Source organism: Falco biarmicus, chromosome 3 (genome assembly GCF_023638135.1).
Source record: "Falco biarmicus isolate bFalBia1 chromosome 3, bFalBia1.pri, whole genome shotgun sequence".
In the NCBI taxonomy this organism is placed as follows: domain Eukaryota; kingdom Metazoa; phylum Chordata; class Aves; order Falconiformes; family Falconidae; genus Falco; species Falco biarmicus.
This window is the reverse complement of record NC_079290.1, coordinates 114,677,935-114,735,599: the sequence shown is the minus strand read 5'-3', so window position 1 is coordinate 114,735,599 and position 57,665 is coordinate 114,677,935. Positions and strand designations below refer to the sequence as shown.

General features: G+C 62.2%; 4 protein-coding genes across 7 annotated transcripts; all 4 read right to left on the bottom strand.

The window, feature by feature from the left end:
* Positions 1-294: 294 nt before the first annotated feature.
* TCEA3 (transcription elongation factor A3) lies at positions 295-7,767 on the bottom strand. The gene is made up of 14 exons (XM_056333351.1): positions 7,495-7,767; positions 5,848-5,910; positions 5,639-5,744; positions 5,109-5,280; positions 4,730-4,798; positions 4,431-4,499; positions 4,227-4,310; positions 3,865-3,942; positions 3,609-3,763; positions 3,106-3,161; positions 1,988-2,143; positions 1,251-1,397; positions 1,075-1,146; positions 295-939 (listed from the first exon to the last, which is right to left on the bottom strand). Exons 1-14 carry the CDS (start codon positions 7,561-7,563, stop codon positions 931-933), a joined length of 1,305 nt encoding a protein of 434 aa, XP_056189326.1. The 5' UTR covers positions 7,564-7,767; the 3' UTR covers positions 295-930.
* Positions 7,768-8,708: 941 nt separating this feature from the next.
* On the bottom strand, positions 8,709-27,842 carry ASAP3 (ArfGAP with SH3 domain, ankyrin repeat and PH domain 3). The gene is made up of 26 exons (XM_056333216.1): positions 27,617-27,842; positions 23,567-23,639; positions 23,011-23,156; positions 21,229-21,303; positions 20,867-20,916; positions 20,498-20,624; positions 18,193-18,278; positions 17,304-17,379; positions 17,084-17,170; positions 16,679-16,788; positions 15,695-15,764; positions 14,874-14,961; positions 14,423-14,471; positions 14,138-14,325; positions 13,882-14,015; positions 13,377-13,471; positions 12,888-13,068; positions 12,483-12,568; positions 12,231-12,346; positions 12,078-12,145; positions 11,829-11,936; positions 11,462-11,705; positions 11,078-11,366; positions 10,421-10,565; positions 10,096-10,218; positions 8,709-9,820 (listed from the first exon to the last, which is right to left on the bottom strand). The coding sequence occupies exons 1-26, from the start codon at positions 27,737-27,739 to the stop codon at positions 9,746-9,748; spliced, it is 3,012 nt and encodes a 1,003-aa protein (XP_056189191.1). The 5' UTR covers positions 27,740-27,842; the 3' UTR covers positions 8,709-9,745.
* A 2,584-nt stretch (positions 27,843-30,426) lies between these two features.
* Positions 30,427-39,398, bottom strand: E2F2 (E2F transcription factor 2). 4 transcript variants are annotated; one of them, XM_056333056.1, is made up of 7 exons: positions 38,768-39,398; positions 34,487-34,585; positions 33,476-33,563; positions 32,894-33,113; positions 32,623-32,817; positions 32,329-32,443; positions 30,427-32,038 (listed from the first exon to the last, which is right to left on the bottom strand). In XM_056333056.1, the coding sequence occupies exons 1-7, from the start codon at positions 39,044-39,046 to the stop codon at positions 31,550-31,552; spliced, it is 1,485 nt and encodes a 494-aa protein (XP_056189031.1). In that variant the 5' UTR covers positions 39,047-39,398; the 3' UTR covers positions 30,427-31,549. The 4 variants fall into 4 exon arrangements, with proteins under 4 accessions (XP_056189031.1, XP_056189032.1, XP_056189033.1 ...); XM_056333057.1 differs by having other exon boundaries at positions 32,623-32,781; XM_056333058.1 differs by lacking the exon at positions 34,487-34,585.
* A 9,415-nt stretch (positions 39,399-48,813) lies between these two features.
* On the bottom strand, positions 48,814-50,321 carry ID3 (inhibitor of DNA binding 3). Its single transcript, XM_056333387.1, has 3 exons — positions 49,794-50,321; positions 49,560-49,631; positions 48,814-49,368 (listed from the first exon to the last, which is right to left on the bottom strand). Exons 1-2 carry the CDS (start codon positions 50,112-50,114, stop codon positions 49,575-49,577), a joined length of 378 nt encoding a protein of 125 aa, XP_056189362.1. The 5' UTR covers positions 50,115-50,321; the 3' UTR covers positions 48,814-49,368; positions 49,560-49,574.
* Between the last annotated feature and the right edge of the window lie 7,344 nt (positions 50,322-57,665).

Here is a 57,665-nt window from a genome sequence, read left to right as displayed (position 1 = left end):
CCTTTCCCTGGAAAACCCTGCCAGCTGTCAGTGGAGGTGCTGCCCTGCCATGGGCCAGCCTTCCACATCCAGACCCAGCAGGGAGCTGCTCCACCCTTAATTAAAGGTCTTTAATCACCAAGCAGGTGATGGATGAGCATCAAGGCACTGTTACATCTCAGGCTGGGGGCTGATGTATTCAAGACACCTGCTGGAGCCAGCCAGGGGCTCTTGGAGGACCATGAGGCTCCAGCCTAGGGGCTGTGGACCAAGGCACAAGCCCCAACCCCTTCAGAAAGCAGTCAGTGCTGCAGAGACAGTTCACACCTTTATTGCTGTAGCTGGAGGGTCTTTTCCCCGCTCCTCTTCCCCCCATCCCTTCTTTACTGGGAACACAATGTGCTCAAGCCAGGATGGATGGTCCATGTGTCACAGAGCAGAGCACCGGCATCTGGGCATCCTGCAACCACCCTGCCTCCCTCCGTGTCCTCCCACTGCGTTTGCTTTGGTGAGGAAGGTGTTTGGGTTAAAACCTGGCACTCTCCCAGCACCAGCCCCCAGGACAGTGGTCCAGCCCCATGTCCACAGGGCAACGTCTCTCCTGCCCCCAAATCATTCAAGCCCAGGTTTCACCCAGGGAAGGACAAGCTGCCCAGGTCAGACCAGTCTCACTTTTCAGGGATGTGTCCCCCAGTGGCTACCAGCCCACCCCAAGCAAAGGGCAGGTATTTACAGGGGGGAATCTCCTGAATTCACCAGGGTTTTCTCAAGCAAACCTGCCTGTTGCCAGAGCCCGGCTCCCCGGGACATTTAGGTGAGCCCAGCACAAGAAGCCAGGGTGTAGGGACCGGTGCCCACCATCATCCTCCCTCCCCACCCTGGCTGCCCGATGTGGCCATCACAGCATCCCGTCTAGCACCACGCTCCCTCCAGCCCCATCGCCGGGCGCCGTCAGCAGAACTGCAGGAGAAGCAGAGCCCAGGGCAGGTGATGAGCCCTCACCCAGCCCCCCAGCACTGCTTTGGGGGGCTCTGCCACCCCCCAGGGCCAGGGAGGGGTTGGGACACCCAAAGCCCCACCCGGCTGGGCACAGACCTTCCAGCGGTTCCCGCATTCGTTGCACAGCACGAATGTTGTCATGGGCTCATCAGCGCTGCGTGTCTGCACCTAGCACGGAGCAGGCAGCTGGGTCAGCAGGGACCCCTCCAGCATCCCCCACATCGGGGTCCCCTGGGGACAGAGGGGAGCCCCAGGGGCTTTGCAGGGCTGACCTGGTTGTAGGTGCAGTTCTTCTTCTTGCACTTGCCGCACTGGAAGAGGTCGGTGACGGTGCCGCCCGTCTTGGCCATCTGGTGCTCACGGATGGCCTCCTGGGTCATGGCGTTCCTCAGCTCCTTCAGCTCATCGCTGGCCATCTCCTGCCACCGGCACCGGCACCACAGGGTCAGAGCTGCCACGGCGCTGCCCTGGGGCTCGCAGCCAAGCCGGCACAGAGTGCCAAGCCAGCACCCTCCCTATCCTCTCCAGGACCAGGACGGATCCTGCTCTCTGTGCTTGCTGGAGAGCTAAAGTCCATCCAGATGGAAAAACCACCCCATCCTCAAACCAAAACTGCTGCCTTCAGGGACCTGGCTCCCCATGGAGGGAGCTGGGCTCCCTGGAGCCTGATCTGGGGACCCCAGCTGAGGAGGAGGAATGGGGACCCTCAAGCCTGACTCCTGCCAGCATGACATCCCACACCTGGTCTGCGATGGGCATGGGGGGCTGCAGGGCTCTGGAGGATCAGGCAGTGCCCCCTGCTTTCTCTCCATGCCCCAGCCAGCAGCAAAGTGGGACAGGGAGATGCTGGGACAAGCCCAGTGTGGGCACCAGCAAGCCAAGACCCAGCCAGCCCTCATGTGCCGACACAGCCTCCAAGAGCAGAGGTCGGGGTAGGGGTGGACTTCATCCCCATGGAGATGGAGTGGTCCATGAGACACAGCCCCATGTCCCCCATCCCGCTGCCCACCTCGGCGGTCATGCGGGCGATGAGGCTGGGCTGGATGGCCCCGCACAGCACGTTCCTTCGCAGGCTGGGATTTTTGGGGTCCTTCAGGTTGCTAATCCTGCTCCGCACCCGGTTGCGATACTTCATGTCTGTGCTCTTCAGCTCCTGGAAGATATGTGGGGTCTGTCAAGGAATCAAGGGGGCACAGTGGGGGGATGCCAGCACCATGGGCATCCACTGCTGCTCTGGGCTCGGTGGTGCTGGCTGTCACCAGGGCCAGTGTCCACAGGCATGTGGAGGTGGCCGATCTCAACAGGGCTTTGCTCCTGGGGGGACCACTGGGAGGGGGGTCTCCCCCTCCTTGGGTTTAGGAGGATGAAGCCCAGCTTGAGGTGTGGGCAGGAAAACAACTTGGCATTGCCTTGCAACATTTGACACACAGGCAAAGCTGTCGGGGCACAGGGACTGTCACCAGACGCTGTGCTGGGATTTGAATTCCTGGTGCAGAGGACTCAGCCCACTCTCCTCCTCCAAAAAGCCACCAGCTGCCTGCATGGATGTGGGCAGAGAGGCTGAGGTGCCAGCTCTGGGGTCCTGTGAGCCCCCAGGCACTCACAAGTAGAGAGTTTGGGATACACCAAAAATCGAAGCGTACCCAGGAGGGGAAACAGCCTTGAGGCTGATCCTGGACTTGGGGGGCTGCCAGGACACCCTCAAGCCTTGAGCTGGGAGTGAAACGAGGTGGCTTCATCCCTGGCAGCATGGCACAGCCTGGGCCCCGTGAGGGACCAGGGCTGGCAAGAGACATGGGCACCCACAGCAGCTCAGAGAAGAGGTCTTGACTGAGTGTTGGGTTTATTTCCCCAGGGATGAAAGCAGGTCCCTGCGCAGAGGGGTCTGGGGGGATGCACAGACCTCCGGACTACGGCAGGCGCCCAGGGGATGCTCTGCTCAGCATCAGCATCAGCCTCTAACCGGGGTCTGGGCTCCCTCTGCAGGCAACGGGGACAGCAGAGCCCGTCATCCTCTGTCCTTGTCCCCACCATCCTTTGTCCTTGTCCCCATCACCACGTCTGAGCCCACGTGTCTATGTCCCAGCAGATGGAGCCTGGGGACTTCCAGCCCCCGCAAAGGATATGGTCTTCGATCTCCGATGCCATCTTCTCGCAGTTGACACCAAACTCCTTGTAGTCGTCTACAGGGCAGAGAGGCCGAGGGGTGACATTCAGGTGTGACACCAGCTGGGTCTCACTGTGCACTGAGAAACCTTGAAAAAAAGTCTCGCGTCTCCCCCTCAACTTGCCCCAGGCACGCCATCTCTAAACCCCCTGGTTTTACCCATCTTGAACCTTACAAAGACCCCATCCCCACACCCGACCCCTTATCAGAGGCCCTACCTACCACCTTTTCTTTCATTTTGGGGCTAAACACTGAGCTATGAGCTACAAGCTGCAGTTTGTTTGCAAGTCTAGGGTGAGTTTGCCATTGCAGGGCTGTGCATGCCCCAGGATGCAGAACCTTGCTTGTTATTGTAGAGCTGCTCCTATTAGAGGTTTACTACAGGAGAAACAGCCCAGTTTGGGCTCCAGCACCCCCCAGCTCCAGCACCTCCTAAGCTCCAGCATCCCCCAGAGCTGCTCACCATCCATGCGGAGAGCGGCCGTCAGCATCTCGATGCACTTGTCCCGCACTGAATCCCCTGTGAGGTAGCAGGGGGCCAGGAGGCAGGGGCTGGGCGAGAAGGTGGGGCTGGTGGGGGTCCGCGGTGTCTCCGGTTTGGCCTTGCTGCTGTTGGCTCTGCAGGGCACATGGGGACGGGACAGGCAGGCGCCGGGGTCCTGGCACAGCCCCAGGGGACCTGCCGGGGGTCCTGTGGCGGTGGGATGGGTCCCTCCTACCTTTCCTCCTTGCTGTCGCTGGAGTTTCTCCAGGAGCCGGTGGGAGCTGGTGAGGGGCTGGTGCCCACAGAGACTTTCCTGGGGGTGGCACAGGAGGGACAGTGGGGGTGACACCACAGACAGGGCAGGCAGGGGCTGGTGGCAGGACCTCAGGCACCAGCGCATCAGTGCCAGCGCTTGGAAGCCAACAGGAATCTCCACAGGGGAGGGTTTGCTCCTCATGGGGAATGTCCCGATGCCCGTGGCAGGATCAGGGCTCCCAGCCATCTCCACCCACCCCAGATGTGCGTCCCATGGTCAGAGCACTCCCAAAGGGGATCCCCAAGGCATCCCCAAGCTGCCCATGGACCCCTCCTCCTTACCTCTCTCCTGGCAGTCTCTTCTGCGGGGAGGAGGCGGAGGAGATGGCCGAGGTGGTGGAGGACCTCGAGTCAGCAGAGTCTCTCCTAGCAGGACAAGCTCCGTGCCAGAGGATGGCGATAGGGACCAGGCGGTGGGTCCAGACACCCAGCCGGTGAGGGGCTGGGGCTCAGCCTCTCCCATCCTCACCCAGCCCAGGCACCCACCTCTCTTTCTTGCTGTCCAGAGGTGACTTCTTCGAGGATGCAGTGGGACTCCAGCCGTCACTGGACTCTCTTCACCGCAGAAGTCCAAAGGAAGGGAGAGATGCTCTCAGCAAGCCCAGCCCCAGCATCCCCCAGTGTGATCTGGTGAGCCGGATCCTGCCTGCCCATCTGCACACCCCAGCCCTGGCCAAGTCCCCGCCAAGCCCCTCCAGCCCCCAGGCTGCCGGCAAAGCCTCCCCCAGGCTGGTAGTGCCCGGCAGAGCCTGGCACAAAGGGTCGGCGCATCCTTCAGCAGGTACCTTTCTGGGTTGGAATCAGTAGGGTGGCTCCGGGGGATGGTGGCACAAGAGCCAGACTTGCTGGGCTTCCTAGGGACAGAGAGAGTGGGGCAAGGTCAGACAGCACCATCCAAAGAGCCCTCACCTGGGAAATAAACAGCTCTAGAGGAGAGAAAAGAAAAAAAAGCTATTTCTCCCTCCCTTCTCCAAAAGCTGCCCTGGTGCTGCCACAGCAGCAGGCAGCTGCCCTTTGGCTCTGGCAGTGCTGCCAGCTGCCGTGGACAGGCAGGGGTGGATAAACCAAACTCGTAAGGAGCGAGCAGAGGGTGGTCTCTTATTGGCCCCACTGGTGCCTTGGCCACGCAGCTGGTGTCCCCCAAGAGCAGGCAGGAGCTCCCACCTCTCCTTGTGCTTCTCCCTGTGCTTCTCAGCCAGGCTCTTGGGGTGCTTCGCCCCTTCGTTGGCGCAGCTGGGAAAAACCATCCCCTTCTCCTTCTTCTCCTTCTCCCCATCTGTGTCCTTCTCCTTCTTCCCATCCACATCTTTCTCCCTCTTCGGGGCGGTGGAGGACTCTGGTAAAGGATTTGGGTGTCACAGGCACAGCCCAAAGCAGCACAGGGCACCTGGGGAGCTGCATCCCAGGGTGGGGGCACGGCTGGGGGCTGCTCAGCCCCTGGGGGGCACACACTGATTTACATCACTCTGCCCTGGAGCAAAAATGAGCCCTTGGAAAATCCGTCAAGTCTGCGTGTTGCCTGGAAGGACTGGGTTACAGCAGCTGTGATGCACAGGAGCCTGCACATCCCAGCTCAGAACCGATCCCACTCTGGGACTGATCCCACTTTGACCCCCCTGGAGAGCATCAGGCGCTTGGGACACCGGGAGGGTTGGGGCTGGGGAGGGTTCTTGCCTCTCCCTGGCATCGCTCACCCAGCAGCCGCTTCCAGTTCTTGATGAGGATTTTGGCTGAAGCCACCACCTCTTCGTCCGAGCAGTGTTTCCGCACTGAGTTGACGGCCACCCCGATCCGTGTGGTCTGGGGACATACGCCAGGGACGTGTCCTTAGGGATGTGCCGGCTGGCATGGGGAGGACAGGGTGAGCCACCCCACGGGGTGTCTCTGCACCCAGACTCCTCACCTGGAGCAGCTGGATGGTCATGGTGTAGCCGGTGAGGGACTTGAGCAGATCCAGCGCCCCTTCCTAGAGCAGGGAGAAGCCACAGGGGCCCGTAAGGAGCTGGAGAGAAATGGGGGGGCTGCGCTGAGGCAGCCCACGTCCCCCCTTTCCTCTCACTGGCACCAGGCGATGCCAGGGAGGGCACCCCACGGGGACACAAAGCAGCCCCGGGCACACCAGACCCTCCCCAGCAATGCACGCATAGAAAAAACCCAAACCCAAATCCTGCCGGACCATCCCAGCACGGGGTCACCTCTCCCAGCTGGGAAGCTGGAGCCTCCCGTCAGGCACAGGAAAACCCTCTGTAAGGAAACCCTGGGCTGCTGGGAGCCAGGGACAGCTGGGGGACACCCAAATGTCCCCACACAGGGGTGCAAGGGTCTGTGGGACATGCACCCCCGGGGTGCATAGCGGCTGCAGGGCTAAACATAGCCCCGGCACAGAGCCCTCCTCCTCCTCCCTGATATTTTTAGAGCCCCAGGAGCACAGTCAGCTCGCAGGTGTGTCCCCCACAGGGGGGACAGCCCCGTGCTGGGCTGGACTCCCCACCATGAGGGGCTGGATCAGGCCCCCCCAGTACGATGGGTGCAGGGAATGTCCCCATGCTGTGGCTGGACCCTGACTCTGTCCCCGTCCCCAGCAGGCAGGCATGGTGGTGTAGGGCAGGAGGGTTGGGCAGGGTCAGTCCCTTGACCTGGGGGTAATTCCTGGTGGGAACGGAGCCCCTGTGGCTCCCACGGGGTCTGATGCAGTTGCAGGTGCTGGCACCCCAAAAGCCACCAGATCTGGGGGGGACGGCAGCACTGCCCCCTCCGCCCAGGAACCTGCACCTTGTCAGGGCAAAGGCCGGCGGAAATAGTCAAATATTAACTTTAAGGGCTGGGCCCAACTCTGCTCACCCAGGCGCAAACTGAGCACCAGGAGCCCCGGATGGATCCTCACCTGGTGTGAAGCAGGGCCAGATCCAGGCTCCCCCCAGCACGCCATCGCCAAAGCAACCCCGGAGCCATCGTTCGACCCCCTCCCCTCCCTTTGCACACTTGCACACGTTCGTGCAACAGGCAGGGCTGGGGCTGGGGCTGTGAGGCGCTTGAGCCCCCAGCCCACCCCCCAAAGAGTTTTCCTTTGCGTGGGGCTGAGCCTGCAGCACCAGTACCGGCCGCGATCGAGTGTTGGTGGCCGGGCTGGTGGCCAAGCACCTGTCGCCCAAGGTCCTGCACCACTGAGGGGTGCCTGGAGCTGCCACCTCTGGGACAGACCCCCCCCCTTGCCCCCAAATCCCAAGGGCCGGGAGCAGTGGGGTGCAGAAGACCCCCAAATCAGAGGCAAAATAAAATCCCCTGGGTGCTGGCTCCGACGTCGCGAGGCTGGGCTGGGGGTGCACAGGCAGCACCCTGGGGTGCTGGTGGCACCTGTGGGTGCTCAGCACCCCCGGGACCTGCTCAGCCCCTCCAGGACTGTGAGCAACAGGAGCAGGAGGTGAAGAGAAACCCCCCGCTTTCCCCCCGCTCCCCTGTCCCAAGGAACGGTGCAACTCCAAACATGCATGCACACACGTGTCAGTACGCACACGCGTGCACACCCGCCCCGGGGGCTCGGCCACCTTACCGTGCTCTTCCTGGCCACCATCTTATCCAGTTTCTTGGCGATCCGGACCAGCTCCTCAGCGGGCCCCATGCTGGCGGAGCGAGCCCAAGGCAGCGGCCGGCAGAGTTTGGCACTGCCGGCATGGGGGTCCGGCGGCGAGGTGGGGCGGGGGGTGCGAAGGGGTGGCCAGAAAGGAGCAGAGAGGGGAGTAAAAAAAGGGGGAAAAGAAAGGGAAGGGAAGGGAGAGAAAGCAGAAAGGAGGTGGGGCTGTCCCGGCCAGTTATAACTCCTGCCAGGCAGGCGAAATAGCACGGGGAAGGGCTAAATATAGCCCAGCGCGGGCAGGGCCACGCTGCAGGAGCTGGGGGAGGCGCATGGCGGGGGGCACCGGGCGGCCTGGCCCACCGGAGGGGGACCTGGGGGGCCAAGGGGCTGCCTAGCGTGGGGATGGAGCCTGGTGCTGGCAGGGAAAGCCCTGGCCGTGGCTTTGCCACCAACGTGTCTCAGCCAGGGAGCGCCGAGGGGCGCGGGCACGATGCCAGGGGGCTGCTCTACCCACACCCGGTGTCCTGCGCCAGCGAGTTCCCAGGGAGGGGAGAAGCCACAATGACAAGCGACACCCCAATGCCTCCCGCAGCCATTTAAATCTGGTGGGTGCTCCGCTGAGCCCCCCCAGGAGCACCCGGTGCGTGGTGTGCCAGCTTGCAGCAGGTGCTGGGAGCCCCCCTGGCACTGGCCGGGCAGCTGCGGCGGGGCACCGCAGTGGGGATGCTACCCCCAGGCCCAAGAGGCACAGCCAGTTCGGTTGGGGGGGGGTGATGGCAAGCATGCGACCCTCGCTCATCCCTGCCCCACCTCCCAATGGGGTGGCTGAAGGGTGAGCACCCCGCTCTGTGCGGGGCTGGATCCCTCCCAGCCCCCCTCCACACAGAGATGGGGCAGGGGGCACCCATCTATGCACCCCCTGAATACCCAGCCTCCTCCAGCAGAGAACCAGGCTGCCCAACCCAGCCTGGTGCATACCCCCACCCCACACACAGAGCCCCCCCAAAACAGTGCTCCCCACACGCGACACCCCCAAAGCCCAGGGTCACATCCCTGGTGGACACCAGCCGGTCACAAAGACCCTGGTGCTCGGGAGCCTCCAGGGATGTCACCAGCATCACCCAGGTTCAGGATTGCCAGCCCTGAGGCAGGGACTGTGCCCCCCCCCACAGGCACCCAAGCCCTTACAAAAACGACGGCTTTATTAGAAACCAGAGACAGAAAATATTGGGGAGGGGGGGAGACCAATTTCTGAGATGAAACATTTGACACACAAACGAGAAGGGGGAGAAGGTAAATTGGAGGGATATGGAGGCAGGTGGCTCCCGAGGGACACCAGCATGAGGGGGACATTGGTCCCAGAAAAAGCTGCAAAATCCCCTTGAAGAGACCCCCAGAGCTGGGGCGGTGATCCAGCACCCACCCCAGGCGAGGGCCATGGGCAGGCTCTGCAGTGGCACCTGACACCCCCCCCCCCCAAAAAACAGGCAACACTACCAGTTTTGGGGAAGCTTTGCAGTACCCCCAAGCCCCACCAGCCCAGGCAGCTCCCAGAGCCTGGAGGTGGGGTGCAGAGACCCTCCAGCCACCCCGCCCCCCCCCTTCCCCAGAAAGGTCAATAAAAGCCCTTTTCTACTCCCTGCCCATCCCAAAAGCTTCACAGTCGGGTAGGGAAGGCGGCCGGGGGGTGCACGGCCCCTCCCCAGCCCTGCTCCCCCCCCAGGCTGGGGAGGGGGGCCCAGAGCTCCCCAGCAGAGGAGGGTAGGGGGTCCCGAATGCAGCTCCCCCCGCCCCAAGTCCTTGCAGACAGGGGAGAAGAAAGCCCCAGGGATGGGCAGAGCCCATGGGAAGGGCAGGAGAGCCCACGGGAGGGACGGGAGAGCCGCGGGAGCAGGGGGCACCAGGGGCCAGCACAGAAACTCAGCCCACTAGTGCAGCGAGCACGTCTGTTCTCTGCCCTCCCCACCGGGCAGGCGCCAGCCCTTCAGCTCCCTGCAGCTGCCGTCCACGGATGGTCTTCTCAAGTGGGGGGGCTCCGAGCCCCCTTGGAGGGCAGTGTCCAGCTGGGCTGGATGGTCCCACACCAGGGTCCCAGGCACGTGTCCCTCGTGGCCCAGCCCTGCCAGCCCCCCCAGCTGGGGCTGCGCCCGAGCCCTCACCAGCCGGCGGGGAGCTGCCTCGGGTCCCGGCCAGGGGGACAGGGATAAACGGGGCCACCGCCACCCAGTCAGTCTTGCAAGAGGTGGACGAAGCTGGCTGGGAAGACTCCGGTGCGGGAGCCGTCACCCTCGATGAAGCCGACCTGGAGGTGCAGAGAGGGGGGTCAGGGGGATGGGAGTCCCATCTCAGGCAGGGGAGCAGCTTTGGGGCTACCACCCCAATTCCCAGGGGGATTTGGAGGCAAAGCTGCAGCGACACGTTAGCAGGAGCCCTCCCAGCTCTCCTCCATGCACAGATGGGGCAGGGGGCACCCATTCATGCCCCCCCTGAACACTCAGCCTCCTCCAGAAGAGAACTAGGGGGTGGAGGGACAAGGACTGGGACCCCAGCATCTGTCCGTGCGATGCTGACACTCACCCAGCTCTGCTCATCCTCCTCCCGCGTCACCACGATCACCTCGCCCTTGGAGAAGGTCAGCTCCCGCGCTTTGTCCCCTTTGCAGTCAGCCACCGCCTTCACCCGCTTCTGCCTCCCCTTGGCCTGCAAAGGAATGGGCAAGGGGCGGACAGACCCCCCTGAGGCCACCCCTAAGGGGGGTGCAGGGATGCGACACCCTGACCCCTCCATCTGCCACCCCAGGGTATGGGGAGCTGGGATGCAGAGAGATGCAGAGGGATGCAGAGGGTGACCCCCCCGGCATTGCAGTCCCTCTGAGACATCCCCCCCGAGTCATGGCACTTACTGGAGCAAATCTCCTGGGCATGGGCACAGGGGGCACCTTGCTCGGAGCGGGGTCCTCGGGGCCACCAGGGCTCTGGGGGGACACAGCTGACCCTGCTTTGCCCACCATGCCGCTGATGCGCCGGTACGAGCGGGTGCTCTCCGAGCTGCCCGGAACAACGGGGACAGTGTCACCCCCTCTCTGCTGGTGCCTTCCCCTCCCCATCCCCTTTCCTGCAAGGTCTTAATGGGCTCAGGGCTCTCCCAAGGGACCACCCACAGCCCCTTGGATGCTGATGGAGAAGGGTCCCAGCACCCTCAAATGAACCCATCCCACCACAACTTCCAAAAAGAGAGAAAAAAATGTATGTGGTAACTTACAGGGTCTTGGTGTCACCCCCGGATAATCTGGTACCTTCTCCAGGGACAACCCAGCACCCCACGGCTGCCCTCATCCCTTCCTGCATCCCAGGGCCAGCATCAAGTCCCCTGGGGACTCCAGGTCAGGGTGGGGACCCCCTTGCTCCATGCCGCCCAGGGACAATTTGGGGTTCCCCATGCCTGGGGAGGGGGCTGGCAGGGGTTGAAGCCGATGCACTAGCACCATGCAATGACACACACACCCCCCCCCCCAACACCCAGTGCACCCCCAAGCTGGGAGGGGGAGGCACGTCCTTACCCAAACTTGACGGGGGGGATGTCAGGGGCTGTGCTGCCTGGTGGTGGCTGCCCGGGTGGGGGGCTCAGCTCCGGCCCCCGCCGCGTGCCGCTGCCGTCCGTCTCCGAGCGGGTCTCCCAGTACGCTGCCCGCCGGCTCTCGGTGGGACTGCGGGGGCTGGGGGCTGGGGGGCCGGGGGGGCCATCCAGGGTGCCCACGCTGCCGGCAGAGGGGAGGCTGCGCAGCACCAGAGCCTCCGCTGACCCAGGGAAGTGCGGCTCCGATGCCTGACGAGGAAGCTCAGGGCGCTCTTTAGCAGGGGTGACACACAACGGGGACAATAAACCTGGTGTCCAGGCGAAGGGACAGCCCCACCGTGTGACACACACACCCCCCCGGACTCACCGGTGGGGCTGTGGCTGGGTTTGGGGCGGGAGCCACCCCGCGTGGGGTTTTTGAGGGGCAGCGGTGGGGGGATCTCCTCGCTGTGGGCTCGGCGGGGCGCGGGGCGTGAGGGTACCAGGATGCTCTCGTAGGTCTTGTTGGTGATGTCCATCCCCATGCAGCTCCAGCGGGTCTGGGGGCAGGCGGGCGGGGGGCTGGCGGCCAGCAGCGACGTGCCCTTGAAGGAGCGCTGGAGGGGGCTCACCTGGGGACAGACACCTGGCTCCAGGGCTGCCCTGCTGCCACCAGGCCCCCCCCTGCCAGGGTCTGCACACCCCAGCCCCCTCACTGGGGATGTGGGGACCCCCTGCCACCACCCCACGGGTACCTTCTCTTCCAGCTCGTCCTCGCTGTCGTAGGGGAACTCCTGGGGGGGCTCCCAGTCATAGTCAACGTGGATCTGCAGGGAGAGCTTCCCTGCCTGCGCCTGCTCCAGCTGCCGGACAGGGCAGATCAGGGAGGGTCTCAGCACAGAGCGGGGAGGTCCTGGCAGCCCCTCACCTCTGTGCCAGCCCTCCCCCAGCACTTCAGTCCCCTCTCCCCAGCCTGAGCATCTCCATCCCTCTGTCCCACCTACCAGCTCTTCACACTCGGTGTGCTTGAGCCTCCTCGCCACGTCCAAAGCTGTCTCGCCTGCTGCATTCACTGCCCGAGGGATGAGAGGACAAGATCCTGTTTACAGCCTTGCCATCCTGCTCCCACCACAGAGCCCCAGCCCCCAGCCCCATACCCGTGGCAAAGGCAGCTTTGCTCTTCAGGAGCAGCTTGAGGCAGTTGGGCTGGTTGTAGAGCACACTGTAGTGCAATGCCGTGTTCCCGTCCTGTGTCACCCGGTCCAGCATCCCCCTGCGCAGGGCCACCGGCAAGACATTCAAAGCTCAAGAGCACACAAGCATCAGTCCCTTGTGCTCCTGCACAATCCTCCTGCAGAGGAGCGGGCAGGGGAGCAGGCAGGGTACACTGCCAGTGCCTGGGGACGCACCCGTTTTGGATGATGAAGTCCACCAGAGGAAGGGATGATCTGTCGGCGTGGCGCACGGCCATGTGCAGTGCCAGCTCACCCTGGTCCTGCCATGAGATGGAGAGGAGAGCAGAGCTGGACCCGAGGATGCTCATCTCCCACAGGATGGAGGGGAGAGCAGAGCTGGACCCGAGGATGCTCATCTCCCACAGGATGGAGGGGAGAGCAGAGCTGGACCCGAGGATGCTCATCTCCCACAGGATGGAGGGGAGAGCAGAGCTGGACCCGAGGATGCTCATCTTCCCAAGGGCACAGCTCCACCCAAAGGCCGGGAAAACCCTGAGCATGGGCACCCAGAGGGGGAAAATCCATTCCTGCTGCCAGGTGGGGGGAGCAGGATGGCCACGGCGGTTGCGTGGGGCTCACCTGGCCCTCGGGGCTGGCCAGGGGCTTGGCCAGATCATGCCCCTCGGCAAAGGCCTGGAGCAGGGCCAGCAGGTCACGGGCACGAATGGCTTCCCAGAGGCGGTGGGGGTCGTCATGGCCACTTTTCTGCACGTAGCGTCGCTCCATGTACTTGGCCACGATGTACTCCTTGCGGGCAGCCCTGGGGGAAGGGTGGCACGGCATTGGCTCAGGTGGGCACAGAGACCAGCCCCCCACTCCATCCCCACCGCAGCCAGAGGCACCCTGGGCTCCTGTCTCCTCCTGAAGCATGGGGACCAGGGGCAAACCACCAAAAGAGGTGCAGAACCCCACCAAAACCCAGGTGATGACACCAGGGCCCCCACCCCTCTCATCCCAGGGCTGTCTCAGAGCTGATGGGCAGCAGCACAGGGACAAGGATAGACCACGCACCGTGCACTCCTCCTTCCCCCAGCCCACCCCAAGCCCCCTGGCCAGTGGCTGACTCACATATCGCTGCTGGCCGAGGGCTTGGGGCAGTCCTGCACGGGCAGCATGGCCTCCATGATCTCGTTAAAGCGCGTGTTCCCGACGCTGACAGCCAGCTGCAGTGAGAGAGGGACGGGGGAGATGAGCCCTCCTGGCCACGTGCGCCCTGCCCCAGCCAGCTCCCCAATCCCAGGGGCAGAGGGAAGGAATCCACTGGATCCACCCAAGACCTCAGAGCAGCATCTCCCCCAGGATGATGCTCTTTCATGGCAGGGAACATTTGCTTTAAAAGGGAGCAAGTGGCTTTGCAGAGCCCCACCACCACCACCACCACCACTTTGCCCAGGCCACTGTGCTAGAGGCTGCAAACTGCCACTGGGGAAACTGGGGCAGGTTTGCAAGCACTGGAGCAAACTGAACACCAATGGGATGAAGGAGAAATGAACTCTGCATCCCAGAAGGTTTGGGAGCCACAGAGGGTGATTCCTGGTGGCCACAAGATCTCCGGGCTCGGGGCGCAGCTTACCAGCAGCTCAGAGGTGCTGAGGACATCCAGGGTGAGGGACTGGATGCGGGAGTAATGCACACCCAGCTCCCGATGGATACCAGAGCACTCAATGCATGTCAGGATGCCCAGGTTGGTGGAGAGCCATGTGGGGTCTGCAGGGGAAATGGCGGGGGGCTCAGCATCACCACCCAGCCCCCCGGGATGCTGCAAACCCACCCCGGGTACCCAACCCACACCCAGCAGGGAGGACAGGACACACCAAGCTCTGACCTACCCGGGGCCCCGCAGTCACAACACTGCTTGTTTCCTGGCATGTTCTTCACCTCGCTGATGACCAGCTTGGTGAGCTCCTGCACACCACCGTCTGCCCCGCTGCCTGCTGCTGCCCCACCGCTGTTGGGCTCCCCCTTGAAGGCGTTGCTCAGGGCTTCATCCTTGCTGTTCTGCAGCACCGAGACCCACCTGGGCAGGAGAAAACCCCGTCAGGAGGAGGAGGAGGATGGGGAAGGCAGAGGAGGATCCGGCACCACAAGGAGTGGAGATGGGCCGTGGCACTTACACAATGCACTCCTGCTCATCCTCTGCTTGGAAGTGATACGTCCTGTTGTCTGCAGGGATGGAGAGAGGGGGGAGAAGGTGAGAGGAGGAGATTTGGGGATGCCCAGCAGAGCAGGAAGGAGCTGAAACTACTCCAAAAGGGCTGCTTTAATCTAAAATTAAATCATTGCATGCCACTGCTCCATCACCTGAGCCCTGTCACAACCTCTTTTTGCCTTGAGCTTACTAGATCTCCTTGGGGAGGTTGGTCCTTCCTCCATAACAGCAGCCAGGGCTGGATTAAAAGGGCAAAGGGTGCCCAAGTGCCACGGCAGGGCTGGCGAGGGGCCAGTGGCCGCTGGGAGAACCGCTCAGAATGCTCTCCTCCAAAAAGGGAATTCCCACCTGCAGCTCCGACGCCTCCGGGTCAAACACACCCACCCCAGCCATGGCATCCCACCCCAGGCACTCACGCGTCACCAGGTCGAAGCATTTCTTCTCCTCCGAGTGGGGCCGCACTTGGCAGGTGAGGAGGTTCAGCTTGACAGGGGGACGGTTTATCTGCAGGGTGCGAGGATGGAGGCAGGTTGAAGGACCAGGAAGGGGTGGGATGTGGGGCATCATCCAGTGCGTGCCCCCGGTGGCACTCCGGTGGGACAACCACCATCTCCAGATGGTCCCTCTTGGGATAACCAGGCGAGTCGGACCCTCCCCGACCCCCTGCAGGAGAACAGAGCTGGGAGACGTCTCTGAGCCATGTCCTCTGTTCCTGCTGCAGTTTGCAGCCTCCACCGCCAGGGGGAAGCACTCACCCCACACAACCCACCCCAGCCCCTTCAGTCTTGTCTGGAGCCTCAATGCCCGTCTCGCTGCCCCAGCCAAACCCACCATCCCCTCCCAACTGTAAGAGGGCGGATTTAGATGTGATATTAGGAAGAAATTCTTCCCTGTGAGAGAGGTGAGACACTGGCAGGCTGCCCCGAGCAGCTTTGGGTGCCCCATCCCTGGCAGTGCCCAAGGTTGGATGGGGCTGGGAGCAACCTGGTCTAGCAGGAGGTGTCCCTGCCCAGGGCAGGGGGCTGAACTAGATGGTCCTTAAGGTCCCTTCCAACCCAAACCCTTCTGTGATTCTATAAGGGACCCCATTTAGTACATCCAGTCCCAGCTCGTACTAAATTTTAAGCCAAGCGGATTTGCAACCAGTTTAGGCAAAGCTAAACCTAAAATCCAACAGCTACCCAGGCTCAAAGGGTGCATTGAAGGGTCAGGGCTGCAGCCCCCCACTGCTCCTCACCGTGCTGTGGGAGATGGTCAGACAGCCGTACTTCACACCACACTTCCTCTTCTGCCACACTTTGCGGATTCTGAGAAGGAGGAAGAGGAGGAGTGAGGATGCGTTGCACAGCCCTGATCACTCACATCCGTTGACCTCCCAAATCACCCACAGCAGCCCTCGGCAGAGCCCTGGTGGCTTTCTGGACGTGGCATTGTGCTTCCTGTAACTCACAGAGCACAAAATGTCCCACTGAGTGGGCTGGCCACAGGCCGCGCCGGCCAAAAGCATCACAGATCTGGTAGCCCCAGTTCAGCAAAGCACATAGCCACCCACTCAAAATCTGGTGCCCATCACTCAGAGGTCCACTGAGAAGGTGAAGACATCCTCTTTGGGGCTCTGAGCATTTCATTTTTCACCCTAGGTGATCCCACCAGGATCCTTTCTCCCTCCATGCCCAAGAAATAAGGAATTTCTTCCTCAGCTGCACAGCTCCCAGCTCTTCACAGTGAACCTGGCACTGGGTGGCTGCTCCTGGAGACCCACATCCAAGGACACTACACCCACACAGCACCAGTCACTGTGCCCAGCCAGCCGCCCAGGAGAGCGTCATGGAAGAAGCACGCTGGGCGTCAGAGCCACCTGGGGACCTTCATATAAGAAATGGGCCGATGACACCAAACCATCATGGGAGAAGGTCTCCTGCAGCACCTCCAGACCTCCTCCTTCCCCAGCTGCAGTTGGAGACCCACCAACCCTTGACTACAAGCTCTCAGGTCGCCTCCAGCCTGGGGAAAAATCCCATTCTCCAAGGGCTGACGGATGCTTAAGACCAGATGGGACCAACTGCACCCAAAGACCTAACAGTGACCAAACCCTCATCCCAACAGTTCCATCTCAGGGTGTTCCAGCTCCGGGGCCTTCTGCGAGTGTGGTGCTCCTACAGCCCACAGCGACACCAGGATGGAGCCAAGACCTCTCTGGGTAAACATCACTCATCCTCACCCATCGCTCTTCTTGTACAGAAATCCTGACTTCTCCGTCCCGTACTGCTTGTTCCCTTGGTGCTGGTGGATGCTGTAGCCGCTGCCAGAGTTCTTCCTGCTCAGGTTTTCCTGAGCTCACCAGGGGGGGAAAATAGCATTTAAAAAGCAAAGTGAGAGGTTCAGAGGTGGCTGCTGCCCCCAAGTGACCTCGTCCTTATGTGGGTGAAGTGTCAGAAACCCCTGTCCCCTCCCAGCCTCTGAGCATCTCCCAGGTTTCCTACTCTGCTCCATGGATGTCTCCTTTGGTCTCCAGCTCCCCCTTTCCCTGCTGCTCCCCATCCCCAAGGTAACCCCAGGCCACTCACCCCTCCTCAGCACCCAGCACCTTCCCAGCCTTCCTTCCCTGCCCACCCTGGGGTCTCACCTCCTTGCTTTCCAGCTGCAGGATGCTGCGGAGGGAATCGCGGGTCTGCGTGAGCTGCTTCACCTCCTCCTCTTGCGCTTGGTGAAGCTGGAAAGGGAGGCAGCTGCCCTCACTGCTGTGCTGAATGCGGGCGTTCTCAGGGGCTGGCACGGGGGGTGGCATCTCAGGGGACACGTCCCAAGCGGTGTTGGATGGCAGGCGGGGGGGGGGGGGTACTTACCGCGTGGAGGGATACAGCAAGCTTCTCAATGAAGGGGTAGAGGTTCTGGGCAGCCTTCCAGCCGTCTTGGAAGAAACTGGGCATTTATTTAATGTGATTAAGATGCAGATGGGGAGAATGGAGGAGGGGAAAAAAAAGAAAGGAAAAAAAAAAAAAGAGTTTTTTTAGAGAAAATGTGGGAGGAGACCACAGCAACTCCCCCCACCCCCGCCCTGGGAAGATGCTCTTGCTTTGTGGTTCCCTTGCTACTGGGACCTGGAAAGATCCCACCAAAGGCCAAGCCCGGCACATGGGACCTGGATCCCCCAAACATTTGGGGTGTCTGGGATGCAGGATTGGCCTCTTGTTTAATCCAAGCTCATCTCACTGGGACCAGCCCTGCTGGGGGCCAGGCTCTGGGGGTCTCTGGGTCACAGCCCCAGTCGAGGGCACGCTCTTAGCCAACGCGACTGTCCCCTCCCTGCCTCAGTTTCCCCACTCAGAGGCTGGAGAAGATGACATGACACCCACACGCTGCTACTCCAGCCTCACGGAGCAGCAGGAAAGATGAGGGGATGTGAATCCTTGCTCCAAACACCCTCGTTACAAGCCCCACGGCTAACGGCAGAGCCACTCAGCTGAACTCATCCCTGGAAATCTATCCAGAAACCAAATCATCGGATATATCCCGAGCCAACCCCCAGCCCCCATAGACACGTTTAAAGCTCCTCAAGCCAACAAAGCACGTTTCAACTCCCCAGATACAACCACAGAGCTTGGCTCTGCCCAGCATCTTCACCAACAGCTTCATGGAGCTGGGATGGGAGAAGGTTCCCCCAGATCCCCAGGGGACCTCCCGGGGTGATGGCTGACCCTGGGGATGAACCACCTTGACCTGGGTGGCACCTACTTGTGTTGAGCATGGAAAAACTTGATGAGGCTCTGCAGGAAATCTGGTCCCTGCTTCATCTGAGACTCACTGGCTTTCAGCAGGTACTGGAGGAGGAGAAGACACCTGGTTAGGTGACAGAGATGAGGACTGGCTGAAAATATCCTGGAGGAAAGAACAAGAGCCTGCCTGGCCCCTGCCTCCCTTCCCGGCATGGGGAGGAGGGTTAAAACTGGCTGGGTTTCAAGAAGTCGAGTCACAGTGTTGGATTTGAAGGCAGCTCACTGGGGACCACCCTCAGAAAACCTGGCTCTGGAAGTCTTCCAAGCCCTGAAAAGTTCAAGGACTGAGGCAGGCCCCCGGGGTTTCCAGCCAAGCATGCTTCTCCCGCTGCTCATTACTTCTGGAGTTAATAAATAACCAAAATCTAAGGCAGCTCGCAAAGAAAAAAAACCCCAAAAAATAGCCCCAATGTTTTTTAAGACATGACCCCTTTGCTCCCAAAAAATCAGATTTCAAGCAGCAAGCACCTGTGGCACATCAGCCCCGGAGGTCTGCAGTCCTCACGGAGGTGTCCCGTGGGATGGGGAATTTCAGCTTTATGCATCAAACCCATCCATCAGCTGCAGGCAGAAAAGACCCAGAGCCTTGCTCGCCCTGAGCAAAATACAGGGAGGACGAGATTCTCCCCCCGCAAGCTCCTCTCCAGCCTGGCGCAGCTGCTGGGGGATGGTTTTGAGCGGGAGGCGACGAAGGAGAAGGCAGCCCTGAGCTCCAGAGGCTTTCCATGGTGGGGAAGCACCACGGTGGGATGGAGCTTCCCAGTGTCCCGGCACTCTGGGCACCCCAGCGAGGGGTCACCCAGGCTGAGGAGGGTTGTTAACTGCTCCGTGCAAGCTGGAGGTGCAAAGCCAGCGTAGGATTCAACCTGGAGCCCCAGGGTGCCCAGCACCAACTGCACCCCCTGAACAAAGTCCTGGCTGGAAAAGGCCACATGTGCCCAGCTCCAGTGGGACTCCCCTGCCCTGCCACCCACACCCAGGGCTGACGGTGACAGGGAAGGGTCCCGGCCAGCGCTGGCTGAGACCCATGAGCAAAGGGATGCTCCCAGCACCGCCTGGGTCCAAGTCCAGCTTTATCCATCCATCCCACAGCCCCTGGGGGTGTGAGATGGCCCATGGTGGGGAGATGCAACCACCCCACGCATCACCCCTGGGGTGAAATGGGATCGCACCCCCACCCCAGGAAGCACCAAATATCTCTACCTCTAAATCTACATGCAACACATCCCGCCCAGCCCTGGCCAGCCCCCTAGAAGAGCTGCCCCCCCACCCCCACGCAGGCTCCCTGGGAAAGTAGCAGCTCTCGCGCATGCCAGCAGCTCTCGTGCACGCCAGCACACACGCACACGTGTGCCCGCTCGCACGCAGCCACCCTGTGCAGGGTTGCCGGCAGCGGCCCCTCCCCGGCCGGGCTGCAGCTCCCCCATTTCCATGTGCTGTTATTTATTTCACAGTGGTGCTATTCAAGGGAGTGACTCATCTGGCCGGGTCCCAGCTCCCTGGCCCCACTGCGGCGCGCGCAGCCTCCTCCCCACATCCCCAGCCCTTTGCCGGGGGGCGGGGGGGAGGGGGCTGCACCGGGCTCCAATGCTGCTGCTTGGCCCCCGGGGATGTGGGACACCCCTGGGACAACCCACGGGGGACTCATCCCTGACTCTGTGTCACTCTCAAGACACTTACGGGGCTGCTGGGGTGTCTGGAGCCAGGGCACCTGGGTCCTATCTCACTGGGGGGATCTGACGTTGGGTCTCCATCCTTCACCTATTCCTGTCTTACCTCCTGAGCACGGACCCCTGTGACCCTCAGAGATCTGGGGCCACTTGTGAGCCCCCCTAACAAAACCAAGAGTTTCTTCAAGCAGTTTTGAGAATGGGGCAAAAGCCCAAATCTACGCTCAGGGTTGTTACCCAAAAAGCTTCCTTTTTGCCCCAGATGCCAGCCTCTGGCTTTGCAGAGGGGTAGGGGCAGGGCCGGGACGATGCAGGTGGAACCCCTGGGTGCCTTGCTGCAGGGGAACCCACGAGTGCCACTCACAGCCGCATCCTGCAGCAACCCAGGCTGCGGACAGGGTGGGGAAACCCGAGCTGGGACCATGCAGGGACACGATGGGGACAGCTGAGCATCCTCCCTAGCACACACATGGGGCTGCTTTGGTGGCAGGGACACGGACAGGCTCTGACGTCCCATTGCAGCTTTGAGCAGAGCGGTTCCCTGTGTCCCCCTGGGGCCAAACCGCCCCCATCCCACCCCAGCACAGCCCCTACCTCGCACATGTGGAGCTGGAAGAGCCGCCGCTCCTTCTGCATGTCCTCGGCCACCTCTGCCGCGGACGGCTCGGCCTGGATGACCCCAGCCAAGCGGGCTCGCTCCTTCTCCTTCTCCATCTTCCCCCTGCAGGACAGGATGGCGGCAGGTCGGGGACAGCCCTGCCCCGAGGGGTGCCCCATGTGGGGGGCTACAGTGGGGATGGGATGAGGAGAAACATCTCCAGCCCCTCTAGCTGGGAAAGGCTGGAGCAGAGCCCTCCCAGTGGCCAACTGGCATCCATCAGTGCCCGGCTGTAGCCCCGGGACAAAACACCTTTGTGCAGAGGGGGATTAGGCGGATTTTGCTGGAGGCCGAGGGTTCCTTACACTTTGGTCTCATAATCCTTCCAGGCCTTTTCAATCTGCTTCTTGGAGTCCTGTGGCAAAAGCAGAGAGGGGGTGGCAGCCGTTAGGGAAGGCAGAAGACACGGTGGCACTGAAGCAGCAGAGGGCTTTGCTCTGCGTCACTGCACCCTGCCCTGCTCCCTGGGGACAAGGGATGTCCCCACCACGGCTTCACCCCTTGCTGCCGTCACTCCCAACCCTCCCTGCTGCCTTCCAGCCCTGGGTACTTGCTCCTTCCTTCTCCTGGCCACAGGCACCAGCTGAACCTGCGACGGGGGTCTCGCTGCAGTATGTCCCCAAAGGGGTGACCTGCAGCCTTGGGGACAGTGCTGGAGGGGACTCACCAGGCGGCCGTCCTTCAGCTGCCCCTTCAGCAGGCTGTCCAGGGGGAAGGAGACGATGTTATTCAGGTTCTGCACCTGCAGAGGGTAAAGATGGGGTTACCCTATGGGGGTCCTCACCTCAGGGCACGTCAGGTCGGAGCCCTGGATGATTCCTGGTGCCAGGGACCTCCCCCAAGCTCCACTGCTGCCCCGTGAAGGGTTAAAGAGGCTGGAAGCAGGGCTGGATCCAGGCATGGGGCAGGCTGGGGCTTGTCAGAGCTGGCTGCAAGATGTCTGACGAGGGGCCCTTCCCACAAACCGCATCAGCACCGCGGCTGCCAAAACCAGCGCTGTTCCCCCCACCGACACCCTGTCCCCGTCCCCCCATGGCACAGCACCCGGCGATGCCACCCGCCCCTCCACAGACCCGTGATGCAAAAAGCCCCCCCTCCGCCGATGTCAAAGGAGCTTCCCAAAATGTCCCACTTTCCCAGGGTCTGGGGACACCAGTGTGGCCCCCACCATCCTCACCAGTGCCACGCAGGGGTCTGCGGCAGGGATGCAGGTGCCCACTCCAGTCCTGGCATCCCTCCGTGGGGCAGCACCCCAGTTCAGTGCTGCCAGAGCAGCTCCAGCACCCACATGGGACCTCCCTGCTGCACCCAGATTTCTTTTGAAGGTTCCCAAGGGTTTTGGTCCCCAGCAGCACCCAGGAGAATCCCAGCTCCAGGGCACGGGACCAGCCCTGAATAAGGCGGGACAGGGCACCCCCCTTCCAACAGATCTGGGGGGACTCTGAGAAGGGAAACCTGGCTTTTTGGATCTGGTCGAGGGTCCTGGCATGTAACCCCACTGTGGGGAGAGCAGGGGGAACAGGGCAGCAGCAGTGGCTGTTCCCACGCCAGCAGCACGTGGGGCAGGAGGTGGGGGGCCAGCACTGGGAACCGGTCCGACTCCTCCAGCACAGTTCCACTGAGCCCCACCAGAGCTTGGGGGTCCGGCCAGGCTGGGGAAGGGGAGGAGCGGGGAGGCCCAGACTGGGGTAACTGGGAGAGGAAGATGCCAAAATCTGAAATTCGCGCTGGGGGAAGGGCAGCAGAAATAAATCTCCTTAAGCAGAGCCAGGGGCCAAAAACACTCCTTGGCAGTGGGGATAGAAAAGGGACCGGAGAGGGGGCCAGTGGCACAGGACCTCCCCCAGGGCTTTGCCGTGGGGCTTGCATGGACCCAGCTTCCCCCGGGAACCGACTTCTCCACCGGAGCCATTCCCGTGGTCGGGAAGACGCTGCCGGCTAGGCTCGCAGCCGCCCCTGCCTGCCTGCTCCCCAAGGCCCCGCTGCGCAGCTCGGCGTGGCTTTGATTTACTTCTTGGCAAGCAAGATCAGAGATGCAATTGATGTGAGAAAAAAATAGCAAGAAAGAAAAGGAAAGAAGAAAATAGGAGCCCCAACCACCCCTTGAATCCCAGCGCTGGCGTCCCCGGCAGAGCTGGGAGTGAGCTGTAAATCCAGCAGCAGGGGTATCAGATGGTCCGGGAACATGTCCCTGAGCCCAGGATGGGAGCTGGGGATAGCTGCCCTCCACCATGAGCAACAAAAGTGGGAGGAGGGGGGCTGCGCTGGGTGTTTTTTCGAAATCCAGAAGGATCCTGGAGATTTTCCCCAGCCTGGCAATAACCAGATGCAGAGAGCAGGCTGAGGTTGCACAGGAAACGCTGTGAACCCCACAATCGCCCCCCCAGTGGTTAGAGCCTCCCCCCCCCCCGATCTCAGCAGCATGCCAGGAGGATGCAGGGCAGCTCACCAGGTTCTTGAAGAGCGCGGTGACCTCGCGGGTGAAGACGGCCAGGTTGAGGAAGCCGGTGGAGAGCTCGTGGTTGTTCTGGGAGAGGTGGTTGTTGCCAAAGTTCTCCAGGGCTTCGCTGTACTGCTCCTCATTCTCCACATGGGCTGCGCGGGGAGACACTGGTGAGGGACATGGGGTGGCCCTGCAGCACCCTGTCCCCAGAGATGGTCACATCATGAGGTCCCACCAACACCCATCTCTCCACAGCTCTGTAGCCGAGCTGGGTTGATCCTGCTGCAGGACAGCAGCAGTGTGCCCTAAACAACCTCCCTAAGGTTCTCAGTTTCCCGTTTTACATCTTTTTAAGAGTTTTCGGCACTTAATCGTGTTGCCAGACTGGCTGGCTGAGGGTACCCATGTCCCCTGAGACTGGCCAGCACTCATGGCCAGCCCACTGTCCAGCTGCATCACCCTACGGACAGATGTGGCCAGCATTGGTGGAGGATGGGACCATCACAGACCCCACCAGCCCGGTGGTCCAGGGATGCCCATCATCTCTCAAAGCACAACTCACTGAGCCCGGAGATGTGAATGGCTTTCACATATTTCCTGATCCTCTGGAGTACGGCTTGGTCCCCATCCAGGCTCTATGAAAGCGAAGAAAGAAAACAAACGGAGCTCATTAGCCCTGCCAAGCGCGGCTGCTGCTCCCCCCAGCCCAGCTGGCCCTCGGAAAGGCTGCTGCTCTGCCATGCAGATGTGCAGGGCAGCGGCCAAGCTCCCAGGGCTGGGAGAGGAGCTGGAGGCATCCCGGGGATGCGGAGCTGCAGCATCCAGCCTGTCCCCTGCCAGGCCTGTGGTCCCTGTGGCTTTGGCTGCCAGGCAGGGCTCTGGCTGCCCCCAGAGAAGCGGGTTCGAGCAAGACGGTAGCAGGGGGCGAGAGGCTCAGCCAGCACGCTCAGCGTCTCTTTGGATCCTGGCAGCTCCCAGCAACTATGGAAAATGCCTCCCTGGCTCTTGCAGGGGCTGTTTCAAGGAAGGAGGGGCTGAAGCATCACATAGCACAGATACACCAGCCTGTACCCACCACACGTCCCCACAGCTCAGGGCCAAGTGCGGTGGGAGAGACCTGCAAGGGTGCCCGGCTCCCTGCAGGGGTTCCCAGCAGAGCCAAAAATGGGACCCACCTTCCACCAGTGCCTGACAGGGACCTAAATCACATAAATCCTGCAACCGGGGATGCAGCTTTCCACGCACACACCCAGATCATGCAGGGTCTTGGCCATGGCCCCCAGCACCACAGACCTCCCTGCAGCTCCAGCCAGCCACATCCTACGCTCACTTAGAGCACTTCCCATCCTCGGTCCCTCCACCCTCGCTCCATCCCCCCCACCCTGGCAGCCCCCATTTGCCCTCACTGAGCATCAGGGCAAACCCAACCCCAACCCAACGCCAGCCTGCCGAGCATCATAGCCGAACACACGCTGGCCCCAGCGATCATGAAAGGGTTAAGGGCGGCTTGGCTGCAGGTACCAGAGGCATGATAACAGGCTGGAAATATTTAGAGGGCGTGAACAGCAAGAAGGGCGAGGGATGAAACCGCGGAGGAATTACAATAAAGACGCTCTCTCTCTTGCTCGAGCTCTTGCCGAAGGTTTTCAGGCTGATGTCAAGGCCGATTTCCTGACAGCGGGGTCAGCCTGGCTTCGGCGCCGCTCTCCGAGGCCCTCCTCGTTGGAAGGGCTGCTGTGGATGAGCTTTAGCCAGGATGAGCCAGCTGGGAGGGGACCGGGGATGAGGCAGGAGCCAAACCCCCCACCCAGAGGGGTCTTGCAACACATCTACAATAGGGAAGATGTTGGGGTGCCCCAAAGCCCTCCCATGTCCCCTCTCTGCACCAAATCCAGGCACGCTAGGCTCTCAGGAGCTATAGAGGCATCCCCTGCCTTGGGAGGGGAAGCCAAGGCTGGAAGCCAGGCTGGGAAACCTGGTGTAGCCCCAGGAAGGGGAAACTGAGGCAGCATGAGATGCACTGAACACACCACCATGCAATGGGGACAAAGCTGCTCCAAGTGTCTCGCATGGGGCAGCTCACCCTGGTGCCAGCTCACAGCTGCAGGATGCTGAACACTGGGCTGCTGCAGAGCAGGGACCAGGGACGATCTGGGAAAGGACACGGGGTCTCTCGGGAAGGGTCCATGAGTTGACCAGTAGGGACAGAGCAGGCAGAGCCAGGCACTGGGGTGGTAAATGCAGAGGAAATCACTGCATGGTGCTGCCGTGGCTGCGGGCATCACTGGCATCCCCAGTGCATGGCGCTGACTGCTGGGGACAGCGGCCTTGGCTGCACGGGGACAGCCCTCCAGAGCAGGGAGCAGCAACGCCTGGAGCCCCCCACAGCACCAACGCCTCCCACACCAGCTCAGGGATGAGGGCTCCCGGGAAGGCTCCAGGGATGAGGAGGGGAAACCAAGGACATTGGCACAGCAGGGACAGGAGCACAAGGGATCCTCGTGGGGATGGAGGAAGGGACAGATCCACACCTGCGCTGCAGCCACCCAGGCACGCAGCCTGGGGACCCCGAGCAGCCACCGCCACCCCCCACCCGGCCCCAGCAGGATGCTCAATAGGGGCCATTCTTCTGCCTCCCCCCCCCCGCCCCAGGCTCGTGCTGCCCGGCGAAGGAGCCGCCACGGGTGCCAGGGGCCGGGGTGCCAGCATTGCCAGGCCAGGAGCAGGATGCGGTGCTGCCCTGGGTGCAAAGGGCAGCACGTGGCAGGGATGTGGTGTATTTACACGGTGACAGGGTGAGCTGGGAGCCCAGCCGCCAGCTCTGCCACCGAACATGCCGGCAGCCTCTGCCATCTCACCCTGGCCCAGCCTGGAAGTGCCCAGTCCCATGGGACACGCACCCAGCCCCAACCACCAAGGGCTGGATCTGACCTTCCAGCCCACTCTGGAGACCTTGGGCTCTGCCTTCGCAGCAGCCCTAAGGACCCCAAAGTCACACAAACCCCCTGAGAGGGGACAGCCCTCTTTAATGCCAGGAGAGAAACTGAGGCACGGAGCAGCTCCGACCAATGCCAGTATGCTGCCTCCATGGAGGAGCAGCTGCTGGCCCTCACCCACATTGCTCCCGTCCCCCCGATTTGGGACTGGCTCCTAGATGAGCGTGTACAGCCGTGCCTTGACGCTGTCTTGGGGACCTGACGTCCCTGTCTTGGGGACCTGGTGGGACGCGGCCACCCCCTCCCACCAGCAGCTGCTGCAGCAAGACCAGGAAACCCTCACTCCCTCCTGCTCACCAAGCTACCGGCCGGGACCTGGGGTGGTGACGGGGAAGACCAAGGCTCGGTTTGATCACAGTCTCGCCCCCTCCCCAGCCCCACCCCCCCCGAGCTGTTTGTCACCCCATCAGGGCTCGGAGGGTGGCAGGGGGCTGGGGCTTGGATTTCCCCCTTCCCCTCAGACTGGAGCATGGGGATGCCGAAGGTCTGGCAGCAGCTCAGCCCCCCGAGGGGTTCCCTGCAGCCTCCGGTGGGACAGGGGGGCTCAGCCCCCTGCCCCTCATGGCACGCACAATGGTAGTCACGACTCCCAGCTCTCAGCCCCACTTGCTGGAGCTTTACTAAGCAAACCCTGCAGAGACCCCCACCATTCCTGGGGGACGCCTCTCCCCCCATCCCCGTCCCCCTTAACCGCAGCCTCTCTGAGCAGCCAAACGAAATTCCTGCTGCTTCCTCCTGGCTGGAGCTACCCCCCTTCCCGGCTGAGAGGAGAGGAAGATCCATGGCAGCAGCCAGCACGTGCTGGCGGGGACGGGGATGCTCCATGGTGCGTCCCCAGATTTCCAGCCTGGGGACACCCATCTCACTGCCCCCGGGGACCCCGGCAGCCCCGACACCTGGGGCCCCGCGCTCCCCGCCAGCCCTGGCAGTCCTTCAAAGCCATTCCTTCCCTAAGTGGAGTTGGTGAAAGTCACAGGACCAGCTGGAAACCGCCTTTATTCCGGGCGGGAGAAAGGGGACGAAGGCACCCTGCCACCTCCGCCCTTCCCGCAAATGCTGCTGGGGAGTTTGGGGGGAGGTTAAAAATGCTCCCTGGATTTAATGGCAGGGGGGACCCCCAAGGACACTGCACCACATCAGGGCTGGCTCCAGCATAGAAAGGTGCTGGAGCCGTGGGGCTGGTGCCCTGCTTGGCCCCGGGGGATGCCCTGGCGCTGGGGTGATGTCCTGGCCCCGGGGGGGAATGCCCTGTCCCCGGGGGGCACCTGGAGCTGAAGGAAAAACTTTAAAGGAGGTTTTAAAAGCGAATTTTGGCCATTATTGACAAACCTTGTCCCCCAAAAAGTGCCTGCTGGGGCTTCTCGGAACATGCAACCAGCCACCCTGGCCCGAGGGTCCCACAGCAGCCGCTTTGGGTGACCGCCAGCACCGGGCTCTGGGGGCGAAGGGGGGGGGGGGGGGGGGCAATAAATAGGAGCCTAGGGAAAGGATGGCCCCCCGGGGCGGGCAGCGGGTGCTGCATCAGCACCTATGGGTGCCAGGGCTGCCGCAGCGGGGGGTGCGGGGGGTGTTCCCAGGCGGGGAGCGCAGCCCGACCCCCCCCCGGCCCCGCTCACCTCCTCCAGAGCCCCCACCGCCCCCCGGCACTTCTGCATCTTGGAGGCGAAGGCGGCGGCCGGGGAGCTGAGGTCCTCGCCGGTCACGGCCAGGAACTCGGCCACGCTGAGCTGCTCGGGCATGGTGCGGGCGGCGGGGGCGCGCCGGGAGCGCAGCGGGAGCGCGCCGGGACCCCCCGGGTGCCGCAGCCCGGCTCAGCGCCCCATGCCCCGCACCGGCCGCGCCGCCGAGCCCGCCCCCCCCGCTCCCGCCCTCCCCGCCGCCGTCACGTGGGCGGCCCCGCCCGGCCGCCCGTTAAAGGCGAAGCGCCCCGGTGCCCGCCCCGACCCCCCGACCCCCACTTCGCCCCGCCGGTGTCCCCCACTCCGGGAGCTTGCGGGGAGCCGGGTCCCCGGAGAAGGGGAAACCCGCGGGGTCTGGCTGGCTCCGCACCCCCGGCCTCACCCCGGCACCCCAGCACCCCCCGGGCCGGGGGGCGAGCACCCAGCGGTGGGTGGCACTGCCATGCCGTCCCGGCACGGTGGGAGCCGAGGGGAGCAGGGGCAGCCACAGCCAGGGCTCACCCGACGCCCAGCTTGGGGACACCAGCAGCGCTGGGAGAGCTTGGGATTACACCCAGGCCCCCCAGAGGACTGGTTTAACTGGGGGCCACCCCCACCCTGCCCTTCCTCGGACGCAGAGGGGACAATCCATCTCCGGGCTGGCAGCGATTCCTGGAGCCCTCGGCTCTTCACAGGGGGCTCAGTGTCCCACCTGAGGGCACCTCAGCGGCCACCCATCCCCTTGCCTCGTCCCAGCCCTCACACGCCCGAGGAGCTGGATTTTGGTGTCCCGTTCCCTGATTATTTGCTTATCCCGGAGGGTGAGGAAGCCCAGACACCCCCAGGCAGGTAGGGGGGCCGGGCACACGCTGAGTGCGTCCCACCATGGGGCTGAGGCTGATGGCAAATGGGAAAGAAGGGGACACAAAGCCTCAGCTGTGCTCTGTGGGGCTGGGTTGCCACGAGAGGGGATGACACGGGGGCAAAGTTGCTTTGCAGACCCCCCCCATGCCCCTCGCTGTTGCCCCTCACACCCCGCACCCCCCACGCAGGGTAGTTTGGGGGGGGACAGACCCCCGTCCCCTGTCCTGAGCCTGGAGTGGAGCTCAGTAAAACTCAGGTTTGTGCCTAACCAGGGCCAGCCCCGGCCCTGCACTAATCCAGTGTTGCTGGGGGGCACGGGGGGGACAGGGACACGGGAAGAGCCGTTGCAGGCCATAGGGTGAATGGTTGCGCTTGAAAGGTTCAATCCTTCGTGCACCAGCAAGCAGAGGTGCCCATGGTTTGGCCTGGGGGTGCAGCCTGCCCACCCCAATTTGAGGGGGCCCAGGACCCACCCAGGTCCCGAGACATCTCTCTCAGCAGAGCACTGGCAGACACAGGGTTAAGAGGCTGCAGCTCAGGCAGGACGGGAGCAGGAGGAATGTGGAGGGTCCCGATGGGTAAGAGCCCCCCAGCAGACAGGCACCCCCAGAACCTCCTTTGGGGGACACATCAGGGGGGCACCAGCCTCAGCAGAGCAGCCATAGGGGCAGCCCAGGGCAGAGGCTTACAGCAGCGGGGGCTAGGCTTGAAACCCCCTCCCCCAACCCTGCAGCCCCCCCGGGCAGGGCCGGGACCCCCAGACACCCCGCTTCTCCCCGGTGTACCGCGGGGTCCCTCCAGGCGCGGGGCGGGGGACAGCCCCTTTGCTGGGGTGGCCCTGCCACCTCCTGGCCAGCCTGGGGACTGCGGGGGGGGGGCACGGCCCGGGGACACCCCCAGCTGCTCCAGGACACGCAGCCCCACGGGGGATGGGACAGAAGCGCGGCTACAGCACTCTGCCACTCGCCCGGCTTACCTGGCCCGGGGCTCTCCCCCTCCTCCTCCTCCTCCTCCCCTCCTCCACCCCCCCAGACAAGTGATGCAATGACAATGTGTGCCACAACCCCAGGTACCACTGGCCATCACCAGGTATCCCAGACATCACTGGATACCACCAGCCATCACCAGGTATCCCAGACATCACCGGGTACCACTGGCCATCACCAGGTACCCCCAACCATCACCAGATAACCAGACATCACTGGGTACCACCAGGTATCCCGGACATCACCGTGTACCACTGACCATCACCAGGTACCCCCAACCATCACCAGATAACCAGACATCACTGGGTACCACCAGATATCCCGGACATCACCATGTACCACTGACCATCACCAGGTATCCCCAACCATCACCAGATAACCAGACATCACTGGGTACCACCAGCCATCACCAGGTACCCCAGCCATCACCGTGCCACCAGCACTGTTGGCATCACCAGGTCATGGCACAACTTGGCAGAAGCAGGTGAACTGTGGCAGCACCCTGGGGGAAGGACCCTCCATGGTCATGGCCCCACCAGGGTCTCGCTCTGCAGCCTCCAAACCTGCCTCAGATTTGGGTGCACAAGCCTGTCCCTGCCCCGGTACCAGTGGGGATCTGGCTCCCAGCCCTGGGGCCTTTTCCATGTTCCTGGTTCGCAGGGCTCAAGCTTCAGCAAAGGCTCATGCCGGCTGGATTTGGGCTGAAAAGGACCAATCCGTAACAGGTTGGACCCATTTCCCTCACTCCAGCCACAGTTTCATCTCAAGCCTTCTCCACCAGCTCCTCCAGAGCAGGATGGCCAGTTAAAAGGCCCCAAAACAGGCTTTTTTTACTCTGAAAACAGGAGCAAAACCAGCCCAACACCTCCCTCCTCCCAAACCGCCCCAGCATTTTGCTGCTTAGAGGAAAACAGCCCCTTATAACTCCAAAGTTTTATTTTATTTCACCCCCTCCCAGGCAGAAAACATCAAGTGCCACAAGCTTTTCCATGCCAAAACACACTCTTACCCACGCTGCCTCCAAGCCAAACCGCAGCAGAACCAACCCAAGGACGGACAACTTAAATACACTCACTTAACAACCAAAATACCAACCCACCCCTCACCAGCACCATGCCGAAAGGGGGGTCCTGTATAAATACAGTGCAATAATTACATATATTTTGCAACGGCACAATTAAAAGCCGTATCCAGCCCCATGTCTGGGGGCTCATGCGGCACCGCTACCCAAGCCCCTCTGCAGGTGATGCTCCAGCCACCAGTTAATAGCATCCTTTGTCCCAGTACACTCCAGCTTTGATACCCCCAGCACCAATAGCTCCAAGAGGCTAGAGGGAGCTGGTGCGGACTGGGGGAGAGGGGCCACAGCCCCCCAAGAAATATGGCTCTGTGTCCTGGCCAGGGATTTGCCGGAGCTGCTGATTTTGGAGGCTGTGGGTGCAGTGCCCACACATGAGCTTCATCCTCTACCATCCAAAGGTGACTTCAGCTTTGTTGCCTGATTATTTTTTTAAGGATATTCCCAGCCACACAAGGGGGAAATGCTGCTCAAAAAAAAATCTGTCATGACCCTGAAAAACCAGTCTAACTGGGGAGCAACTGGAATGGTCCCAAAACATGACAGTCCCCCAACATGGCCCATCCTGGGCAGGGGTTCCTTTCCCACCCAGGGGTGCTCCTAACCCAACCCATGCACTCAAAGGCACCCCCAGTTCACCAGCAGCCCCGGGGCAGCGGGGGAGCATTGGTGCTGGCACCCCGCGGTGTTATGGCCAGCGCTGGGACAGGAGCTGGCTGCATCCTTCCTACACCTTCCCAGGGTGCTCCCGGAGCCTAGCGAGGTGACAGAGCCCCCAGGTGACAACGAACCCAGGAGATGGAGAAGAAGCCACCCAGGGTAGCTGACATGAGCCCCCCACCACCACCCTCAGAAAACACAGCACTCCCTGACCAACCCCACACTCTCCAGCCACCCCACAGAGACCCCACACACTCGGGACACAAGTGGCTGGAAGGGAAAAAGGAATAGGGAGGGGAGGGCTCAGTGCTTCAGCAGGTCCCCCAGGTCATATGCCTCGAAGAGGTCACTGACGCCTTCACCCTCCAGCCCCCAGAGATAGTCATCCTGTTCTAGGGGGGGTGAGAAGGTGATGAAGGGTCCCAAGTCCAGGTGGGAGGGGGTGCAGGGCAGCTGGTCCTCCGTCTGCTGCAGGAGGTGTGGGGGCGAGCCCAGAAGCCCAGCCTCCACCTCCAGCAGCGAGCTGGACCCCCCCGAGACAGCGAAAGGCAGAGGTGGGGGTGAGGAGGAGGAGGTTTCCGTGGCCCCCCAGCTCTGGGGGAAGACGTGGGGCGGCTGTGGGGCTGGCCCAGGGCTGTTTGGCAGGGAAGGGGGTACGGCATGGTCCCGTGGAGAGGTGGCAGCGGAGGGGGTGCCATGGTCCCTGGTGGGGCTCTCCTCCGCGATCTCCTCCGGGCAGAGGTAGACCTCAATGGGGCCATTGGTGCTCTTCAGGTGGAGCTGGAGGTTGTCCTAGGGGGAGCAGAGCAAGACTCAGTGGAGCACCCAGAAAGGCCCCACATCCCATCCTACCGCCCCCAACCCATTGGGGTCCAGGCAGGGCATTCCAACCCCTAAAGGACCAGGTCAGGGTCAAACAGCCCCATGGAGATACCCCAAAACCATCCAGGGCCATGCTAGGCTGCACCCCTGGGACACCCCAGATGACCCCATCAGGGACGGTGCAGATGCAGCAGCAGCACCCACACCCCAGCCCTGACCCTGCCACAAGCCGGGGAAACGGCCCCCGGCCCCACACACACCTCGCTGAAGTCTGGCACCTCCAGCTGTGTCTCGGGGGGAGCCTTCATGGCGATCACCGTCTGCTCCTTGAAGTTGCTGATGGTGTGGAGGTCCTGGTAGGTGACGTACGCCAGCGTGGACGGGGATAAGGTATAGGAAAAAGGGGGGCTGCAGAGGGGATGGCTCAACCCCCCAGTCCCAACAGCAGCCTCTGAACATCCCCCCCAGCCTGGGGGATGCCAGCTGGAGGAGAAGGGGCTCAGAGGGGTCCCCAAGACCCTGTCCTCCCCCCTTGTCCCCCTCAGCAAGGATATCTCTGGTTGGCTTCGCTGTCAGCCAGCTGCCGGAGCTGCAGGGCACAGTCCTGCAGGAGCTGGTCCAGTGTCCTCTCCATCCTGGCCAGCTCGGCCAGCTCCCCCCGCAGTGCCTGCTGCTTCGCCGTCACAACCGTGTCCTCAAAGATCCCTGTCCCCCTGCCAGCAGAGATGGCACCTGAGGGACAGCACATCCTACATGCCCTTGAGCCACCTGTCCCCCACCCTGCCATGACCCCTTGTGCCCCTCCAGCGCCCTAGCATCACTCACATCCACTGGATGTTGTTCTTGGACTTCTTGCGGATGAGCTGGATGCCTTCCAGCACATTGGTGATGTCGTAGATGCGACGTTTCTGGACTTCCAGCACCTCGGCCGCCCGGTTGAGATCCACGACGCCGTCGGACGACTCGCTCAGCAAACGGATGAATTTTTTGGTGAGCAGCCCCAGCGAGGTGTCGTAGCGAGTCTTCTCCCCAGGAGACTTGGGGGCTGCGGGGAAAACGAGAGAACCCCCCCATCCTCTCCTTAGCCTGGGTCATGAGGTGGAGGTGACATGGGGCTGGACACGCTGGGGACATTAAACACTGTACAATCCCTAACCTGGTGGAAAAATAACCCAGAAATAACCCCCTCGGGATGGGGGGGCGGGTCTGCCAGCGCAGAGTTGAATCAGCTCAAATAGCAAGGAGGGGCCGAGGAGCAGGTGCTGCTCCCACGGTGCCACTTCGAGTCGCTTTGGGTGGTGCTAGAGGGGACATTGCAGCAGCTCTAAGAGGGGAGAGAAACGGAGCTTGTGCCCCCCCCCGCCCCCCCCAGCTCCCCCCTGCCCCACCTCGCCCAGCACCACTTACTCCTGGGGCTGGGGACCTGCACCAGGGTCCTGCCCTTCCCCTTGGGCGTGCAAAGTTCGGGGCCCTCCAGGTCCAGCTTTCTCTTGGCCTGGGTTGGAGAGAAAACCCCATGTGAGGGCTGAGCCAGACACCCCCCTGAGTCCCCCAGACCCCCCACCCCGGGGCATCAGCCAAGTCCTGGGTGCCACAGCCCAGGGTGGGGGGATCTTGCAAGAGGTTCATCCGGTTGCAAAACCCCTTCTGGGAAGGGCTCCCACAGCACCCGGCAGGGCGAGGGGCCACCGGGAGAGCTGGGTGGGGAGGAGATGGGGGGTCCCTGCACCCCCCATGGCTTCCTGCCCGCTTCCGCCACAGCACCCCAGCCCACCCCAGCCGTGGGGAACCCACCGGGATTTCCCCTCACCCCCAGCTCCTGGCACAGCTCCACGGGGCTGAGCCCTGGGAACGTGGCCGGATCCTCACCCTCCCACCCTGCCAGCTGGCTCGTTGGGGTGCAGGGTTTCACCCCCCCCACACCCCCCCAGCCACGGCTGGAGGCAGCCAAGGGCACCCAGCTGTCACCGGTGCACCTGGGACCAGCCGGGCTCAGCCCTCCCCGGGGACCAGTGGGTGCCCCAGACACGTGCACCCAGCTGGAGGGAAATGGGTGAGGTGGGGTGGGGGGTTGAGGAGGGGTGGGTGCCGGGTGCGGGGACACCTCCCTGCACATGCTGTCCTCTCAGCCGGGGCGGGGGGGGGGGGGGGGAACAGCTCCTTGAAATCACCCCCAAGCGACTCCCCCAAGCATCACTCGGGGAGAGAAAGACCCAGGGAAGGTGGGGGGCCTGGGGTGCAGCAGAGCCGGTGCAGAGCAGAGCTGGGGGATGTCACCAAACCTCCCCCCCCAATGCGTGCAAATCCCCCAGGATCCCCCCACATCCCCAGTTATGAGCAGGGGGACTTGGGGGGGGGACACTTTGGCTCAGCAGCAGAAAGCAATGCCCCCAGCCCCACTCCATAGCCCCCCAGTACCTGCTCCCAGGTCGGGCTGTCCCACAGGGTCCCCCCCAGCACGTCCCGCATGGTGCCCAGGTCCCCGTGCCGGCTCAGCGTGGCTCCAACAGCAGCTCCCTGGGGAGCACACCCCACTTTGCGGGGAAGGGTTGGGCACCTTGGCGGTGTTCCCACCCGAGGGGGCCGGTGGGAGAGGAGCTGGGGGCTGTTTTCCACCCCCCCAGGGAACCAGGTTGGTCCTGAGCTCCTGTGGGAATCTGTTCCCTCCCTCCCTTCCCCGAGCAGGTTTTCCCCAGCGAATGCGCCTCCATCCCCGTGCCCCCGGATCTGCCCCCGAGCTGCCGGCACCCCAACGGTTAACGCTGAGCGCATGGGAAACACCTGCCCTGGATCAGACCCCATGCATCTGCCAGCTCGATTTGGGACAAGGAGGGGGGGCATCATCCTGGCCCCCCTTCTGCTGGCACCCAAACCCTTGCTTCTCCGGATACCGATGGCCACAGCCGCCCATGTGTTCCCATCGCTGATGGGGATGGGGGTGTCAGCTGCACCCCATCTGCCCAAGCAATGGGGAAACTGAGGCACAGAAGCAACCCACAGCAGGTCCCGCTGTCCCCAGCCACCTCCGATCCCCCCCAAGGCTCTAAGGTGGTCTCCCCTTCCCATGTGCAGGAGGGGAGAATGGGGGACCCCCTGCTCCCCCATGGGCAGCTCAGGGAGGGGGGAGTTTGGTGGGCTCAGGCAGGGGCAGGACCCCGCAATGCTGGGATGCACCAGCGAGGGACAATGGACAAGAGTGTCCCAGCTGCCGCCCCCCCCACCCCCCCACCCCCGAGCCGGGCAGGATTAGGCACACGACAGCTGAGCGGGGCACAACAAGGGGCTCCCAGCACCCTGCCAGGGCTGGAGGGGTTGGGATGAACCAGAGCAGATGGGGGGGGGGGGGGGGCAGGAACCAAACTCCAAGACTCCCCCAGGGCATGGCAGGACCCCCCCATGCCGCTTGCCAGACCCCAGCCACTGCTTCCCAGGATGGGGGGACACACCAGCTACACCCCAATATGATACAGGGGGTGGGAAAAGAGGCTCGACCCTCCCCCGGGCAAGGGCAGGAGCCTGCTGGGGGGGTAAGGCAGCGGGGGGGGCAGGCCGGGACCCCTGCCAGCTCTGCCTGCCAAGCAGCCCTCGGCCCAGCCCTGGCGCCAGGGGCTACACCCTGCGCCCAGCCCAAGCATCAGAGCAGCCCTCTCCCCTGGGGGGCCGCGGTGGGCTCCTCCTGCCAACGCTTCCTTTCAACAGCACCCGCTGCCTTCTCCGGGCTTGCCCGGGCCCTGCCCGGCCCTTCTGGCCCCCCCCAACCCGGTCCCCCTCTGCCAGCCCCACCGACACCCTGGGGCGTGGGAACGCAGCGCCCGGGGATGGGCACCCAGAGCTGGGAGGGTGGCACAGAGCACCCCAGGATCGTGCCCGGGGATGCTGCTCATGCCAAGGGGCTGCTGGATCAGGCCCCCCAGGTGCAGCTCCCACTGCCTTTGGTATGGCTGAGGGCTACTGGGGCACAGGGTGATGCAGAACCCCCAGATTTGGGTGGTCAGGGGGGCTTTCAGCCATACCGTGGGCAGGGCAGGGAGGCTGATGCCAGCCCTGGCCCTGGGATGGGGAGACCACCCTGTGCTGGGGAGGAAGGCAGCACCCCCCACCCTGGGTACCACTCCCCACTCCGAGATGCAGCCTGAGTCTCCATCCCCTCCAACAGCCCCATCCCAGCACAGCAGAGGGGAAAGGCCTGGCCAGAGACGTTTCCCACAGAGAAGAGCCGGAGGCTGTAAAAGCCAGAGCCAGAAAAAGCCCCTCTGAGGGCAACAGGACACCTTCCCACTCATCCCCCCAGCTCCTGGCACCCCAAAATTGCCCCCTCCTGCCCATGCAGAAAAACCCATGATGGGATCAAGGAGGGACAGGACCACCCTGGGTCACCCCAGAAGAATCCAGGGTGCTGCTGAGCGGTTTTCCGGTGTGGAAGGGTCCCAGCCCAGCACCCACAGCGGCTGCCACCCTGGGTGCTCTTTGCACAGGTGGCTTAGCCCTGCCAGCTCGCATCGAAATCACGGTGGACTCTGAACGCCCTTGTCCCTGTGTGAAGCAGGCAGGGAGAGCCAGGACCCCACGGTGGAGATATCGCTCTGCCCGGGGCTCCTTTGCAGCCCTGAGCCCCTATAGAGATCCCATGGTCCCTATAGAGGGCCCACATGGCTAGAAGCAGGGCAAATACTGAGGATGGGATTGACACAGGCTAAAACCGCTCCGAAATAGCATTTTTCATGGGGGAAAGTGCATTTACTTACCCCAGGACCCTCAAATCAGAGACTACAGATAATCTGAGATGGTTTTGGACCGTGAGAGACAACCCATCCCACTTTCTCATGGATGGACATGGGGGTGATGGGGTCCCTCCACCCGGACCAGGTGACCCCAGATAATTTATATGGCACAAATCCAGCAAGCAGGTGGGAGCGGCTGCAATCACCCAGCTTAGGAATTGGGAGGAAATGCTCATTATCTGATTGCCTCGGATCTGCACACAAAGGTTGTGCCAGTAAATGGGGTGTATGCTGGGGTAAGCCCCAGCTGCCAGGGCTGAGCGTGTCACACTGGGGTTGGAAATGGGATATCCAGCACAGGGAACGGGATCACGGCATCAGGAAATGGGATGGGGACAGAGGGGAATGCCACTTGCAAGCCACCAAGGGAGATGCAGGAGCACTTCATGTCCCCATGCTCCTGCAGACCCCTTTCAGAGGACAGCTGCAGGCCCAAGCACCCTGAGCATCTCCTGGCGTGGGCGATGATGATGATGATGGTGGTGATGCCAAAGAGGCTGTTAGCCCAAAGCCAGCTCTGCAGCGATGTGTGGGAATGGGACTGTGAGTTTGTGGGGTGTTTTTAGGGGAGGAGGCAGGGGCACGGGTGTCTCCTCCAACAGCAGCCCCTAGCAGCACAGGATGCAGCATCACAGGTGGCTCAGAGACAAAGAGGTTGGGGAGGAGACAGGTGGCCCCAGAGCCCCCCGGGATGAGACTCGCAACAGCCCCAGCCAGCCCCGCAGCAACAGCGCAAAGACACCCGCTCTCCCCCAGGCACAGCAATGTCCCCAGCTGGCACCGAGCATCAGGGACCAGGGAAAGGGGGAAGGGGGGGGAATAAATAAATAAATCAAGCCTTGAAAAAGCTAAATCGAAGTTAGCAGGGTCTGGGATCCCTCCCAGGACCCGGGGAGAACAGAGGCTCACAGTGAGGGCTGGACGCGCGCCCGGGCTGGGGCAGGCAGGAATTAAATGCCAGCTGCCAGCAGGGCTGGCCGGCCAGGGTCTTGATGGGGGCCCTCCAGCAGGAGGGACAGGCTGGGCAGTGCTGCCCACGCACCCCAACAGTGGGCATGGGGCCAGCACCCCATCTGGGCCACGGTTTCCCTGTTTAGGGACAGCAGGCACCCCAGGCTCGGTGACAGGGACACAGGAGGGCCAGCAGCTCCCTCCCTGTGCCAACCTGCACAACTGCCAGCATCAGGGTCCCTGCTACAAAGCCTTGGGGTGTCCCATGGAGGATGGGAATTGCTTCAAATTCACACTCCCCCCTCCCCCCCCCCCCAAAAAAAAAGAAAATATTGCAAGCTCTGCTGTAACCACAGGCAGGAACCAAGCTCGGGCAGTGGTGCTGAACCACCCCTGCCCCACGTCCCCCGACCTCCACGGGTGATGGGTCACCCCAGGGGTCACAGTCCCGAAGCGGGGTGAGCCAGCAGGGATGGTGCCCCCCGCCCCCCCCCGGCGGCAGGAGTGCTGCCTGCACCCAGCCCTTGCTTCCCTAGGGTGGACAGAGGTTTGCAAAGGGCCTCAGCTCGGTGGCCGGGCTTCGAGGCACGATGCAAACTGTTTGCAAGCTGAAGAGAGGCAAAAAAGGCTGAGAAAAAAGGCTGAGAAAAAAGGCTGAGAAAAAAGGCTGAGAAAAAAGGCTGAAACGCGGAAGCCAGGAGCCAGCTTTGGGCACGCAGGGGCGAAGGAAGTTGAGAAATGCATGAGCCATTTCATTGCGACTTTTGATTTCAAACCTTACCCTCTCCCACCCCAATGAGTCATTTGAGGGGGGGGGGGTGCTGACCCCAGTATAAGCTGCAAAATTTGGGAGGGTGCTGTACCTCCTGGGGTCAGCCATCCCTTGCTCGCCACCCTGCACAAAGTCCCCAGCCTCCCATCCCACCGAAGCGATGCCCAAGGAGGGGATGGGGCGCAGACACCTTACCGGCAGCCGTCCCGCTGAGGCTGAGCGGAGGGTCCTGAGCTGCGGGCCCTGGGGGGTGGCATAGAGACACCCCCCCTGGGGAGCGGGGACGCTGACAGCCGCCGGCTTGTAGAGCTGGGTGAAGCAACCGGCAGATAACAGAGGGCTGCCCAGGCTGGAAGCCCCCTGCTCAGAGGAGCCCATCACCGACATGACCTTCTTCGGGTGGGAGGGGGGGAGCAGGAGGGCGGCGCCCCCCCTCCCCGGGGCGGGGGACACTCCCCGGGGGAGCTGCAGCATTGCAAAGTCCTTTCCAAGAAGCCCGGGCCGGGGAAGGGGGCAGAAGCACCCCACGATTTTGCCTCAAGGAAGGGGTCACAATCTCAGCGGTGGCATTTTAGGGGGGGCGCGGGGGGGGGGTCCGCCGGGCGCTGGCACCGGCCGGTCTCCAAACACACCCCCCCCCCGAAATACCTGCAGAGAAGCAGGCGGCGGCAGCACCAAAACCGGGCGGAAAAAGCTTCTTTAGCCCCAAAAGACAGCCGCGGTGGGGCGGAGGGGGCCGGGGCAGCCCGGAGCGCAGCCCTGCCTCGGCCCGATGCCCCGCGCCCGGCTCCGCTCCCGCCCCGCGCCCGGCCCCGATCGCGCTTTTTTTTTTTTTTTTTTTTTTTTTCCTGTTTTTTTTTTTTTTTTTAAGCGCCAAACGCCTTGCCGCGAAATTCGGATTTCCCGCGGAAAACGCAGCGCACTGATTGGCTGCCGCAGCCCCGCCCCCTCGAGGCAACCGGCGGGGCCGCGCCGGGAGGGGCCTTAAAGCGGCCGCGCGGCGGCGGCGGCTGTATGCAAAGCAGGGGGGCGTGGCCTCTTTGGCACCACCTCCGGAGGGGGTGCCTGGGGCAGGGATGGGGACCATTGGGGTTGATGACTAGGGTTGATTTTTTAATTATTATTTATTTATTTATTTATTAAAGGCACCTCCTCCCCACCGAGTCTGGTGGGTTCCAGGCTCAGGGCTGTGACCTCCCCATCCCAATCACCCCCTAGCCCCATTGGCCCCCATCTCCATTGCCCCTCCCTCCCCATTATCCCCCATCCCCATCAACCCTCACTGGCCCCCCATCCCCATCACTCCCCACACCCCTCTCCCCTGACCCCCATGGCCCCCATCCCCATCACACCCCCATCTCCATCCCCAGCTGCAGCCACCCACGGTTGGAGGGGGGTTGCGTCTATTTGGGAGAAAAATGTGTTCAGGTCCTCCAGCCAGAGGCTGCCTGGCAGCATCCCACCCCCCACAGGCAGGGAGCAGGCAGGGGTCTGCGCTGCCTGGGGGGGGCCAGACCTCGGCAGGACTCCCTGGTTCACTCACAGCAGTTCACCTGATCCATCACCCACCAGTCCCAGCCATCGGCCACCCACCACGTGTCCCTGGGGTACACCAGCTCCTTCTGGCAAAGAGGGAGGAGAAAGAGGGGGTGAAGGGCCCCCAGTTTTGCCAGGGGGATACTTCAGGGTGCAGTGGTGGCAGAAAGCACCGAGACAATGGCAAATCCCTGAGTAAGGGCAACTCTGAGACTTACTGGAACCAGTAAAAGGCCACCACAGCCTGAGCCAGTTTCATCCTGCTGAGGCCACTGAGCCACAGCTGTTGGCTCCTCTCCATCACCTGGGTGCCCTCCATCGCCTGGTTCCTCTCCATCACCTGGGTGCCCTCCATCACCTGGGTGCCCTCCATCGCCTAGTTCCTCTCCTTCACCTGGTTCCTCTCCATCTCATGGTTCCCCTCCAACACATGGTTGCCCCCCATCCATTCTTTCCTCTCCATCCTTCTCCTCTTCAGCATAAGGCAACTTCATGATCCAGGACAGACATTTGCCTCCCACCATGCAAGGGCTTTGAGGCAGAACAAAAAGCCTGGCAGCAGTAAAGCCACCATGCGGCTGGGCAGCATCTCTTTCTGCCAGGAGCGCGGCTGAGCTTGGCAGCTCAACCCACCCAGACCTTCATCTCCCCCCCTACGGGGAGAAGGCAACTGCTGTCTCCATTTCAGCACACAAAGACAACGCCATGCCTGGCAGGGTGGATAAATCGGTGTCGCTTGGCTGCCTTGGGCTGGCTTCGGCTGGGTGACCCTTGGGACAGGGACACTGGGGTATGCAGAGGACCTGGGTTCTGGGGGCTCGGGCTGGCAGGTTGCGCCCGTAACTCCTCCAGTTTGGGTGAAGTGGAGGTGATGTCCCCACGCACCATCACTGTGGGGTAAGGGCTGTCCAAGAAGGTGGTGTAGAAAAGCTTCTGCTGAACCAGCTTGTGCTCCTGCGCCACATTGAACTCGATAGCCCTCACCTCCTTGACTACGATGAGAGCCAAGGCAGGACTTAGGAGCATCCTTCCCCCCCAGTACCTGATACCGGCTCTACAAGCCTTCTCCAGGCTTTCCATCCATCACTTTCCACCAGCAAATTGTTCTCCTGTGCCAGAAGCCACAGGCTGGTACCTCCCTGTGACACCAATGCCTCCAGATGGGTGATAGCCACCACCTTCCGCCCCACACACCCCAAAAGGGACAGCTCTTTCCAGAAAGGTTTTGCCTTGGCTGAGTACAAACAGGTGCTCCCACCACCCACCCTACAAGCAAGCCAGCAAAGAGGAAGGAGGTCTGCAGCAGGTCTCACGGGTTGAGCTCCTCACAGCTCGGTTTGTACTCTCTGATGTTCTCGCTGCCTTCCAAGAGGTGTCAGACTTCACGCAGGATCCCTCACCCAGCTTGCCCAGCCTGCTGGAGGTGAACAGGTCCTGGGAGATGTACACGGAGACCCCGTCCCCCATCACCTTTGGGTCCGTGTTGGTTTCTCTGCCATCCAGCTGAAAGAGTTAATGTGGTTTTGTCCTCCACCAGCTGCATGCAAGGACCGACCCTTGTCATCAAACAAGCCAAGCCCAGAATCCAGCTCTACTGAGATGGAAATCCTGACCTCTAAATGCTGATGGTGGGTGCAAAGTGCAGATCCCTGCTACAAGGAGCTTCAGACTGCTGGAAAATCTCCACTTCCAGCTTCCTCCCCACTTCTCAATGCTTTTTTTTTTTTTGTCAGAAACACCCATTTTATCAGGTCTCCTGGCTTTTGGCTGGAGGGGAAGAACCATGCAGCTCTTCCCCACCCAGGCCATCTCTACAGGGGACCACCAAACCATGGCCCTTTCAAGGTGGGTTTGACAGATTCCACTCATCCTTGCCCACAGAGCCCACCAGTCCTGGGTGCCTGGTCCCGGCTCTCCTCCTAGCTGGGCTCCAGCTCCCTCTGCTTCTCTTTGTTGTGGGTGAACAGGGATTCCCACAGGCTGGATGCCACCACGGCCACCAGCAGGTTGGCACAGATGAAGGTTTCACTCATAATGAAGATGACGAAGTAAATGGCCACCATCATCTGCTCTTCTTCCCTGTTGGGGACAGGGACCATCTGGTTGACGGTTGGTGGTGGCCACCTCCCCAGCACCAAGGCCCAGGGGAACCTCTCAGCATCCATGGGAAAGGAGCCCCGCCATGGTGCCCCACGTCCCTTCTGGGGTGGGGGGACACAGCCCAGCCCCGGCCACCCCCAGGACCCCGCCCCGCAGTGGGCTCACACCTTGGTGCGTGCTCACTGGAAGGACTCATAGATATCCAGCCAGCCATCCAGCGCGATGCCAGTGAAGAGCGAGTACATGGCCTTCCCCTGGTCACCAAAATGGACCAGGACAGACTTGCCAAAGAGGATGATGCCCAGCACCAGGAGGATCTGCATGGAGACAGTGATGGGGGTCCGGCACCTTCCCCCCAGTGGGAAGGATGCTCAGCATCCTCCAGCCCCCAGCACTGAGGCTCCCTGGCACAAGCAGGGTCTGGCCAAGCTCCTTAGCCTTAGTGCTGGGAGCTCAAACCCCTCCTCCAGTATCCTGGATCCTGCTGGGAAGGTGGGATGGGCCAGTGTGGTGGGAAAAGACCATCCTGCTGCTCCTCTGTGCCTGCTGTCCCCATGGTCTCCACAGTCACCGAGGTGCTGTGGCCAGCACTGGACCTTGTTGTCCAAGACGTTTGCTCAAGCTGATGCTCCCAGCCCAGGCAGGCGTTGCCCAGCCACTTACCAGCATAGAATCACGTAATGGTTTGGGTTCAAGAGACCTGAAAGATTATGTAGTTCCAACCCCCCGTGGAGATGGAGAGGATGAACATGTTGTTGCAGAGATTGGGGATGTCGTTGACCAGCTTGCAGACCTGCGGCAGCCCCATCACCCTGGGGCAAGGCGATAGGTCCCATCACTGCACTGACCATGGCAGGGGAAGGGGCCAGGAGAGCTGGGTCCCCTCCTGGCCTCTCCCCTGGGGGTCTGGGGCATGAGGGTGAAGAGCAAGCGATGGAGTTGCCTTTCCCCGACCCAGCACTTGGGATGGGGGCACCACACCTGGACCACAGCATCTCTGCTCAGAGCAGCACGGGGGCACCAGAGGCTCTGGGGTGCAGCACCCCCCCGCTCTCGGTCACCTCAGGATCTCCAAAATCCTGGGGACACTCAGCATGGGGATCACCCTGAGGCAGACCAGCAGGAGGCTGAAGATGTTCCAGCTGAGGCTGCACTTGTGGACCTCCAATGTCCCTTTCGTAGGGCCCTTCCCCTAATGCTCCTCCCCCGGGGCCATGCACAGGGCGGAGGGGGCTGTCGGGGGTGCATGTGCCCCATGGCTCTGCCCGGGGGGGGCACAACTGCCCTGGTAGCAGGTGATGGGCCACTAGCTGAGCACAGGTGGCCAGCAGCCACAGCAGCCCCGAGGCCAAGCATCCCTGCGCTTGGGGTGGGGGTGCCGGTCCTTGCCGGGGGGGCACGGGGGGGTGCCGGTCCTTTGCGGGGGGCAGCGGCGGGGCCGGTGGCGAGCCGGGCTCTTCCTCCTTTCCCCTGGAGACGGCAGCAGCGAGCTGCGGCTGCGGGGCCCGCCCCGCCCCGGTCCCCACCCCCACCCCCCGGCATCCCCGCCCGCCGCAGCCGGAGTCGGTGAGGGACCGTGGGATGGAGAGATGCAGGGGTGGATGGAGGGAAGTGGAGGGACACTAGAGCACAAGGACAGAGGGGTGAAGGAGGGATGCAGGGACAGAGAGGTGGAGGGACGCAAGGATGGAGGAGTAATGGAGGGACTCAGGGACACAGACAGAGGGATACAGGGACACAGATGGAGGGATGGAGTGATGGAGGGACTTAGGGACTGAAGGATCTGGGGAACGAGGGATGCAGGGTGGGAGACAGGGGGACACAGAAATGGAGGGATGAGGGACTCCGTGATGGAGGACTGCAGGGACACAGGGACAGAGAGATGCTGAAGGTCTCCATCCTGGGTCACCACAGCTCCCACCTTCCAGTACAGCCAGAAACCCCTGAAGCAGTTGAGCAGCACCTTGGTGACCAGCACAATGTTGTCTGTGATATAGCTCAGCCAAAACTGGAACTGGAGGGAAAAGAGGAGGCAAGAGCATTGCTGGGCCCTGGGGTGGGACTGAGGGGTACGTGGCAATGGCCTACTGGGAAACCAGCTGAGGTTCTCCCATCAGACCCATGTTGGGTATAAAATACAAAACTTGTGGATTCTCCAGTGGCTAGTATGGACAAATTCACTGCCCGGGTATGAGCATGGTGACCCTCTCCCCATGCACGAAGCGCTCATCTCTCTGCCATCAAACAGAACTGTGGGGTTTCATGGACCCATCCCGCAGGCAGTGAAAGTCCCGAGGAAAAGGCAAGGGAGCGGGAAGGGGCAGCAGCAAGGCGGTGGTGGGCACAGCTGGCAGGGCAGTGTTGTTGGAGGTCTGGTGGACAGGGTGAACTTGACAGGCTGGCTGAGCAAGCAGCCCATCCATTCCTGGTGGTCCCAGGAGTCCTGGAGGGGGAGGCAGGGTGGGGAGCGCAGGGGGTGTCCCCGCTGTCCCGGTGGGCTGCAGGTCCAGCACCCATCGCCCACCCCACCTTTCCTCACTGCACACAACTCTGAAGTCGATGAGCAGCCCCTGTGGCTTCAGCACCTCTGTGTGGCCAGGAAAAGGTGAAGGGACAAGGGACACGTCCCAGTGCTCCCAGAGCCAGGCTGGGCCAGTATCAACATGGGCCTTTCCCAGGTATCCCAACAGCACCCTTCCTCTGTCCCAGTTTGCTTTCTAGTGCTGCAGCCACTTCCCTCTCTACAGATGGGAAACTGAGGCACAGAAGGAGCTCAGAGACCCAAAGACCCCAATTTTTCATGGACAGAGGACCAGTTTCCTCTGCTGATCCAGCCCCATGACCACAGTGACCTTCCCTGCATTGCAGCCATCCCCCAAATGCTCCCGCATCACCCACCCCATCCTCACCCACAGCTGGTGCTGAGCCTCACCACGGCTCAGTTTGCAGGATGAGCCCTCCCGGCCTGGCAATTAGACCTGAGAGGGGTGGAGGGTGCCAGGGGAAAGTTGGGGGCCTTTGGGAGGGTGTGGAGGAGACTGGGGTTTTGTTCACCCCTTTCCCACACTGGAAATCCTGAGCGTGCCTCAGTTTCCCCACGCAGCACTGGCGTGGGAACTGGAGCAGGGCGAGGCATGAGCAGGGTGTCAAGGGTGCTGGGCACGCCCTGTGCTGGGCAGGATGGGGCCAATGAGCCGCGTGGGGCCAGTTCGGGTGCCAACCCCAGCAGAGCCCAAGATACACCCACAGCCATGACTCATCCCTAACCACAGAGCCAGGTCAGGCTCTGGCCCTTTGGCACCATCACTGGGGCCGGGAGGAGCTGGAAGGGCCACAGGGTCCCCCCCGGAGAGGGCAGCTTCCAGGGCTGGCAGCAAACCCACAGTGCCTGGGGTGTGGGGCCAGGGTGCTGGGGGGGCTGCGTGTTTGGATTTGGGATGCTGTGCGTGTGCATGCATGTGGATGCATGTCCCTGTTGGCTGGGTCAGGGTGTGTGTGCATGTGCATGCATGTGCGTGCATGCATGTAGGTGTGTGTCCCTGTTTGCTGGGTCAGGGGGTGTGTGCATGTACACGCATGTGTGTGCATGCATGTGCATGTGTGTGCCCCTGTTGAGGGGGTGCATGTGTGTGTTGCAGCCCCCTTGCAGCCCATGTGCATTAGCGCACATACGCATGTGCGCACACGTGTCTTGGAGCAGCACATGTGCAGCTGGTGCCTTGTAGTGGGTGTGCATGCATGTGTGTCTGCCAGAGCGTGCATGTGTACACACGTGCATATCCTCATTGGGGTATATATGTGTGCATAAGCATGTAAGCGCATGCATGCGTGTGTAAATGCATGTGTCAGCGTGCATAGGCATGTGTGTAAGTGCACACAGGCAGGTATGCGCACAGAAGCCCATGCATGCACACATGCTAAGCGCATGCCCGTGCCGCAACCCGCCAGCACAGCCGCGTGCACCGAGCCCACGCGTGAGCGCGCCCAGCCGTGCACGCCTGCCCAAGGCCACGCGTGTGCGCGTGCATCCGTCCCGGCGAGGCGGCGGCTGGCGGGGAGCCGGGGCGCGGGGCGGGGGGGCCCGGGCCTTGGCCGGGGCAGCAGCGGGAGGAGGAGGAGGGAAGTGCGGCTCAGACAGTGCGGCGCCAGCAAACACCTGCAAACAGCTCCGGGCACACAATGGCAAATACAGGTGGGGAACCGCGGCCTCCGTCAGCGCCGCGATTGCATCAGACTCTGGCTCCTGCCAAGAGGCGAGCGAGCCGGCCTGGCCGGCCACCGGCACAGCGGCTGGGGGACGCCTGGCCTTCACCCCCCCGCGTTATTTTTTGCTCTCCTCATCCTCTTTCTTGCACCCGTGCGGTGTAGCTGGGAAGAGAAAGACAAAGCCTGCTTTGCTGGGCGGTGCGGCCGGGGGCATTTCTTGCGCTACATCTGCCCCACGAGGTAAATCACAGCCCCGGCAGGGCAACAGCAGCTACTTTTAGTTGTGTTTTTTTCCCTTTTTCTTCATTTTTTTCTTCTTTTTTTTTTTTTTTTTTCCAAATCAGGATTTCCAAGGAAAGCATCAGTGTCATGCCACAGCTCAGGCTGGGAAGCTGGGGTGGGGATCCAGGCAAGGTTTGTGCCCCCCACCCCCCCCCCGGCTATCCCCGGAGCCTGGGAACAGCAGGGCGGCTGTTCCAGGCAAGGCGCCGGGATCCGTCTGCCACGGGGGAGGAGGAGATGGCCCTGGGAGGCTTCCTGGGAGCCAGCGCCAAACCCTCACCCTGCCAAACCCCAGGGCCCCTGGGGACCTGCAGCCCCCAGCCCCAGCTGAGGGAATCCCTTGCCCTGACCTCCCCTGGCAAGGGGATGGGGTCCCCCTCTGCCTCCCCGATGCTGTTTCCATGCAAAATGCTCCAGCAGGACTGGTTTCTCCCACCCCACTAGTGCCTGTCCTCACTTCTCCCAGTAATCCCAGCCCCAAATTAGACTCATTAACTGCTCCCATGGGTCCAGGATCTCCACTGCCATCACCCCAGCTGAGGAACCCGTGGCAAGCTGGGGTGTTCACACTGCAAGGAGCCCCATTTTGCAGCTACGGAGACCCATCCCTGTCCCTTGGCTCATTCCCAGGGTGCTTTTCCCACCATTCCAACTAAACCCCTTTGGCACACGACACGGGTGAGCATGGGGACACTCACCCCTAAGCTACCCCTCAGCTTTTCTTCCCAAACTAAAAACCAGTGGAGACAGAAAAAACCTGTTTTTATCCATTACTGCAACATCAGCTCGGTTCCCAGCAGCAGTGGCTTCCGATGGGCACCCTCACCTGCCTCCCACTGCACCAGGACAGCCCCGTGTCACCCCATCCACGGGTGCCACAGGGTAACCTTCCCTTGGGAAGCCTAGGGACATCAAGCTGGGAGGAGAGTGGGATGTTCCCAGGGGTTCGTGATCCCGTTGGACTGGCTGTTGCTTTCTGGCTGCCCTGTGTACTGCTTCTCCCTGTGGAAATGCCCACGGACAAAGGGTGCTTTGTGGGTGCCAGCTGCACCCCGAGCTCACCTTGGCTGCTACGGGGTTTGCAGGCTGAAGCCAGTGCACATCGGGGAATGTCTGCATCACCCTGTGCCCCAAGACCCCTCTTCCCACTTTCCTCCTCCTCCTCCCACCCCTGACCCAGCTTACCTGGATACTGCAGTACCCCAGGGGTGCCCTGATGCCACCGGGCAAGCACCTACACCATGCCTGGTCGAGCCCATGGCAGGAAGGCTGGAGCCCGACACAAGGCATGAAGAAGATGGTGCTACAGATGGAGGGGTTTTAACTTAGCCCCCAGCAGAGGAGCCAGGCCTGACCCTGATGGCAAGCAGGCCAGCACCTTCCCCAGGGAGCAGGATCTGGCCCAGCTGCACTGCAGCCATGGGGCTCCACAGCTGAGCCGGCCGGCCGCATCTGCTCCTGGGCCAAAGGGAAACCGCAGCATTAATCCAAGGGGAGGGAAAGGCATTTCTGCTCCCAACACGCCTTCCCCGAAGTGCTGCCACCCCCCCCATAGCCCCGGGGGGGTCCAGGCCAGGCAGGGGCGTGCAGTGCGGATGGCACCTGGGGAACTGCAAGGCTCAAAGCAGCCCTAATTAGAGCCATGGCAGCTGCAGCCCAGAACTCCCCCTTCCCGTGTGGGGGGAAAGCATCACCCCCCTTCCAGCCCGAAAGCAGCTCTTACCCAGCCTCAGGGTACTGGGCAGCCCCTTTTTGCAAGGCATAGAGTGGAAACCCTTGGAAAAAAAGCATCCTTTCCCCCCCTCCCCAAGGTGCCAGCTACACCTCCAGATGGTCCCCGGGGCTCAGCAGCGTCTTCACTCCTTCCATATCAGATAAGCGGGGCAGCACCCAAAATAACAGGCAGACACCTCGGCCGGGAGACAGCAGCCTAGGGTTAATTCCTCCCATACCTGAGCTGACATTTCAAAGCTATTAAACAACTAATGAGATTCCTACCATAACCCTAGAAGTTACAGTAAGAGAAAGGGGTTTGGGGGCTCCCACCCCCAGGGTGCTGCTCTCCCACCCATGGGGTGCACCCTGGTTACCTCTGCCCCCAGAGATGGGGAAAAACATTCTGAACGACCTGTTTTTATTACGTAAAAATGTAACTTTTATAAAAAGTTTATAAAGCAAGTACAAGGCATGTTCGCAGAAAATCACCTTCCTGCACAAAAGGTACAAAACGTTATACTCTAGTATAGAGCTCCACAATACATGAGGCCGCAGCCCCAGAGAGTTTGGTTCATACGCGAGGATGTGCCCCCCCCTCCCCAAAACCCCCTGAATTCCACCCCCACCCCCCCCAAAACCTTCAAAAAAAAAAAAAGGACTCGCTGCTATAATCCAAAAATATACAGACAACCGCCTCTTCACCAGTCTATCATTAAAAGTATCTCGTTGAGGTTCGGGTCCAAAGTCTTGCCAAGTCGGGATGCTGCGCTCCGGGGGGGCTGCTGGCGGCGGAGGGATGGTGGGGGTCGGGACCAGCCGCCCCCCGCCGGCGGGGCCCGGGCCCGGGGGAGGCGATGCCGGGGGCGGTAGGTCGCAGACAGCCCGGCGCCACGGAGGAAGCTGCTATTTACCTCCGGCTGATAACGAACCAGGAACCGACACTCGCTGCCTGTTTGCTAATTGGCACCGGGAGAAGAGAGAAGAAAGGCGGGGGAGAAGGGGGGAAGGAGAAAAAAAGTTATAAATATTAAGTGTTGTGGTAACTCTGGGTTTGGTGGTCGGGAGGCGGGGGACCGCCATGCATCGGGGCGGGTATCGGTCCCCTGAGGATGATGCTGGGGGGGAATCGGGGGGGACACACACTCACCTGATGGAGCAGCCGTTAGTGACACAAGCTTCTCTCGTCTTTGGAGCAGAGTTCAGACGCCAGCTCGGCCGCCTGCGGAAAGCAGGGACAGCGCTGAGGACCACCCCCTTGCCACGACACCCACCCCCACCACCCCCGGCATCCGGGGCCGCGCATCACCCCCAGCCCACCATACCCTCCTCACCCCACCATACACCACCACCACCACCCCCTCCAACGCAGCGCAACTCTTACCTTAAGGGACAGCAGGGTGGCCTCGGAGGAGGGGTCGCGGCCCTTGGCCCCCTCCTCCAGCACGATCTGGAGGTCGAAGATGTAATCGATAACATGCTGCAGGATCTCCACTTGGCTCACCTTGGTGCCTTGCGGGATGCCCGGCACCAGCTCCCGCAATTTAGAGTAACAATCGTTCATATCGTAGAGCAAGTTCATGGGCTCCTCCAAGGCCGGGCTCTTGTTGTTGCTGCCGCGGGCGATGGCCAGGCTCTGCTCCGAGAGGCAGCACACGGCCTCGTAGCAGCTCCGCACCGACCGCACCGGGCTGATGGCTTTCATGGTGGGGGGCCGGGGGTCACAGCTCGGCTGGGGGATGCAGGAGGGGAGGGGAAAGGGGGGGATGCCTGGGCGCGTCGGTGCGTGTCGCGACGGCTGGGACCTCCGAGCACCTCGACCACCAAAGCTTGGACCAGCGACCCCCACCTCGGCAACCCCGCACTCACAAACCCTCGGGCTCCGCCGGTACACTGGGAAAACGGGAGCCCCGCGCCGCCTTTTATATAGGCAGCCGGCGGGGCCCCGCCCCATGCATGCAGATAAGCCTTGGATCCCGCCCTCTTTATGTAAATGAAGTGCTAAGCCCCACCCTTGTATCTAAATGAGGCCAGCCTCACCACCCCCCCTACCCCCCCCCCATTGACCCCCGGTGGCCCCACGGCGGGGGGGGGGGGGACACGGCCACGCAGGTCGCCCCCGCAGCCAGCCCCCCACCCCACCCCTTGGGGGATCCCCCTAAACCCCTTGGACACCCCAACCCCCCAAACTGCCCCCAGCCCCCGCACTGAATCCCCCCTATTTTCAGGCAGGACACGGGGGGGGGGGGGGTTTCCCGGCCCCCCGTGTTTTTACCGGGCGCTCTCCTAAGGAAATTAGTGCCGCCCTGTTCCTCAATCCGCTTCTCATCTGACCCCCAGACTTTCTGGCGTCAGGAATTATCTTGTGACCAGCAGAAAAAAATTAATTGCGGTAAAACTGAGGTTACGATGGAGAAACCAGATTTAGGTCAGCGCCTGCGAGGGGCCGGCCTGCAGGCTGGGGGGGCGGGGGGGGGGGGGGAGATTTATAGGCGAGGGGGTTTGTTTCAGTCGGAGTGATGAGGAGGGGGAAAGGCAGCCCCCCCCCCCCATCGCTGCCGCTCGGTGCCCACGCGTGTCGCCGCGGCGGGTGGCGGTGCCACATGGAGGGGCGCGGGGGGGCCGCAGGGCCCAGGTTGGGAATCGTTAAGCCAAGGGGAGACACACACACCCCACCCCATTGGTTTCACAGGTTTTGGTCGGGGGGGGGGGGGGGGAGCGCAGGAGAGTGGGGGGCACAGCCGAGAGGGTGGGGGGCACTGCGGCAGCCCGGGGGTCCCGATGCAGGGGGGTGCGGGGGGGGCCAGGGCACTGGCCGGAGTCCCGCCGTCCCCCCCGACAGCCACCAACCACGGACGGTGCCGCTGGGGTCCGACCCCCCGCAGCTCACCGGGTCTGGGGCCGCAGGCCGGGACAGTCGCCACCCCCCCCCCCCCGGCCAGGGAGCCGCTCGGTGGCCCCCAGCCCCCCCCGGGCAGCATGGCGCTGTCCGAGGGGCTGCGGTATTTTTTGTGACCCGCCCCGAATTTCCTGGGAAATCGCCTCCGTGTGAAGGGTGGCAGCTTGGGGGGAGCCGTAATTACCCTCATTAACCTGCTCTGGGGCAAGCGGCAGCAACCGCGACCCCCCTAAAAAACGGGAGGGGGGGGGGGGGGGAGTAATATTCCTTTCTATTTAAAAAATGTAAAGTTTCAAGTTAAATAAAAATTAAATAAAAATGTGGTATGTAAAAATTAGAAAGTCTAGAAATCATAAATAAAACATTTAACAATTAAAACCCGAAGAGTTAACAAATAAAAATAAGGTTTGAAAATAAAAAATTAAACGTTAAAAAGTGAAAAGTTACAACTACAAAATGAAAAGTTAAAGAATGGAAAGTTAAAAAATAAAAGTAAAAAAGGAAAAGTGAAAAAATTCAAAAGTCACAAGTTAAAAACGTGAAAATAAGAGGTTAAAAACTTTAAAAATCAAACGTGAAAAGTTAGAAAATTAATAAGGTGAAAAGCTAAAAAATTAATAAGTCAAAAGTTAAAAACTTAAGAAATGAAAAAAAGTTAAAAACTAAAAATAAAAGGTGAAAGGTTAAAATATTAATACGTTCAAAACTTAAAGTTAAAAATTAATAAGTAAAAAATGAAAAGTTAAAAACCTGAAAATAGGAAGTCAACAGTTAAAAGAATTAAAAAGTTAAAAAACGTTAAAAATGAAAAGTGAAAAATACAAAAAAATGACAAGTCAAAAAAAATTAAAAACGCAAAGCTAAAAAGGAAAAAAGGGGGGGGGGGGGGGGGGGGGGGAAGAAGCCCCGAGAAACACAACCCAGCTCCGAGCTGCGCAGCCGGCCCGAGCGCTCCCCCCGGCCCGGGGACCCCCCGCCCGCCCCGACCCCGCTAATTCCCATGGCCGCCCCCCCCCCGTTTCCCAGGGCGGGGGGGCCGCCGGGGGCAGCTTTTGTTTGCAGGGGGGTTTTGTTGGCGGCGGTTCCCACAGGCGCTGCCTGGGCGGCGGGACCCGCTGCCTTTGCCCAGCTGTGGCGCGGGCCCTCCAGCTGTGTTGATCTAACTCCCGGCCCCAGACAGCCTGGCGCCAGCCCTGCGCGCGTCATGCATGCACGGCGCGGCGTGGCCAAGGCAACCCCCCCCACCTCCGGGGGGGCCGCGCTGATGTGGGGGACCCCGGGGGTGCCGGCAAGGTGGGAGCACGAGATGCCACCCCCCCACCCCCCCACCGCGCGCCCCCCGCCCCGCCGGCATCCCCCCCCTCCCCCCCCCCCCCCCGCTGCTGGGTGGCCGCCCCCGGTGCCCCCATGCTTTTGGGGTGCCAGCGCTGGGTTTGGGGGGGTCCCCACGCTGCGGCTGGGGGGGGTGCGGGTTTGTTGGCGCGGAGGAGGGAAGAGGGGGGGCGGGGGGGGGGGGGGAGCGAGCGAGATGATTTCATGGTGAAAAGGGCCCACACTGGGTGTTCTATTAAAAAATGAAAAGAGGAGGAGCGGGAGCTGGGGGCTGCCCGGCTCGGCGAGCCCCCCCAAACCATGCAAAGCCTCCGCGGGGGGGCTGTGACCGTGCCCCCCACTTCCAGCTCAGCCATCGCTTCCCACAACCTTTCCCGGGAATGGATGGTTAATCCCAAGCGATTTTCCCGCACTGCAAATACCTGCGGGGGTCCCCGAGCTCGGGGGGGTCCACAAGCAGCTGCCCCCCACCCCCACCCCCAAATCCACCCCTCGGGCTTAGGTTTGGGTTGATATATTTATTTCTTTTTTCCTTAAATAAGTCAGTACAGGTGGCAGGATGTGAAGGACATAAAGCAGCGTGGAAGGGGCCGGATTCAGCAGGCTGCCGCGGGGCAGGGAGGGTGAGCGTGGGGGTCCCGGTGTTCCCAGGGGGGACACGCCAGTGTTTTTTTGGGGAATTTCTCGCGTTTTGGAAGCAGGAGGCTGCCTGGGAGCACTGGCTGCAGGGAAGGGAGCGGGAGGAACGGAGACGTGGCAGAGCGCCCAAGGCAGCTACAAAGGGAAGGGCTCTTCCCCAGGGGTCATCTGGATTTGCTTTTGGGATAGGGCTGGGGTATAAATCCCATCTCCCTGGGATCTTCGGAGACCCTCTGGATCCTTCGGGAGCGAGGGAAGCTGGGGGACACGGCAGGCCACGCTTCAGCTCAGCACAACGTGGGAGCGAGAGCTCAGAGCGAGCATTTTAATTCATCGATTTTTGGAGACCCTCAAGCCAACTGCCCAGCCCGGGCACCCGCATGGCACAGCACGGCACGGCACGGCACTGACCCAAGGGAGCTTTGGTGCTGGAGAAGGAATCCGGATGGATGCTCAAGGGGAAAAAGGGTTTCTGGCTTCTTAAACTGGCTCTGAAATCTCCTTCCCACCTCGTCCCCCGGGACACCGGGCTGCCACCCCGTGCCGTGCCAGGCTGTGCCGCGCGGTGAGCTTTGGTCACTGCACTCCTTCCCGGGTGCCGGCTGTCCCTGCGCCCCAATCCCTGCCAGGGCCGGGTGCCCCGGGTGGGCAGCGGGGCTGGGATGGGCAGGGACAGGCAGCCCGGCTCCAGCTGTTGGTGACACAAGGGACATGCCAAAGGCCCTGGCGCGGTTCGGCAAACCCAGCCTCCCTTGGGGTCCCTGTGGCCGTGGTGACAGCCCCATCCTGGGCTACCACATCCCAGATTTGGGGGTGTTTGGGGATAAATGGGGATTATAAATGGGAATGGGCAGATTGGATGGATGCACGCCTGCCACACGAGGCTGACGGCATGGGACAGAGCCCGGCCCCGGCCGCCTGCTGTGCCTCAGTTTACCCCGTCACCCACGGCAGGGACCTGCCGCAAGAGCCAGATGGTGCCAGAGGCTCCGGGCCAGGCCTTGCGCCGTGCTGGATGTGCAGGGAAATGGGGGGGGATGAGGGGGGACCCAGGAGGGGCACTGCTGGGAGTGGGCACCCAAGGAGGGGCAGCCAGCCCCCACCCTGGGCTGGGTAACTAGGAGACCGGATCTGGCCTTGGGGAATGCGCAGCTGTTTGTGCAGGGGATTAACCCCAGGGACCCCCCTCGTCCCCTGTGCCTGAGGCAGGGGCTGAGCAGCCCACCCCGCAGCCAGGCAGGGGGAGCTCAGCCCAACTGAGCCTGCACCCGAAGAGCACTGCCTGCTGGTGGTCATTAGGGGCCAGAGTGAACACAGGGAGGCATTACCTTGCTCCAGAGCACCCAGGGGAGGGAGAGGAGCACACGCATCCCTCTGGAGGGGGCCCGTGACCCCAGCCTTGGCCAGCTGCCCAGCCACCGTCTGTGCCTCAGTTTCCCCAGACTCCGTCCCTGCCAAAGCCCAGCCAGGAGCAGGGCCGTGGCTCCATCTCTGTCACCCGCAGCACCGGCAGGGCCAGGGGGATCTGTGGCTTCCCACCGGGAAGCAGAGCCACTTGTCCAGGGCAATCCCTGGGCACCCCCAGCCCCCCAGAGGGGAGAGGCCGGGAGACTGTGAGTATCCCCGGGTGGTACCCGGCCGCAGGGGGGTGGCGTGCAGCGAGGCCGGGGGTCCCGCAGGCCTGGGGGGCGGCAGGCGGGCGGCAGCGCTGTTCCCAGCGCCGGGATTCCCCGCAGCTGCTTCCTGCAGCCCTATCTCACGGGCACATCTGGGGGAGCTGGGAGCGGCTGCCCCCCCCGGCGCTTCCTGCGCTGCCCCCCACCCCCCCGGCCCTGGCTGCCGTTCTCACGGCCACCCCCAGGGCCAGCCAGACCCCCATGTCCCCCCCAACCCGATGCCCACCCCAGGCCTGACACCACAGCAGCACCCTGTGTCCCATCTGCACCCCTGGGCTGGATCTCATATTCCTGCCCCACCCCCACCCCCCCACCCCTTATGGAGCATCCGCAGTGCTGTGGGGGGGCTGGAGCATCATACCTCATTACCCCAACGGGGCCAAGGCTGACCATGGGGTAAGGCCAGCTGGTGCCACGTGACCCCCCAACCCACACAGGCCGGGGGGGTACATGTGGGTGCACCCAGCAGGGTGAGGTGCTGTGCCACCACTACGGGTGCACCCACAATTTGGCACATACCCCCCCCCCTTGCTCTGTCCTCCTGCCTCTGCTCTGCATCCATCGTTTCCTCTGCAAAAGGAGGAGGAGGATGGGGCGGGGGTGTGTGAAGGCTGCAGGTGTGAGAGCATCCCTGCTTGCAGCCCCCGGCCGCTGCAGGTGTGGGGACACTGGTGACTCAGAGGAGCCTGGGCCCCGCTGCCACCACCCCGGTGGCAAGCAAAGCACCTCCTGCCTCCCACGATATCCTCCCGGGCCCGGGGTGTGGTGGCGGGGGGGCAGCGGGCACCCACAGCCGGCACCACCTTCACCGCAGCCCCCCCCTCCCCAAGGTGGGGTGCTCCAGCCCTGGAATGGTGTGGAGAGGGGAAACTGAGGCAAGGGGAAGGGGAGCCCATCCTGGGTTTCATGGAGGTGCACAGGTCCCAGGAGGGGTTTTGCTGTTCCCCGCAGCTCCCCCTGAATCCCTCCCTTCCTCAGGCCCCCACATTCCTCCCCCCAGGTCCTGCCGTGCTGCAGGATGTGGCTTTGCCAGGCTGCCTCGCTACACCCAGAGAGACTGTTACAACTCATCACACCCCCCCACCCCATGCTGCCCAGCCCCAAATCACACCACCCCCAGCAAACCCCCCCCCCGAAAACTTGACACACACCCCCAAGCACCCTAAACACCCCAGATCCCCCTCCCAAAATGACAGGAGCCCCCAGCTCCAGTCACCCATCCCACTACGCCCAGCACGGCCGGAAAGCCACGTCCCGTGGAACAACCCCCCTACCACGGAAAAACATGGCGGGGGGGGGAAGGTGCTTTATCTTGGCCCCCATCAGCCCCTAATAAGGCAGCTTTATTTTTAGCGAAGGTGAAAGCCAGAGCAACCAGCTCAAGAGCTTTTTCCACTCACATCTGCATTTGTACAATTTGGGTTTCCTGTCGTGGTTTCGGCACTTTTCAAACCTGCCTGAATTGTTATTTTGTTCGCTCGTCGAAGAGCCCTACAGATACCTCCCCCGGTATAAATAACGCGTGAGCATCCCCTCCCCGACCGCCTGCTCATCCGGCCCCACGCCCCACCACCCTGCTTTCTTGGAATGGGATCCGAGCATCCCCCTGGGATTTGGATGCTGGTGGAGGTTCAGTGCTGGACCACATCTTCCCAGCCCTGGACCATGTGCTCCCAGCCCTGCATCGCAGCTTTCCAGCCCCAGTGAGGGGAAGCAGCCGCTTCGCAGACCCTGAGTGGGGAAACTGAGGCAGGGATGGGGTCAGCGCTGGGCTGTGGGGGTGGGGACCCCAGCTTGGGCCTCCCCCAGGGGCCCACAGGTTGCGCGGCCACGCTGGGTTTAAGCAGGAGGTGACATGTGTCAGGCAGCAAAGCTGGGGGACAAAGAGGGGGGTCGAGGGTTGTACCCTCCCCCTGCTGCCAACCCATCCCCACGGGGGTGGGCTGAGACCTGCCCAACTCAGCCCAGCTGTGCTGGGGTCAGCTCAGCTCCTCAGCACAGCCACTGCCGGGGGACACACACAGCTGTGTGCCCCCCCCCAGCCCTGGCCGGGAGCACGGCCCCCTCCCCGCTTCCTCTGACACAGAGTTTCCATCCGCCCGGAGCAGGTGCCAGGTGAGGGGCAGTGGGGGGGGGGCGAGAAGGCGCCCTCCTTCTCTCCTCAAGCTGCATCCTTGCTGGGCCCCATGCAGGAAAGGGGGGACAGAGGGCTCAGCTCCCCCCAGCCGCCCCGCCCCCCCCCCCCCCCCCCCAGTACACCCCAGTGCTCCTCCAAACCCACTGGAGCTGTGGGAGCCATGCAGCCATGCTGCCCCTCAGTTCTGGGGGGCACAACCCAACCCTGCCCCCCCACATACCCACCATGGTCCCTCCGACACCCCCCCAGTCCCCCATCGCCACCTACCCCCCTTCCCAAAATCCAGCCTGACACGAAGCATCTGTCCCGATTGCAGGGGTGGGCCTCCCTGTGCCCCCTCCAGCTCTGCTCACCCTATTCCCCTCGCCTGCCCCAGCACCCCGGGACAGATGCTGCCTCTCCACATGGGCACACACAAATACAGCTCTGACCTGGCCTAACCCCAATAGACATCAGAGAATCCAACATCACCCCATCCTCCTGGGGGGTCCAGCACTCCCGGCTCCATCCGGCAGCCTGGGGTGATGCGGGGGGGGAATAAAACCGTGGGGGTGATGGAGAGGGATGTGATGG

Coding starts and splice junctions, on each gene's coding strand:
- TCEA3 (XM_056333351.1), bottom strand. CDS start 7,563: ATGGGGCCCGCTGAGGAGCTGGTCCGGATCGCCAAGAAACTGGATAAG. Junction 4,799..5,108: donor AGGGAGAAGCACAAGGAGAG/GTGGGAGCTCCT, acceptor CTCTGTCCCTAG/GAAGCCCAGCAAGTCTGGCT. Junction 1,398..1,987: donor TCGCCCGCATGACCGCCGAG/GTGGGCAGCGGG, acceptor TGCCGGTGGCAG/GAGATGGCCAGCGATGAGCT.
- ASAP3 (XM_056333216.1), bottom strand. CDS start 27,739: ATGCCCGAGCAGCTCAGCGTGGCCGAGTTCCTGGCCGTGACCGGCGAG. Junction 20,917..21,228: donor AGCTGAAGGACGGCCGCCTG/GTGAGTCCCCTC, acceptor CTTTTGCCACAG/GACTCCAAGAAGCAGATTGA. Junction 15,765..16,678: donor CTGTACAAGAAGAGCGATGG/GTGAGGATGAGT, acceptor CCTCCTTCTCAG/AATCCGCAAAGTGTGGCAGA.
- E2F2 (XM_056333056.1), bottom strand. CDS start 39,046: ATGCTGCAGCTCCCCCGGGGAGTGTCCCCCGCCCCGGGGAGGGGGGGC. Junction 33,114..33,475: donor GCAGGTCCCCAGCCCCAGGA/GTAAGTGGTGCT, acceptor TTTTCCCCGCAG/CCCCCAAGTCTCCTGGGGAG. Junction 32,039..32,328: donor AGGTGCCAGACTTCAGCGAG/GTGTGTGTGGGG, acceptor TGCTCCCCCTAG/GACAACCTCCAGCTCCACCT.
- ID3 (XM_056333387.1), bottom strand. CDS start 50,114: ATGAAAGCCATCAGCCCGGTGCGGTCGGTGCGGAGCTGCTACGAGGCC. Junction 49,632..49,793: donor CCACCCTGCTGTCCCTTAAG/GTAAGAGTTGCG, acceptor TGCTTTCCGCAG/GCGGCCGAGCTGGCGTCTGA.